This window comes from Quercus lobata, chromosome 4 (assembly GCF_001633185.2).
Source record: "Quercus lobata isolate SW786 chromosome 4, ValleyOak3.0 Primary Assembly, whole genome shotgun sequence".
Lineage (NCBI taxonomy): Eukaryota > Viridiplantae > Streptophyta > Magnoliopsida > Fagales > Fagaceae > Quercus > Quercus lobata.
In genome coordinates this window covers 45,357,449-45,429,537 of record NC_044907.1, presented here as the reverse complement: position 1 = coordinate 45,429,537, position 72,089 = coordinate 45,357,449, and the positions used below count along the sequence as shown (strand labels likewise).

The 72,089-nt window shown below is 37.3% G+C and overlaps 2 protein-coding genes and 1 pseudogene across 3 annotated transcripts; 1 reads left to right on the top strand and 2 right to left on the bottom strand.

The window, feature by feature from the left end:
• Window positions 1-2,652: 2,652 nt before the first annotated feature.
• On the bottom strand, window positions 2,653-5,242 carry LOC115985292 (annotated as a pseudogene).
• Window positions 5,243-26,797: 21,555 nt separating this feature from the next.
• On the bottom strand, window positions 26,798-44,304 carry LOC115986611 (protein NRT1/ PTR FAMILY 5.10-like). Of its 2 annotated transcripts, XM_031109808.1 has the most exons (4): window positions 42,826-44,304; window positions 42,456-42,673; window positions 34,827-35,368; window positions 26,801-27,867 (listed from the first exon to the last, which is right to left on the bottom strand). In XM_031109808.1, exons 1-4 carry the CDS (start codon window positions 42,941-42,943, stop codon window positions 27,075-27,077), a joined length of 1,671 nt encoding a protein of 556 aa, XP_030965668.1. In that variant the 5' UTR covers window positions 42,944-44,304; the 3' UTR covers window positions 26,801-27,074. The 2 variants fall into 2 exon arrangements, with proteins under 2 accessions (XP_030965669.1, XP_030965668.1); XM_031109809.1 differs by lacking the exon at window positions 42,826-44,304 and having other exon boundaries at window positions 26,798-27,867; window positions 34,827-35,385; window positions 42,456-42,540.
• A 25,734-nt stretch (window positions 44,305-70,038) lies between these two features.
• LOC115983870 lies at window positions 70,039-71,138 on the top strand. The gene has a single exon (XM_031106708.1). It carries the CDS (start codon window positions 70,429-70,431, stop codon window positions 70,948-70,950), a length of 522 nt encoding a protein of 173 aa, XP_030962568.1. The 5' UTR covers window positions 70,039-70,428; the 3' UTR covers window positions 70,951-71,138.
• Window positions 71,139-72,089: the final 951 nt, after the last annotated feature.

The following is a 72,089-nucleotide window of genomic DNA, read 5'->3' as shown; positions in this document are numbered from 1 at the left end:
AAAATAAGAAAAGAAACTTTTTTGGAGTGTATTTGATTATGTGAGGAGAAAGGGAAATAAATGATGGGGCCCAAGTTTATTTTATCCAGGCAACCATAAAGTTTTCTCACCAACCCTTCACGTTGGAATTCACCTCCAAGTCGCCAACGTGTTGGCTTCCTTCTTCTTCTTCTCTTTTTCTTTTTTTTCTTTTTTTTTTTTCTGTTAGTAACTAATGTGTTGGCTTCCCTTTTTTTTTTTTTTTTCCTTCGATTTTTTTTTTTTTGTTACTAACTAATGTGTTGGTTTTTTTATTCTTTGATTTTTGTTAGACATGTAGCTTTCTTTCTTTCTTTCTTTCTTTTTTCTTTTTTTTTTTTTTGTGCTATATGTTTATTTTCTCATTAATTTTGGTTGGTTTTTTTTTTTTTTGTTCAAACAATTTTGGGTTATTTCTTATGCTTTTTTTTTTTTTTACTTTAATAAAGTGTCTATCTATACACAATATTATTTAAAGTATAATATGTTACTTTTTGTTTTATTTAATAGGGATATGTTGGTAAATTTATACAAATTTTATTTTCATCTAAATAAAAAAGTTTTCCATCCCTCCACTTTTCCACCCTCCCAACCAAACACAAATGAGAGAACCTAAAATCTTTTCTATCCTCCCATTTTTCCATCATCTCTCTATTTTCTATCCTCCCACTTCTCCATCCTCCCAACTAAATATGCCCTAAAAGAGAGAGAGAGAGTCAACAATCAAATAGAAGGAGAGAAACACAAAAGTGTGCGTTAAATTGAAGGGGAACTGAAAAGTTTAAAGAGTGAAAGAGGTAGCAGTCTTGAGAGACAGAGAGAGAATGTTGTACACACAATTTTCGTAAAGGATAAATCACACGGTCACGAAATAGTGTAACAAATAATCAACTTGTATTTGATTAATATATATGTGAGTACAATCCTCTGTATGAATTTTTACAATGAAAGAGTACAATAAATTCATCTGATTCAATCTCCAAGAAACGTTATGATCCAAAGAGGCTATTAAGCTTGATCTTGAATCGTGCTTTGATGTCTCTAAGTTGAATGAATAGCTGAACGTGCTTGATTTGATGCGAGGGCCATTAGCTTGATCTCAAACTAGATTAAAGCAAAATCCCCACTTTGATTTGAAGAAGTAGGAATAGGCCTTGATGAATAATGGAATTCTTGTGAACTTTAGAGATGACTCTCTAATTTGGCAGAGTGTCAGTAGTGTTTTCTCCCTAAGTGTTCTCCCCTTTCTCATATGAAAAGCCTCTATTTATAGGCACCTCAATAGTATTTAATTTGAAATTTTCTCTCAGCATTTATTGAGAGTTGAATTATGAATTTAATTTGGTATTTCATTTAATAAGAACTTTCCATATAAGTCTTTTCTTCTGACGCTGCCATATGGCTTTCTTCATTTGATGTTGCCACGTGGTTTGATTTTATTTGCTGATCATCCACATTATTAATTGGAGATTGATTTGATCACAAATATTTTATCATGAACAATCTGACGGTTGTGAATATATAATAAAATTTTGATGTCTACAAACGTGAATTGGTTTTGTTGAATGTTTTAGTTTTTAAGATGAGTGCAAAGAAGTGAAAGAGCTGTAACAGAGTGGTTGGGTTATAATTCATTAATTGGGCTTGGGCTTTTTAAATGCCAACCCATTTTTTAAGCTAAATGCAAGTTTAGAGTCCCACATGGCAAGACCTTATATATTCTTGCATGAGATCTTTACTTCTATATATATATATATATATATATATATTGATATTGATTGTTTGATGATTTGAGTTCGTCCTAACCTTCTCCACCAATGGGTAAAAGGATAAATAAGAAAGTAGTGAGGTTGTGACGGGTCTAGGAGAGAAAAAAAATCTACAGATAAGGTTACCATGTGGCAAATAATGCATAAGACATCCCATATATATATACATACAAACATATTAAGCCTCATACCCATATATATATACATTCCATTAGGTAAAGTTCATTGTTCCCATTAATATTAAGCCTCTCATACCCACATTTGATCACCTCAGTGGTCAAAGTATCCCGTGACCTTTTGGATTAGATTGATTCAATTGGGTTTCTTGAGTTGTGTCATCTTTTTTGTTTCTTTTTTCTTTTTTCTTTTTTCTTTTTTTTCCTTAAAGCCCTAATTTGATGTACCAACACCAAGTTCTTGGGATTCAGTTTTTCCGTCCCTTCTTTTCTGTAAACCATAACTCCTCAACTTCAAATTCTTTCAAAGAAGGGTTTAAAACCTACCCCTTCCCCTCTATTCTCCCCTCATCCAAACACACAGAAATAAGTGTCCAAGTGACATCCCACCCAAACACATAACATAACATCCATGTAGTTGAGTTTTAAGTGTTGGCTTTTAAAAGGTGTTCAAACCCCACCTCCCCTCCTCTACTATCTATTTATTTATATATATAAAAATATAAATATAAAATAAAATAAAATAAAGTGCTGGCTTCTAGAAATTCTATGTTAGAAAACTAGAATTTCAAGATATGATGTCATTAGGTCAAATGTTTTTGCTTAGCATGAAACATTTGAACCCTAGGTTGAACACACCAAAAGATGACAAAGAGTACAAAAATTTACTAACAGCAAAGTGATTGAATTCAAATTGTACTTTTCCTATTATTATAAATATAAGATTTTGCAAAATACAAGTAGGCAGCGAATGCAACTGCACCAAGTCCCGCAAGTAGCCAATAAAAATAGTCAAGATGTGCCCGATTAAGATTATCAGCAAACCAACTATCTTTGCCATCCCCGCCAGTTGCCTCCTCAATGAAAGAGATAAGAAAGCTGCTTAAAAAATTCCCGACCCCAAAAATACTGAGATAGAGACCCACACTTCTTAATTCAATTGGGACCTGATCATGGAAGAATTCTTGTAGCCCGACCATGGTGAAAATATCAGCAATTCCTGACAAAACATATTGAGGAAGAAGCCACCACACACTCATTGGAATAGTTACATCTAGCATATCAACCAACCCATATTCTTTAGCAGTTTTGAGCCTTTGTATTTCAATTAGAGCTGCAACTACCATGCAAATGATAGATAAAAGTATCCCAGTTCAAATTCTCTGTAGCATTGTGATTCCAAAGGGTTTAGTGGTGATAGCACTTGCTATAGGAACAAAAATGCAATCATATACAGGAATTGAAAAGACCATGGCCAGGCCGCCAAAGAATTGTAGTGAAGCAGCTGGTATCTCAAAGCCAGGAAAAATTGTTCTATCAAGAGAAGCCCCTTGCTTGGTAAAGAAAGTTGAGGTTTGTGCAAACACAATAGCATAACCTAAGCTCGTAGCCCAAATTGGAACAAGCCTAAGAACTGCCTTTGCTTCTTCAACATCATTGAAAGTACATACCTTGTCTTGCAAGGCTCTATTAAGGAACCTGTCACATAGAGGATCTAAATCATTCTGGAAAAGGAGATTAGATCTAAAAAATGAATTAAAATTTGTTTTAGTTAAGTAAACCAAAATTATTTCAACTGAAAGAAGAGCAAGACTTATTCATTAGTTGGGAAACAGGTGGTATGATTATTTTTGTTATTAGTAATATAATAAAAGTTGTGATAGTGTTGGAGAAAACAGTCTATAAGTCCCAAGCCAATTCAATGGAGCATAGGTAAAATGAATGGTATATGTAGCAAACTAGCTTTCACAAACGGGTCAAGTTGATTGGGTTTGAATTCGGCATTGGCAGGTTTAGGTAAGATTGTGTTCAAGTTAACAATGAGTCGTACTGAGTTGCAAAACCTAAAAACCCCTATCCATTCTTTTTAGGGGCAGGCCAATCTAGTTTGACTAGTTTTTTTCATATGCAAATCATAATAATAATAAGTAAAAATAAATTTGAACAAATTTTGTGTCTTCTTTTCAATACTAATAAGTGAACAAATAAAGAAAACACTCATATGTAAAAGTTAAAAATAATACACAATTTTAAGTTTACAAAATCTTAAGGTTCACTAAACTAAAATCTTCAAGGCTCCAAAAGAAGAATTGAAAGTGCGAAAACATTTTTATACAGGATCATAAGGCCAAAACAAGCTAAATTTTTTCCTTTCAAAATAAAAAGAGTGGACTTGTGTGACTTACGGGTTGACCTGGACAGGAATTTCAGCAGGTGGGACTTAGGTCAACCCTTTTTTTTTTACGAGTACAAAAGCCTTACTCATACCGATATTTTTCTTTCGGGTTCGCGTGGCGTATTAAGTCCAAGTCCAACTTTACCATGTATAGTCATTATCCACAAATAAGCTTCTGGATTAAATGTGTTTATTATATGTTATATTAAGGTTTTAACGGTCTCCTCCAAGTATTAACTCTTTAATAACTTAACCTCCTGGACCCTTTATATCATATTTATATATAAAATTTCTATTTTATTTTTTGGGACAAGAAATACCATATTAGAGAGGTAGTAAGTCTTTAAAATAAAAATGAATATTGCTCTCTTACTTGAATTGTTCAGAGCTATGCTGTGGCAGGGTTCTGCATCGTTGCTTCCGCTTTTAGGAGCATTCGTAGCTGATTCTTATCATGGGATTTAAATATTGTCAATGTGAATTGGGTTTTGGATAAATAAATTGTCATGGGTTTAAATCATGAGTTTTGATTATAGATTTGAATTCCATTGATAAAATTATTTTTCCATGAACTTGAATCATAGGCTTTTCAAATATTACCAAGCATAAATATTCTTGGGCTTTAAATAAAATAGGATGTGTGTATTAGGTTCATAGGGCCGGTTTCGGGCTTAGCTAAATAATGATAATAAAATTGAATAAAATAGGAGTTTTTAGGCTTTTTGTGATAGTTTATATCATGACCCAATTTAGATAATGAGATATGAAACATTTGTGATTAACATAATAATAAAGCAAAAAATATTTGGGAAAACTCAATAACTTATTAGTGGTATTTGAAAATAAATAGGTGGTACTCAAATAAAATTAAGTGTAAAAAGTATCCTAATAGCATTTAAAGCTTTTCTATTAGCATTAGCCGCTACAAGGGCTGCCTTATCCCAAGTAGATTTGGCAGCTTCCGACCTAGTCCAACCATCCTCAACAGCATCCCATACGCTCTCATCAATAGAGCACAAGAATGCACGCATACGCACTTTCCAAAATGCATAATTACTCCCATCAAAGAAGGGAGTTGCATTGAGGGATTGAGACCTATCCATCCTAGGGGTCAAGGATCATACTAAGGTAATGAAACCAAAATAAATGTACCTGCTCTAATACCAATTGAAAGTTCACTTGCTGTGTAAAACACCAGTGAATGTTTTGAAAGTTCAAAAACGTGTACAAAAACACCTTTGAACGTTTAGACCCCCAAAATATCAACTTAATCAATTCAAGCAATATGTCAAACAACTAGTGTGCGGAAACTTAACATATGCTATCAAACGAAATTGATTAAATACTATCTAAGCCATAACAGATTAATATCCACAGCAGATAAATATAAAGGCAAAGATAGAGAGGAAGGAAGATGCAAACACAAAGACAACACGCGATGTGTTATCGAAGAGGAAACCGAAGCCCTCGGCGAAAAACCTCTCCGCCGCCCTCCAAGCGGTAATCAATCCACTAGAAAATATAGTTGGGATACAAGGACAGCAATAGACCCTCCAAGCCTAATCTACCCAGTGCACCTAAGCCCTCCAAGCTTCTTGCTCCAACGAGGTTACGCCGAACCTTTTTTCTTTTCTAGCTTCCCGGATTCCGCTACTAGACCGTAGCATCAACCAATGAAGATTGGTTTCTTCCTAACTGCTTCCCAGAAATCCAAACAGCAGACTCACAAAGATGATGATGGTGAGAACCTGGTTTGGTATAATGCCTCTCAAGGATTTGACAATGGAGAGGAAGAGAGTTGAGGAATTTGAAGAGTCTCTAAGGTATAGATTGTGTGTGAATCAATCTAGTTTTTCTCTAGGGTTTCTCTCTCAAAATTCTCTCTGGAAACTCACTTTCAATCGTGGGTAATAGGGGTATTTATACTGGAGTGGAGAGGAATGTGAAACGTCAGGTTTTTACAAAACAGGGGTGGCTCGTGGCTTGACCTCGCGGCTTGACTAAGTCGCGAGATCCAGTCGCGAGATAACCGTATGGCCAGTTGTCCTGTTTTGTCCTGTAGTGCTCCAGCTAGCATGACTGTTCATCTTCCAGCATGCTTGGCAAGTGTGCAGCTTCTGGCGGCTTGTAGCCGCGAGTCACCCACGAGTCCCAGCCGCGACACTCTGTTTTCTTGCACACTCTTGAGCAAACTTCACTCTATCTCACTCACTACCCTTACATCAAACCCACCTAAATACAGGGTTACTAAATGCTGAATTACAAGCAAATTTGGCACGGAATGAAGCCAATAAGATGGTTGAATAAATTCAACCTTACAATCTCCCCCTTTGGCTATTCCGTGACAAAACCCTAAAACAGACTCTAGACTTAACATGTGAGTTGGGAACAGTTGAACAAAACTCACTCACGCCTAACTCTAGAAGCTGTGAAGCACTTGAATCATATGAACATAATACTCCTGAAACACAACAATACACCATGATCATTGTAAGCAGAGAATTATAAAATGCATATAAAACAGGCAATAAGTGATCAAGCAAAGATGGAGTTATGAAACAAACCATGGCTTGATCAACCAAGTGAACACCACAAGGTAGTGATCACAATGCTCATTCACACTTAGAATGAACACAAGGACATACAAGTTAACAAGCACAAGGCAAGACACTTGTATGCTCAACACTCAACCAATGCATATCACATAAGTCATATGCATCTAGGAACAATCCTACAAGGGCACAAGAGTGACAGTACATAAACCAAAATGCATACCATTTAGATTAAAGTACTGATTTCAACATATCATAGAGGCTGCATTAAGCAAGGTACATACCATAAAGCCTACAAATATGCATAAAAACATAACCCTAAAAGCTTACATAAGCACATGGGTACAAAACACAAACAACCTTGAATAACATCATCAAAATATATTAAACTTTAAACCAAGAGTATAAGTTAAGAGTTTAGAAACAATACACCAAAAACATAGTGTATCAAACCCATAAAAAAACATTAAATAGTACCCAACAAGCATAAATATATATAAACAAGGTCTTAGAGTTTGACATGACTCCCCCTCAACACATTACTCCCCCTTAAGGGCTGCTTTTCTGCTTCTCAATCGATCATCAATGTCATTATCAACATAAAACATCTCCCCCTTTTTGACAGGAATGGCCAAAGGGTCAGTGTTCAGGCTGAGTGGTGAAGCTGTCCAATTTTGCAGACAAAACATCAATCTGATCCTGCATAGCTTTCATCCTCTCAGAGTGCTCAGTCTGGACTTCTCTGATCCCATCAAGTCTTTCCAGAATGATTTGGAAAGCATCTGGAGGTGTATCTGAAGAAGTTGATGCTCTTGGTCTTTTGCCACTCCTCCTGGGTGTTGAGGTTGATGCATGCCCTGCTGCCTCTGCTTCAGTCTCCATTGGGACACCTTCTCCTTCATCACCTTCATCTTCATCTCCTGAAAGTCTAACACTTATCCTTTTGCAGGTAAGCTTGTTAATTGCAGAAGGTGTGGACATGGGACTGATGTCTTGTGGAATAGGAACACCCTTCCGTCTAAAAATCCTCATTAACAAACTGGGAAAGATCAGTTTTGGCCTAGAGGTTGTTCTTGTCTCATCCACAATAGTGTCATATATGTGGGAACTTATGTCTATGAAGTTCTTTTCTTTGAGATCCATCAAAAAGACTGCTCTAGCACAATTTATTGTAGTCAACTTCTTAATGGGATAGAGGTTAAACATCATGATGATTGTTAAACACCTCATGTTCACTGGAAAAGCAGTGGTATTCAAGCATTTTCCTTCTCTCTGCCCACCTATCCTTTGTTGGATTGTTTCAATGGAGACAGACCTATCCTTGTAGTTGATAAATTCCTCATCATCTAATCCTTCAAGTCCTAATGCATCATCTATGACATGAGCATCTAAAATGAATTCTTTCCCTCTAACCCAGCAACTTAACTCATTCTCCTTTATCACAACATTTGAGTAAAATTCCCTAATCAAGGGTTCACAAACTACAGGGAAATCACTCAGAAGTTTTTCCCATCCTCTTCCTTCAAAACAACCTGGGATAAAGGTTTGTCTCAAATCCTCCAAATCTACAAATCTTTCTTGAATAATTCCTGCACTCATGAAGTTATCCTTGTATCTCTCAAAATGATGAACTGACCTAAATAGCTTAGAGTCCATTTTCAACCTTTTGTCAGCCTTCTTTGTAGGAGTTTTCTTCTTAGGAGGTGAGGGAGCCATCTGTGATCAATCAGAAGAGGCCACAACAGTGCAGAGCAATATATGTGTAAAAACAAGTCAGTCACATGTATTTATCAAAGAGATATCATTCATACAAATGAACTTGAAGCATTTAAACACAAGTTACTTAGATCAATCACATGGAAAAACAAGCCTAAGATAGGAAATACACATAAAAGCATCAGATATAGACACTAACTTAAAGGCAGTTATAAGTCAATGAGACAAAAACTGGAAAATGATATGACACATAAACAGTATTGTGAAGCACACATTTGCCCCCAAAAGATTATCAACAAAAAAAACAAGCATATTTAGCACATTAAACACACAGCCAAAAAAAAATGAAAACAACTCAACAGCTCAAAGTTCAGTTAAACTCAAAGAATCACATAGCTAAGCGCAGAATGAAGAGTAATAGTGAAACAACTAAGAACAAATCATACTCTAGCAGCAGCCTTCGCAATCTAAGCATGAACAAGGAGCAAAATCCGAAACACAAACCCATTTCTAAAGCACAAATATATGCGAAAAATCAAAGGGAAAAGCACAAAATCAAGTAGAAAAGAGTGCAAAACTGAAAACCCATACCTGTGATGTGAAGATTTTGAGCTACAAGTGTGCAACAATGGAGATTGGAAATGAGAGCACGGAGTGTTTGGGAGGGAGAAGATGAACAGTCACAAAAATTCGAGGGAAAAACTGAAAATGATTTAAAAAACTGCTCTTATTTCTGTAAGACACGCGATTTTCGCGACTGGATTAAGTCGCCATAAAGTCGCCAGCTCAAGCCGCCAAAGCACTTAATAACAAAATTTTGAAAAAATTTTCTAAGTGTTTTTCGCGACTGGAAGGTCTACCCGCGATCGAGTCGCGAGCTGAGCCGCGAAAATCTCTGAGTGAACCTCGCGACTGGACCTTCCACTCGCGAACAAGTCGCCAAAAATTACCAGCGAAGATGCGACTGAGACTCGCAACTTGACATACCCGCGACTGAGCCGCCAAAACAGGGCAAAACTGGTTTTTTGAAATTTTCAGATTTTTCAAACAAAAATACTTTCCAAAAGCACCTAAAACACTCAAATATCTTTTTGTGCTTGAAATAACAAAGATTGAGCATGTGAAAACACATTTTATCAAGTACAATCACACAAATGAATATGGCATTTATTGAACATAAACTTGTGTGTTGTGTGTGGATATCAACAATGAGATAGTCCTTCGTCTAATGTGAAGCTTCAATGATCAATTCAACCAAGGCATACACAATTAGCACTAAATCATGTGACCCATCTCAATTATAGAAGTATGTATATATGACCTCCCACAAAACTTGATAACATGATTTGGAGCTTTACATTTGACTCCACTTTCAAACATAACAATTGATCCTTTTTGATCTTTTGAGTCAATCACCTCTCATTGTGAGAGTGATATATGATATTTCACTTTAATGAATAAGCCTTTGAGTTTTTGAATGAACATTCACTTCAATATAAGGTCGCTTACCCTTTTTCCTAGTCAAATACTAGAATGTGCGACAGGCTTTTGCAGCTCAATATCTCTTTTCATTTGGAGATTTACATTTGGAGAGCTCTTTTTAGCAAAACAAAAATAAAGAGTGGGAAGATATATAGACACAAGTCTATGCAAGTCTCAAGATCAACAAAACCATTCACTAATCATTCATGACAAGTTTGAAGATCTATTTACAACAATCACAAAGATTTCAAGATTTTTCCCACAGTGATATAAGTGCATAAAGACAAGCAATGCTCGAAAATGCACAAAGCCATTAGCACAAAGGTACAAGGCAAAACAAGTTTTGAGACAAAAGCTCAACAAAGTCAATCAAGCTTTTTGATTTTCTATTTTTATGTGTTTTTTGGATTTTTGACATAAGAAACAAAAAGATTGATAAGACAAAATTAAATTAAAAAAAATGTACAAGAAGACAAACAAACAACCAATCAGCAAAAATAGCAAGCAAAACAATCAAACATAGTCACAAAGCATAGGAAGTATTGATGCATGGACATGTTGTAATGCTTATGCATGAGTACCCTTATTCACCCTCACGTCACTTGCGTTTGGGGTGATTTCCTTATAGGATTGGGTACGGGAGTTAGGGCTTTCAAACCTTCGTGAGAAGCTTTCCAAGCAGTTGGTGAATGCACCAATCATCTTCATCACGTTCATCATTCCGGGATCACCATTCTGATCTCTAGATTGATCTCCAGCCCAACTTCTTCTCTCATTTCTAGGTCCTCCTGACCTCTGAGGGGTTGCACTATTCTTTGCTCTCAGCTTTTGACAATTTGGTCGAGTATGCCCTTGAAGTCCGCAGTAGTGGCACACATAAGTTCCTCTAGGACCTCTTTGTGGTCGAGGACGTGACTTGGCACGAGATTCAAACCTGCCTGCTAACTGATTGTGATGATTTAACATCCGTTGGTTCACCAAATTCTTCTTCTCCTTCACCTCGAGCTTTTCACCAGTAGAGTCAGCTACAACTGGATCTTTGGCCTTTACAAACTTTACTTCTTTTGTGATATTTCCAGACGAACTACCTCCTCCGGTATATCCCAATCCGGATTTGTCTGAAAAGCTCTTTTGAGATGATATAACATCATCTAGCTTCTTGGTGGTAACCCTCTCTACTTTAGCATTAGCTTGCACAACCTCACTCTCAAGAAACCTTACTTTTGTGTAAGCTTCGGACAACTCTCCATTCAGAGTTTCTATCTCACACTTGGCCTCCCTATATCGGATTAGGAGACTTTTGTAGTCCTCCTCAGCCTTCATTTTTCTCACAGCAGCCTTGGCCACCCTTGTGTATTCCCCGGACTTCTCCAAAAGTAAGTTATAATTCTCCTGAAGATTCGCGTTGCTTCCATCTACTTCAGCATCCGATTCTTCAACAATTCCTAGTGATTCATCATCACTATGTTCTCCAAGGTCTTGCACAAGCAGATTCAGTTCATCTGACGACTCAACATGAGCAATAGTCATAAAAGCTTAATAGTTCCCCTCTCCATCACAGCTCTCTTCAGACTCTGAGTCAGACGAATCAGAGTCACTCAAGGTCGTGGCATACACTTTACCTTTCGATTTCAAATAATTCGGACATTCCTTTTTGAAGTGTCCATGCCCGTTACATTCGAAACAAGTGACACCTTGTGTAGGTTGGGATTCTTTTCCATCTTTCCTTTTGAATTCCCTTTTCTCCCTTCCAGAACTTTGGAATTTTCTTTTATCATTAAATTTGCCATTATTTTTGAATTTCAAAAACTTTTTGAAATTTTTGACAAGGTATGCAACATCTTTGTCAACCACATCTTCTCCCGATGAGTCTTGATCTTCCACCTTCTCATTAATGGTCTTTAGAGCAAGAGATTTACTCTTCCGTTGATTGGGCAGCGACATCTCATAAGTCTGCAGAGAACCCACCAGCTCTTGCACTTTGATGTCATCGAGGTTCTTGCTCTCTTCTATTGCTGTCACTTTAGCTCGAAAACTTTCCGGCAATGATCGAAGGATCTTTCTTACAATCTTCGAGTCCTCCGTTTTCTCCCCCAAGTTGAACTTGCTGACAACCACTTCATTTAACTTCCCATAGAAAGAGTCAAAAGACTCATCCTCACTCATTTTGAGCTCCTCAAACCGAGTGGTCAGCATTTGTAACTTGGTGTCTTTCACTTTCCTCGTGCCTTCATAGGTAGTTTTCAAAATCTCCCATGCTTCTTTGGCCACGGTAATATGAGAAATCCTGTGAAATTCATCTGGAGACACACCACAGAAAATAGCATTGAGTGCTTTACTGTTAGCATTAGATGCAGCAAGTGCTGCCTTATCCCATGTGGATTTTGCTGCCTCTGGTTTGGTCCAACCAATCTCAACAGTATCCCAAACGGATTCATCAATAGAACACAGAAAAGCTCTCATTCGAACCTTCCAAAAAGCATAATTACTACCATCAAAATATGGAGGTGCATTTAGGGATTGAGACCTATCCATCTCAAAAGGGAGTCAAGGATCACACAATGGTAATGAAACCAATATCAGTGTACCTGCTCTGATACCAATTGAAAGTTCAAAAACGTGTACAAAAACACCTTTGAACGTTTAGACCCCCAAATAACAACTTAATCAATTCAAGCAATATGTCAAACAACTAGTGTGCGGAAACTTAACATATGCTATCAAACGAAATTGATTAAATACTATCTAAGCCATAACAGATTAATATCCACAGCAGATAAATAAAAAGGCAAAGATAGAGAGGAAGGAAGATGCAAACACAAAGACAGCACGCGATGTGTTATCGAAGAGGAAACCGAAGCCCTCGGCGAAAAACCTCTCCGCCGCCCTCCAAGCGGTAATCAATCCACTAGAAAATATAGTTGGGATACAAGGACAGCAATAGACCCTCCAAGCCTAATCTACCCAGTGCACCTAAGCCCTCCAAGCTTCTTGCTCCAACGAGGTTGCGCCGAACCTTTTTCTTTTCTAGCTTCCCGGATTCCGCTACTAGACCGTAGCATCAACCAATGAGGATTGGTTCCTTCCTAACTGCTTCCCAGAAATCCAAACAGCAGACTCACAAAGATGATGATGGTGAGAACCTGGTTTGGTATAATGCCTCTCAAGGATTTGACAATGGAGAGGAAGAGAGTTGAGGAATTTGAAGAGTCTCTAAGGTATAGATTGTGTGTGAATCAATCTAGTTTTTCTCTAGGGTTTCTCTCTCAAAATTCTCTCTGGAAGCTCTCTTTCAATCGTGGTTAATAGAGGTATTTATACTGGAGTGGAGAGGAATGTGAAACGTCAGGTTTTTACAAAACAGGGGTGGCTCGCGGCTTGACCTCGCGGCTTGACTAAGTCGCGAGATCCAGTCGCGAGATAACCGTATGGCCAGTTGTCCTGTTTTGTCCTGTAGTGCTCCAGCTAGCATGACTGTTCATCTTCCAGCATGCTTGGCACGTGTGCAGCTTCTGGCGGCTTATAGCCGCGAGTCACCCGCGAGTCCCAGCCACGACACTCTGTTTTCTTGCACACTCTTGAGCAAACTTCACTCTATCTCACTCACTACCCTTACATCAAACCCACCTAAATACAGGGTTACTAAATGCTGAATTACAAGCAAATTTGGCACGGAATGAAGCCAATAAGATGGTTGAATAAATTCAACCTTACATGTTTAAACCCCCAATTTCAAAATAACCAACATAAACTTATACTCAAACAATATATATGCAGAATGATAAGTACAAGCTATACCCAAACAACCAAACTACTCTAAGCCATAATGTAATCACAACATAGTAGTAATTTACAGCAAAGAGTAAGGGTTAGAGAGATACAAACATAAGATAATATCGGCATGTGTGAAAACCTCTCTGCCGTCCTCCAAGCGGAAAAATGATCCACTAGAAAATCAGTTGGGATACATGAACAGCAACAGACCCTCCAAGCCTAATCTACCCAATGCACCTAAGCCCTCCAAGCTTCTTGCTCCAATAGGGTTAAGCCTAACCTTGTCTTCTCTAATTTATCGGATCCCACAATAAGCCCATTGCATCAACCAAATGAATTGGTCATCTCTGAACTGCTTCCCAAGCACTAAATAACCTTCTCACTAATATGGGTATGGTGAGGTAATGATTTGACTAAAGCTCCTCTCAAGGTATGTTAATGGAGAGAGTGAGAATAGAGAAATTTGAAGAGTCAAATATATAAGATTGTGGATGAATCAATCTTGTTATTCTCTGGGGTTTTTTCTCTCAAAATTCTCTCTAAAGGCTCTCTACATTTCGTGGGTATAAGGGTATTTATAATAGGGTACGTGAGGAATGTGAAAAGTCATTTTTGTACAAAACAGGGTGTTTTGGCAACTCACTCGCAACTGAGATGAGTCGCGAGTTCTAGTCGTGAAATAACTGACTGGCCAGACTGTCCTTTTTTGTCCTGTAGTGCTCCAGCTATTGTGACCCTTCAGCTTCCTGCATGCTTTACACGTGTGGCATTTTGGCAAGTCATCAGTCGCAAGCCACTCACGAGTTCTAGTCGCAAGAATGGTCCTTGAATGCACACACACTTGAATTCTTCACACTCTCTCACATACAACCATTACATGATTCCCACCTAAATACAGGGTATCTAATTGTTGAAATATAAGCAAATTTGGCATAGAATAAAACCAACACATGATTGAATAAATTCAATCTTATACTATCTTCAACAACCAATTATGAAATTGGAGGAAATTTCATGTGTTCCTGTGCAATTTGGTTTTGATAACTTTAGTAGTTTCATTTATCAACAATAAATAAATAACTTCAATAGTTTCATCAAAGATATATCCACTCCACTTAAACTACTGTTCAAACGACTTCCCCTTGCACCTTTATGGTCTGTTTGGATTAAGGGGGAGTAGAGTAAAGTAGAGTAGATTTAGCATAAAATTAGCTTATTTTTAGCTAACTCTACTCTACTCCCCCTCCTTCTCCCTCCATCCAAACAGGCCATTAGAGACCTTTTTGGAGTTGTATTCTAGGCTAAAATATAAGGAAGATAAGGATTAATAGGAGTGGAAGATTGTCAATAGTGAGATTATAGTGAGATGTTCTGCACCATGACTTTTTGGAAAAGCTTAAGAAGGTAGTTGATCATATAATTTTTTTTTTTTTTTTTGTGATTTATATTAAAGGATTTTTATTTTTATTTTTATGCTAGATGACATGCATGATTTATTTTTGTGTGTTTTTTGAATCATGATCCTTGGTTTGGAGAGGTCCCACTAAGATTGTATCCAAATTTCTTTGAGATAGTTTTTATAAGATTGTAACATTGGCTTCTTATTTCGTTGCATTGGCTTCTTCATCATAGGAAAAGATCTGTAGGAGCAGAGAAGAGTTGGGGGCGCTAGAGTTAGTGACTTTGTTTTCTAAATTGTTGGATACAGTTAATGTATATCTTGTAGGAGATGATGAAATTGTTTGGAATTTAATGAAGAATAGAAATTTTGATGTCCAATCTTATTGTAGGGTTTCGAAAGAACCTATTGGAGCTATGTTTCCTTGGAGTTTAAAGAAATAACTGCACTTTTGATGATCTCTCTCTCCCTCCTATCCTTTTCTTTCTTCAACTTTCCAGATGCTGTAAGTTTTTCTTTCTTGAAGGTTCTTCCCACCTTTCTCGCTCTCTCCACTTTTTGATTTGTTACAGTTGACGGGTATGGTTTATGGGTATTGCACAAAGTTTCTGAAAAGCTCAAAGTTTTACCTCGTCAAACCTCTTTTAAGATTTACAACAAACCTACTCCTTATTTGTTGAAGCACCCCATATAAGTTGTGCCATAACTTCTAATTAACTCCTTAAACCACCCTATCATAAAACCTTTGTGTTGTTTCTTGAAAATTTCTACAACATGTTTCCGCACAATTTGTTAGACTTCTTTTCTTTAATCCTGCTATTATGTTCAAAATAGAAGCTCTAAACCCTTCTGCAATTCCTAGCCCTTAACTGTTGGATTCAGTGAATGTGTATCCTGTAGGAGAGGATGAATTGGTTTGGAATTTATGAAATAAAGAAAATTTATAGCTTCCAGAGCACCTATTGGAGCTAGGCTAAATTTTAATAGTAAAGAATATCCTCAATAGAAAAATATTATTATGGACTGGTTTTTGTCCAAGAACAGTGGAGAGAAAATGTTAATAAGCTGTCACTACAGTGTTTAGTTGCAATTTGGTTATGGCTGCAAATGTTTCCTTGTTTCTAGTTTATAGTGGGAAGGGAGGTGCAGGAAGCACAACAATAATGGGATTTGGAATGATTATATCACTTTGCTACACTCTTTTATTGGATGTTTGCTATAGGTCGCTTCCCTTCCATCTCCCCCCCCCCCCCAAAAAAAAGGTTTTGATGCATCCTCACTCTCGCTTTTCTTTTTCATTGTTACAAACTTGCAGTTGACAGAGATGGTTTATGGGTATTGCATAAACCTTCTGAAAAGCTCAATGCTTACCATGTCAAGCCTCTTTTAACAAAACAAACCTACATTTTATTTGTCGAAGCTCATTTTATAATTAATTTTATCCTTATCTTCTAATTAACCTCGTAAACCGCCCCTATCTTAAAAACTTTGTTACTGTCCAGAAAATTGCTTCATCTTCTTTCTGTACAATTTGTTAGATTTCTACAACCCTGCAATTATGTTGACAATACAAGTTCTAAACCCTTTTACAATTCCAAGCCCTTTAAATTATCTTTTATCCCATCCTTAACAATCAAATTAGATATTATAGAAAATTCCCCGGCTTCTTGTACAATTTTCTTCTTTTTCTTAATGTAGAGAACTTTTTTAAAGAGGAGCCCTTTGGACTCACCTTCTTGTGCAATCTTCTTAACTAAAACATTTGGTTTTAATAACTGAAAGCTCAAAATTGTGTAAAAACACGAGCTATTTAGACCCCCAAGATAAAATTACGGCTCGATTGATTTTACTTTAACTTATACTAAATGTGAAATAAAGTAAATGCGAGCAGATAAGCAAAAAAGCTACTCTAACACATATTTATATAATCACAGCAGTAAAATGAAATGTAAAAGAGTAGGAAAGAAGAATGCAAACACAAATAACACGCTAATGTGTTATTGAAGAGGAAACCGAAGAACTCGGCAAAAAACCTCTCTGCCGCCCTCCAAGCGATAATTGATCCACTAGACAATCAGTTGGGATACATGAGTTAGCAAGAGAACCTCTAAGCCTAATCTACCTGCTGTACTTAAGCCCTCCAAGCTCCTACTCTAACAAGGCTTCTTGGAACCGTGTCTTGTCTAGCTCTCCGGATCCCACAATCCACCCGATTGCATCCGTCAAATCCTGGCTTCTTCCAATGCTTCCCAGTAGCACCAAATCCTCACTTGACACTTTGAAAGGGTGTGTAAGTGTTTGGGCTATCAACCTCTCAATGGTATGGAAATTGAGAGATAGGAGTTGAGGAAATCCACAAGCATATGTGTAGAGATATATGGGTATGATAATCTCTAACTCTCAAGGTTTGAGGCTAGGGTTTTCTCTCAGAAGTACTCCTCATCATTTGTGGGTAATGTGGGTATATATAGTGTGGGTACAGAAAGTGTGTATCAGATAGTACAGTCTGGCAAAACAAAATGTTTCGCGGGTGTCTCACAGGAAGGTCTTACCCATGAGTTACTCACGAAACACAGTTGTCTTCATCTGTACTGACTCTTTGTGTTCCAGTCATGTGTAAGGCACATGCTTCACTTCGCGGGATGCTTAGTCGCGAGCTACCCGTGAGAACTCTTCTAGCTTCAATTGCTTAAATCTTCACACTTTCTCTCTCTCTAACACACAAACCTTACAATCAAATCCCACAATAAATATAGGGTACAAAAGATTGAATATAATTACAATCAAATTTGGCATAGAATAAAAGCCAACAAAATACATATTTGTAAATCACAACTTTACAATCTCCCCCTTTGGCTATTCTGTGACAAAACCCCTAAAACAAACTCTAGACTTAAACGTGAATTTGGGAACAGTGGCAAAACTCACTCACACCTAATCTAGAAACTGTGAAGCACTTGCACGTTTATACCTGTAACCTGAAACACTAGCACACAAACAAAACTTTCATTAAGCTTATGACAAGTTGAATACAAGGTATGTACATGAGCAAGAATAGTGCGATCAAGTTTGTAAACATTAGATACCATGTAAACAAAAACTTGATCAGTCATTAAAGAATGACTACAATGAACATTTAGCAAGTAAGCGTTCATCCGAACATGCAAATAAAGAGCAATCACTTATGATTACTTGCATGTCCAACACACAACCAATGCAAAATACATGAAGTATATGAATCTAGGAACAAGATCCTAATAGGGCACAAGTGTAAAGTACTCAAGACATATTATCAATATCTAAAAGTACTAAAAAAATGCTACAAAGCATTGAGATAGTCACAAACTCAAGTACTGAATATAAGACTGAATTAATAAAAGCAAAGTGTACTGAAGTTTTAAACAAAAGCAGTAAAAGCATAAACATAAACCAGCAGTTATAAAAGCTAACCATAAACAAAAGTAAACTGCCTATGAACCAATAACCAATGTTTCTAAGCCTAAACCTATGCTCCCCCTAACACTATGCAAGCTCCCCCTCAAAATTTTCTCCCCCTTTTGGACCGGAATGGCCAAAGAGGCTAGAACTGATCGGACTCTGAATTTGATCCCTGGTCCATGGATAAATCATCGATCTATGAGGATAAAGCCATGATCTGACCCTGGATATAAGCAAACTGGGCCACGGTGTGCTGCACATGGGAGTCAAGCATGGTGTACATCTACTCTACTCTGGCTAGAAGACGATCGAGTCTATCTGGTCCTCGTACGGGTGTTGAGGATGATGGCTGAGCTGATGGCTCTGAAGCAGTAGTAAATCTCTCTATCTCATCCTCTGTATCACCTCCCTCCTTCTCAACTCAGGATTGTGGTATCGTGTGCACACCTGTTCTAGAGCCCTTGATGTGAGCTGTGCTCCTAGTGAGTGTATGTGCACCAATGGGATAGTCCCTCTGAACTACTTTGAGGCCACTCGGAATTTTAAGGCACTCCTTTGCAATGAGGCCCATAATGAGAGAGGGAAAGGGCATTATAGTCCTTGAATTCTGCTTCATAATGCTCTTTCTCAACAAGTAGAGGATGTGTCCACAAATATCAATTTCCTTGTGGGTGAAGAGATCGTACAAAAACATTGTCCTTGGAGCTGACAATGTAGTGAGGTTGGTGACTGGGTACAAGTTTTGAATCATCACATAGGCCAAAGTCCTCATCTCTGGTGAAAATGGTATTGTGTTCATGGATGACTTCTTCGGTGTACCCCCAAGTATTTGCACCATCTCCTTAGTAGACCCCAATCTGTCTTCATATTGGACTGAGATTGGCTGAGATGGAGGACGAATCTCCAAAAAGTCTTGTATGATCTCCCTTGTAATCACAAATTCTTTGAGCCTTACCCAGCACTCTATACGATCTCTGTCCACAGCAGCATTGGAGAAAAACTCCTTTATGATCTCTAAGTAAACAACCCCAACTGGGTTCAACAGCTTGGTCCAAGTCCTTTCTTTGAACACCTCAGGGATGAAGGTGTCCTTAAGAGATTCCAACTGAACCACCCTTTCCATGATAATGGTGGCTTTGTTGTAACAATAATTGTACTTCATATCAGCCTTAGCAGACTTGAATTTATTAGAATCAGTGCGTGCACATTTGGAAGTTGGTCTCTTGGTGGCTACATGCTTAGTAGGAGCCATCTGTGCAAAGGAACACAAAACAGAAAAGAACCAAGTGTGGAAACACAAAACAAAACACAAAACATGATTAGAAACATGTTAGTTCAAAGTATAAGTAAAAAGGGCTTAAAACATAGTAAAACCAACTCAAAACAGAGTAAATAAACTCAAACAGCATGCTAAAGGTGTTAAACCAAGTAAGCATAAACACAATGCATGAATTAAGTAACTGTGTCTGTGTGTGCCTAGGCAGTGCATATGCTGGTGCATCATGAGATGCATGAGGTGTGCCTAGAGGGCCCTAGTGTGTGCCTATGTGTGCAACATGGGCAAAGAGTGTTAAACACATAATCAGTGACCAAAAACAGTTAAACAAGGTCAAACAAGTGTAAACCCAGAAATTGGAATTCACTTGAATCCAATTTAGCACAAAAATGTTACTAGGACATTCTGTCAAACATTTGACATGCAACAATGCACAACATTTATGAATAATGCATGAACATAGTGAAAAATGCCTTAATACAAGCTCAATCTGCCACAAGGGCCAACACAAGAACAATCACATCAAATGGGACTCAGCCCAATCAAAGATTTTGGAAAAATTTGCATAAAAATAAGAACCCCAACCCGTTTTCGAAAAATCCCCAAATTTTATAACCTTAACTTAAATTTCTGCATAAACTCAAAGAAACATAAAGAAAATTTTTTAGAGATCATACCTTGAAATTGGAAATGCGGAAAATAAGCTTGAGAGTGATGGGGTTTTGAAGAACAATGAGATTTGGGTTGAAAGGGGTTCGAGAGACTTTGCGAGGGAAGTGAAGTGATTTTGAAAATATGTCACATCTGCTACATAAAAACTGAAAACACGCATTTTTCACAGGTTAGGCAGTAGCAAGGCACTCGCGATACAGTTGCAAAAAGGACCACTAAAGCTCAAAAGCTTTCGCGAGAAGCTTTTAGTCGTGATACCCTTTGTATGAAATTGAGAAATTTTTAGGTTTTGCCTAAAAACCATTTCGCGAGAAAGGTTTAGTCGTGAAATACTCGTGAGGCAGTGGCGAGACTTTCTGCATGAAAATGTGACTTTGTAATTTCCTTCAAGCACATTTCGCGGGAAGCTCTAAGGCACGAGCTTCTCGCGAAACAACCTCTGAACCAATTTTTGAAGGAAGAAAAACCAAAATGCATTTTGAACAAAAAAACTAAAGGCACGAAAGTATAAAATCACTTTCAAAAACATATAAAACACTCAAAAATCTTTTTGGGTTTGATCAACAAGTATTTGAGCATACATATCACATTTGAACATGTACAATCACACAAATGAGATAAGCATTATTTGAACTAAGTCTTGTGTGTTGTGTGTGAGTATCAAATGTAGAATAGTCCTCAGACCAGATTGAAGCTTCAATGATCAATTCAATCAAGTCATACACAACTGGTACGAAATCAAGTGGTCAATCTCAATTATAGAAATGAACATATATGACCCCCTCACAAGAGAATGATTACAATTCGTAGAAGCTTTTCATTTGGCTTCTGCATAATTCATTACAATTGATCCTTTTTGGATAATACAACTCTTTTTGAGATCTGTGTTTGAAATTTTTGATATTTCAGCATTGAGAGTTAGCCTTTGGCTTTTTGAGCACCATACATTTCAATTCAAAAGTCGCTTTCCCTTTTTCCTAGTCAAATACTAGTATGTGCAACAGGCTTTTGCAGCTCTTAATCTCTTTTTCATTGTGAGATTTACATTTGGTGAGCTCTGTAGCAAAAACATAAAAATAAAGGTGGGAAGATATATAGGCATAAATCTATGCAAGTATCAAGACTATCAAGACTATTGACCAATCATTCATGACAAGCTTGAAGATCTATTTACAACAATCACATATAGATTTCAAGATTTCTCCCACAAAGATTAATGTGCATACAGAACAAGCTAGGCTCGTAAATGCACTACGCCATTAGTACAAAGGTACTAGGCCAAACTCACATGTGATACACATAAAACAAGTGATCAAACTTTTTGAAGATTTTTCAATTTTTATGTTTTTGATTTTTGAACACACTCACAAACAGAACAAAAAAAGTAAGATCAATAACAATAAGTAAAAGCAAAAATTGTAAAAGAAACATGCTATAAATAGAAAGTAATGCATGATATGATGCATGAACCTATGATCCTAAGCATTGGAAGTATTGATGCATGGACATAGGAGATAATCATGCATGAGTACCCCTCTTTACCCACACGTCACGTGCGTTTAGGGTGATATCCCTATAGGATTGGGTATGTGAATAGTGACCTTCAAATCTACTGTTGAAGTTTGTCAAATATGTGGTGAATGCTTCAATCATCTTCATTACATCCATCACACCGAAATCTCCATTTTGACTTCTTGGTTGCCCAACAGCCCAGTTCCTCTTATCATCTCTTGGTCCCCTTGACCTTTGATCCCTATCATTATTCAATGCTCTCAGCTTATGACAATTAGGTCTGGTCTGTCCTTAAAGTCCACAATGATGGCAAACATGGTTCGTTCTCGAACCTCTTTGTGTTTTTGGAGGTGATCTCCATTTGGTTTCAGACCTGACCGTTGATTGGTTACGAGGCTTATTCAACACTCGTTGGTCAGCCATATTCTTCTTCTTCTCCACATTTGCTTTCTCAACAGTAGGGACAACTCCTTTTGGTTCTTTGGCCTTCACAAACTTTACTTCCTTGGTTACCATGACACCCGAACTACTTTCTCCAGTATATCCCAACCCGATTTTGTCGGAGAAAGATTTTTTAGAAGAGATGACATCATCAAGCTTCTTGATAGAGACTCGGTCTACATTGGTATTTGCTTGAACCACCTCAAGCTTAAGAAATTTCACCTTTGCGTAATGTAACGACCCAAGGAAAAACGTTAGCCACATCTGCGCTATACCTCAAAAGGACTAGTTACAATTGAGACTCCTTGTAATTATTAATAAAGTCTAGTTCAACCCAGTAAATACCCGATGTGGGACTCATCACACACCCACACACATCACACAATCAATCAAATTGGGACATCACAATCTCCCCCACTTAAATCTCTAACGTCCTCGTTAGGGCCCACTTTGTGGGGTAGTGTCTCTAAGCCCACATGGGATTACTTGGCCGGGTCTGATATCATATGTAACGACCCAAGAAAAAGCGCTAGCCACATCTACGCTATACCTCAAAAGAACTAGTCACAATTGAAACTCCTTATAATTGTTAATAAAGTCTAGTTCAACCCAGTAAATACCCAATGTGAAACTCATCACACCCACACACATCACACAATCAATCAAATTAGGACATTACATGTAAGCCTCAGTTAGCTCACCATTCAACGTTTCAATCTCACACTTGGCCTCCTTATATCTCACTAGAAGACTTCTATAGTCCTCTGCTTTCTTCATCTTTTTCACAACTACCTTGGCCACCCTTGCATACTCTCCTGACTTCTCAAGGAGTGAATTGTAGCTCTCTTGAAGACCAGATGTATCTTCATCTTCTTCAGCATCCGATTCTTCTACAATTCCCATGGATTCCTCATCACTATGTTCTCCAAGCTCTTCAACAAGCTTACTCAAATCCTCTGAAGACTCAACATGAGCAATTGTCATAAAAGCGGAGTAATTCCCTTCTCCATCACAGCTTTCATCCGAATCAGAGTTGGAGGAATCCGAGTCACTAAGAGTGGTGGCATACGCCTTGCCCTTCGATCTCAAATAGTTAGGACATTCCCTTTTGAAATGGCCATGTCCATTACATTCAAAACAAGTGACACCTTGGGTAGATTAGGACTCCTTTCCTTCTCTCTTCTTGAAGTCCTTCTTCTCCTTTCCGATACTCACGAATTTCCCTTTATCACCAAATTTCCCACTGTTCTTGAACTTTAGGAATTTGCAGAAATTCTTTGCAAGGTAGGCAACATCCTTTTCAACTACATCCTCATCCGATGAGTCGTGTGCTTTTACTCTTTCATTTATAGTCTTAAGAACAAGGGATTTGCTCTTTCTTTGATTAGGTAATGAAAGCTTATAAGTCTAAAGAGAACTTGTACGGCTCCAGGACCCCAGAACCTTTTAGGCCTTAGGCCCAAGTTGAACGGTATGTCCCACGGATCCTGATGCTCATGTCAGATAAACTGGGCTTAAGATCCACCAAGGCCACGGAGGCAAAATCCCATAGTGTTATGTCAGGTCCAAAGCCTGTTGGGCTGGTCTTCAAAAAAGGTACTTATCACCTCGTTGCAGTGAGGTTGCCCGGCGTGTCCATCTCCTATGCACATGGGTGCATGGGAAGGTCCTACCTTGGATGCTCGGCGACTCCTTGGCAAATCCTGCCACCGAACATCATCCCTCCCCGAGAGTAGGAACCAGTCCCAATGCCACTCACACCACAGTCTCAATGCCACTCACACCACACTCCCAACTAAACATCCACTTAGCGATAACAATATTGGACCACCATTTCCACTAGCCTTAACAGTAATCATGATTTTCCCACTAATTTTGAACTATAAATAGACGAAGCCAAGGAGAGGAAAGGATTGTTGAAGTTCTGAAAGGAGAGCCGTAAATCAAGATCAAGAGCTACAAAGAGTGAGGGGAAAGTAGTCTAGTGGTTGTAGAAATATTGGTGGGCCTCTAAGTTAGAATCACCCAGAGTAGGAAAACCAAAGCCCACATTATAAGTATATTGTGAGCCCAAGAGAGAGACTGACCCATTAAGCTCGTTCGAGGCGTGCACAGAACCAATCAGCTCTTGGACTTTGATGTCATCAAGGTCCTTGCTCTCCTCAATTGTAGTCACCTTTGCACGGAAGCTCTTTGGCAATGAACGAAGGATCTTCCTCACAACTTTTGAGTCCTTCGTTTTCTCCCCCAAGTTGAACTTGCCGATAACCACTTTATTCAACTTGCTATAGAAAGAGTCAAAATACTCATCCTCGCCCATTCTCAGCTTCTCAAACCGAGTAGTCAACATCTGCAACTTGGTGTCTTTAACTTTTTTCATTCTCTCATATGTGATCTCCAATATCTGCCATGCCTCCTTGGCAATGGTAATGTGAGATATCCGGTGGAACTCATCTGGAGACACACTACCAAACCTCCTTAGTGACATTTTTACTTCGCATTTTGCTACCAATGAAACTATTATAATCAACCCTAAATCATTAACTCTAAACAGGCTACTTTGTAATAGCCCTAGCAAACCTTTAATTCCCTAACCATGCAAAATGCCTTTTCTTTCATGTTAGACCCATGAAGTTAAATGTCATTCAAGTCACACTGCATACTTGTAGGCAGTATCACTCAATTAGCCCATTCTCTCCTATGTCTGGACAAAGTAGCAAAGGTAATTGTGTGGGTCCAAATACCCCAAGGTAATGGTAAATGGTCGACACAATTAATTTATAGAATATGAGCTAATAGTTTTCAATAGGGGAAAACTAGGTTGACAATCAGGTTAAAAGAGCTAACAAACACAAATTGGAACTAATATGAATTAGCTTTTATTATTCTCTTCATCTTGGCTGAGGTATAGGATCATACAATGGATTACACCTCTCTCTCTCTCTCTCTCTCTCTCTCTGTTTGTGTCTCTGTGTGTGTGTGTGTGTGTTTTTCTAGATCTTTTCTAGATCCCCTTCTTAGGGATCTAGATCCCCTTCTTAGGTGGAGGAGGGTCTTATTTATACTAGTAATCCCTCCCTTCAGTAGTGAGATGGTGTGGTGAAGATTAAGAGATAATTGTCCCATTAAGTGTCTCTTCCACCTTTTAGGGAGGCAAGTGGATTGTTGGGTGAGAAGTATTGCTTGGGTTGGTTATTCAATAATAAATGTAGCCCTTGGTAGGTGGGAACACCTTTTAATGCAGAGGCCACAGTTGTTAAATTTAGGCGTTATCTATTCTGGTTTGCTGGGTGTATTTCTATTGGATTGTGGCCCTCCCCTAGTTCTTCCATGGTTTGCTTAAGTTTTCGGTTGTGTACCATTGTTCTGAATCTCCTTGGTAGGTGTTAAACTACAGCAAAGACCATCATTGGGCTAGGATCCATGGTCTCACCCTATCATGGTGCTCGGTTAGCCCCCCTGTTGGTACATTAGGTTAGGCTCTAAGCTTCACCACCTATAGTACTTCACTACATAGAGTTGCTTGGACTCAGCAACATTAACCGCTAGAAGGAGAATCGCAAATTCCAAACCAAAATTTTTATTAATCTATATTAAGCCTTCTACAAGAGTGGATTATTTGACCTTAATATGGATTCCCAATTAGATCATTGAAGGGGGGAAAAAAAATCATAATGGGACTATACATATAAAAAAAACTATATATATATATATATATATATCAAATCCTCCTAATAACATCAATTAGCATCAAGCTGTGAGTCAAGAATAAAAATTTTGCACCTTTAGCCTTTTCACAAGCTTATATAAAATGTTGACTTTCTTAAGAGCATTTGGGTAATATTTATATTTTAATAAAGTTTCAACCTATCACATTTGTTTCTAATAATTATGCTCTTTATCATAAGATCAAGACACCGATTGATTTTTTTGCGTAAATAGAGATTGAACATTATATCTCTTATTCAACCATTAGAGACTTTATCAGTTGAGCTAACTTGAAACCACTTGCATCAAATTCATGCGCTGACTATTCATAAGATAGTTAACATTGCATATAAGATGTCATGTATGGGAATTTCTTCCAAGGAAAGATATTAGAAAAAATATTAAAGTATTGGAGAAAGTTCAACTTGATCTCTCAATCATTGATTGTGTCAATTATTCACTCAACTTTCCAAAACAGTACAATGTCAAGGGTGAGAAAAACTAAGGATCAATTGACATTGGAAGTGAAGGGACTAAATTAACTTAATTAATGATTGAGAGACCAAATTGAACTACTAAGAACTTGAAATTTGACACGTTTTATCAACTTTTACAAATTTATCATTCAAGGTAAATAGGCTATAGATAAGAAAAAATCTAAATCAACCAATTTGGAGCAACATTTAAATTCAAAATAGGTTTAGCCTATCCAAGCCCATTACAAATGTATCCTCACAAAACTATACCCAAACTTTAAAAATTCATGACCTTGAAAGTTGAAAGGGAAAGGAACCAACATATTATGTCTTAGTACATTATCATTTTCCTTCCACTTGTTTCTTTTCTTTTTTTTCTCTTTTTCAATGATTTTCTTCTTTTTCACTTTAATTTAACAAATAACATAGAGCATTCACATGCCTAAATACAATTTAAATTTACTTACAACAAAGTGACTGAATTTAAATTTAAATTGTACTTGGCCTATTATAAATATAAGATTTTGCAAAATACAAGTAGGCAGTAAATGCAACTGCACTAATTCCAGCAAGTAGCCAATAAAAATAGTCAAGATGTGCCTGATTAAGATTATCAGCAAACCAACTACCTTTTCCATCCCCGCCAGTCACCTTCTCAATGACAGAGACAAGAAAGCTGCTTAAAAAATTCCCGACCCCCAAAATACTATGATAGAGGGCAAGACCAACACTTCTTAATTCACTTGGGACCTGATCATAGAAGAATTCTTGTAGCCCAACAATGGTGAAAACATCAGCAATTCCAGACAAAACATATTGAGGAAGAAGCCACCACACACTCATTGGAATAGTCACATCTGGCATATCAACCAACCCATATTCTTTAGCAGTTTTGAGCCTTTTTATTTCAACTAGAGCTGCAACTACCATGCAAATGATAGATAAAAGCATCCCAGTTCCAATTCTCTGTAGCATTGTGATTCCAAAAGGTTTAGTGGTGATAGCTCTTGCTATAGGAACAAAAATACGATCATATACAGGAATGAAAAAAACAATGGCCAGGCCGATAAAGAATTGTAGTGAAGCAGCTGGTATCTCAAAGCCAGGAAAAATTGTTCTATCAAGAGTAGCCCCTTGCTTGGTAAAGAAAGTTGAGGTTTGTGCAAACACAATAGCATAACCTAAGCTCGTAGCCCAAATTGGAATAAGCCTAAGAACGGCCTTTGCTTCTTCAACATCACTAATAGTACATACCTTGCCTTGCAAGGCTTTGTTAAGGAACCTGTCACATTAGTGGATCCAAATCATTCTATAAAAGGAGATTAGATCTAAAAAAGGAATTAAAATTTGTTTTCTTGATCTGAAAGAAGAGCAAGACTTGTTCATTATTAGTTGGGAAACAAGTGGTATGACCGTTTTTTAATTAGTAATATATCAAAATTCTGATACTTTTCTAGAAAATTGTCTATAAGTCCCAAGCTAATTCAGTGGAGCATAGGTAAAATGAATGGTTTACGCAGCAAACTAGCTCTAGCGAATTGGTCAAGTTAATTGTGTTCAAGTTCGATGTTTTCGAGTTTAGGTAAGATTGGGTTTAAGTCAACAATGGGTTGTACTATATGTGTTGCAAAACCTATAAGCTATAACCCTTATACATTCTTTTTAGGATCAGGTCAATCTAGTTTGACCTTTTTTTTCACATGCAAATAATAATAATAATAAGTAAAAATGAAATTTGATCAAATTGACTGTCTTCTTTTCAATACAAATAAGTGAATAAATAATAAAAACACTCTTAAGTAAAAGTTAAAATAAAACACATTTTTTTTATGAGAATACACAAAATTTTAAGTGTACATAGTCTGTGGTTCACTAAATTGAAGTCTTCAAGGCTCCACTATGTTAAGAAAGAATCTATAAGTGTTCCTAACAAGAAAAGAGCTTAAAATAGAAAGGAAAAAAAAAAAAAACAAGAAGTGAAACTGCCAAAACATTTTTTCACAGGATCAAAGAGCCAAAGTAAGCGAAAGTTTTTCCTTTGAAAATAAAAAGAGTTGACCCATGTGACTTGCAGATCGACCCGAACAGATATTTCAGCAAGTCTGGATTTGGGTCAACCCAATTTTTTTAGGGGTACAAAAGCCATACTAATACCAATATTTTTCTTTTGGGCTTATTAATTAAGTCCAAGTCTAATTTTATTATGTCTGGTCGAAACCCATAAATAAGCTTTTGGATTAAATATGTTTATTACATGTTAGAATAAGGTTTTAATTTTCTTCTCCAAGTATTATCTCTTCAACAAGTTAACCTCCTATCTAACACAGAAAAACCTTTCTCTCCCCTGGTAGGAGTCCCTTCTCTCTCTCTATGGTAAGAGCTATCTTCCTCCCTTAGGGCTCTTTCTTTTGGCAGCGCCGCCAACCACAGGTGGTGGCCAAACCTCAGTCAACTAGGATGGAGCAAACAATACTAGATAGCCTCCAAAATCTACAACTCACTAAGGAAGAAGAAGAAGACATTCAGATCACAAACCAGAGTAGACCAGAAATCTTAGAGGAATGTGCGCTAAGTCTCTTTGGTAGGCTACAGGTCAACAAGCAGCAAAACCAACGTGCTTTGAAGAGCACACTAAGATCGGCATGGAAGATGGGCTCAGACCTCAGAATCATTGAGGTGTGTAACGGCATTCTCCAATTCAAATTCAGCTCTAAGTATCAGATGGAATGGGTGGAAAAAAATGGCCCTTGGAATTTCGATAACAACCCACTACTTCTCCGGCGATGGAATAAGGGACTGACTGCAGCAAACATGGAGTTTATACACTCCCCTTTTTGGGTCCAAATTTGGGGATTGCCCTTTGAGCATATGTCAGAAGACACTGGGAAAGACATAGGAAGCAAGCTGGGAAGGTATGTGGAGACCGACACAAGATCTTGGCATTCTGACCAGGCTAAGTTTATGAGGGTTTGGGTAGAGCTGATGGTGGACAGGCCTCTGTGAAGAGGTGGGTACATCACAAGTCTGGAAGGAACAAGGCTGTGAGTCACCTTCAAATATGAGAGGCTGCCTATAATATGTTTTTATTGTGGAAAGATTGGTCATGATGCTAGACATTGTACAGTACCAATAGATGCACAGAGTCAAGAACTCCAGTATGGTGATTGGCTTAGGGCCAACGGCACATATAAAGGAAACAATGAAAGAAGCAAACCCCGAAATGATAGTAGCAACCATTCGAATGGGACGGCAGGAATGGAACGGTCACAGACACCGACGGAGGAAACAAGGGAAACGCTGATGAAGTCCAGTGAAGGTGGTCGCACTGATGGTGCAGATCACAAGATGGAAAAAGCAGAAAATTGGGTGGCTCAAGGTGATTTGGACAAGTCAGGAAACCAGATGGATGGACAGATGCCTAGATGGGACAACTCGGAAAAAGCTGAACCTGATATGTAGATAGGAAGTAACGCCGGTGACTCGCAGAAAATGCTGACATACGGGTTAAAGAAAAAGGAAAAAGCCATTAGAGATGCAAGTTCAGTGATGGGCCAACAAAAGCAAAAAAGAAAGGAAAAGGGGGAAGTGACAAGCCCAATAAAGCCCAAGACCGATTTTCATGATGTTGGCATCATTGGTCATTTAGACTTCGGCCCAAGCTGCAATGGACAGAAGAGAGGTTAGGGCAGGCTGAAAAAATTGGCTATGGAGCAAGGCCCACGGGGTGAAAGCTCTATAATGGACCAGGAGGGTGCAGTGGGGACTAAAAGAATGGGAAAGATAGAAATACTGGAGGCAGAGGAGAATAGAGTGAATAAAAAGGTCTGTGGGGCAGAGGAAGTACCAACGAAGAATGGGAATTCTTTGACTGGATCGGCGGTGGCTGCTAGGCAGCACCGCCGGGGGCCATGAGTAACTTTGCCTGGAACTGCCGGGGGCTTGGGAACCCCCGGACAGTGAATGCGTTGCTGGAATTTGTGCGACGCTTAGATCCCAAAATCGTCTTCTTATAGGAGACGAAGATGAAAATCGCAAGGTTGAAGAGAGTGAAGTTTAAAATCGATTATGCGAATGGCTTCTATGTTCAGAAGGAAGGAAAAGGAGGAGGCTTAGCGTTATTTTGGAGAAAGGAGGTAGACTTGGAAATCAAAAGCTACTCACAGCACCATATCGATGCTGTAGTAACAGAGGCAAGTTTAGGCTTTAAGTGGAGATTGACTGGGTTCTATGGGCATCCAGAGACACATTGAAGAAAGGAATCATGGAATTTTCTAGCCACTCTAAACAATCAATTTCAGCTCCCGTGGTTATGCTTGGAAGACTTTAATGAGATTCTATTAGCGGAGGAAAAACTAGGGGGCCTTACACGGCCTCAATAGCAAATGGATAGCTTTCGGTGTGCAGTTAATAGATGTGGCTTCAAAGATATGGGATATAGTGGGCCGGCCTTCACATGATGTAACCAACAAGAGGATGAGAGTAGAATTTATCTGAGACTTGACCGAGCTTTTGCAACGATGGATTGGCTTAATCACTTCCAAAGAACCAAAGTTCACCATTTAACGGACACAGCGTCTGATCACTGCCCACTGTTACTCTTGGAATCAGATGTAGTTAGTCTTCAGCGAAAGCGTAGATTTCATTTTGAGGCAATGTGGACAAGAAGAGCTGATTGTGAGGAGGTAATCGATGAGGCATGGAGTGGCAGCCTTGTGTCACGAAGTCCAGCAGGCATTGTTGAAGGGCTTAGGTGTTGTGAGGCTACCTTGGCAAGCTGGAGTAGTGAGGTGTATGGCAACATCCCCAAAAAGATCCAGGAAAAAAAGAAGCTTCTAACTGAATTAACCAAAAGAGATAAAGATGGGCAGCATGGGAAGGAAATAAACAAGCTTAGAAAGGAGATTAAAAAGCTGTTAGATGGTGAAGAAACCTGGTGGTCACAAAGATCACGTGTCCAGTGGTTGAGTGAAGGGGATCGCAACACTAGATACTTTAATAATCGTGCCTCCGAGCGACGTAAAAAGAATACAATCACTGGAATTTGGAATGAAAATGAGCAATGGTGCGAGGATAGGAGTAGTATTGCAGTTGCAGCATTATCCTACTTTGGGGATATATACACTTCATCGCTTCCTAGCCGAATTGAGGAGGTGACCCACCTTATCCCAGCCAAGGTAACTGCAGACATGAATGAAAGCCTCATCAAAGAATTCATAGCCTAGGAAATTCAAACAGCTCTTTTTCAAATGCATCCAACAAAAGCGCCCGAACCAGACGGTATGTCAGCTATTTTCTATCAAAAATATTGGAAAATTGTTGGGGCTGATGTAACAAACATGGTGCTAAATGTGCTTAACTCTAACATGTCCATAGCTGATATCAATAAAACCAACATAGCCCTCGTGCCAAAAATTAAACACCCAACCAGAATGAAGGAATTTCGCCCTATTAGTTTGAGTAACGTTGTCTATAAGCTTATATCGAAAGCACTTGCTAATCGACTTAAATCTGTTCTGCCCCAGATAATATCAGAAAATCAGAGTGCTTTTTTGTCTGAAAGGCTAATAACTGATAATGTTCTTGTAGCCTTTGAACTAATGCATTATTTAGATCACAAAAAGGAGGGAAAGAAGAGCTTTATGGCGGTCAAGCTCGACATGAGCAAAGCGTATGATAGGGTTGAATGGAATTTTGTGGAAGGGAATATGAAAAGATTGGGTTTTCATGAAAAGTGGGTTGGCTGGATTATGAAATGTGTAACCACTGTTTCATACTCTGTGCTAATAAATGGGGAAGCACATGGATGCATTGTGCCATCAAGAGGGCTCCGACAAGGTGATCTACTCTCATCCTATCTTTTTTTGCTATGTACTGAGGCTTTTTCGGCTCTTATTGCTGATGCTAACAACTCTCATGAGCTCAACGGAATCTCCATATGCAGGGGCTGCCCCAAAGTCACTCATTTGTTCTTTGCAGACGACAGCCTCCTTTTTAGTAAGGCGGAAAGACAAGAGGGTCACAAACTTGTTGAGCTTCTTCAGCAATATGAGGCAGCATCAAGGCAGAAAATTAATGCAGATAAGTCCTCGGTATTTTTCAGCCAAAACACTCCACACGAAACAAGGTGTGAAATGCTGGACATCTTGGGGCCGATGCAAGATACGAGACATGGTAAGTATCTTGGCTTACCATCAGTTATTGGAAAGTCCAAGAACCAAGTTTTTGCAGAAATAAAAGAGAAAGTACACAAAAAGCTCTCCGGGTGGAAAGAAAAGATGCTCTCTATGGGTGGTAAGGAAATTCTAATTAAGGCGGTGGCACAAGCAATCCCAACATATACGATGAGTTGTTTTCAATTACCAAAGGGGTTATGTGAGGAATTAGAGGGGATGATGAGGAATTTTCGGTGGGGTCAAAAAGAGGAGAAAGCAAAAATGGCTTGGGTAGGGTGGAAGAAAATGTGTAAATCAAAGGCTCAAGGTGGTATGGGGTTTCGTAATCTCCAAGCTTTTAATTTAGCTATGCTAGCAAAGCAAGCTTGGAGACTACTCACAAACCCATCAACTCTAGTTGCCCGAATTTATAGAGCTAAGTACTACCCGAGTTGTGATATTATGGGAGCAAAGTTAGGGAGTAGCCCCTCGTATGCTTGGCAAAGTATTTATAATAGTTTGGAAGTCATAAGGCGTGGTACTAGATGGAGAGTTGGAAATGGAAAGCTGATACACATATGGGAGGATAAATGGCACCCCACCCCAACCACACACAAGGTATGTTCCCCTCAACTTGACTTTGATGACTTCCCCATGGTCTCCTCCTTAATTGATGTTGACACAAAAAGATGGAAAGCAGGCCTGATTAGAGCCACATTTTTACCCTTTGAAGCTGAAACTATCCTCAGCATTCCGTTGAGCTATAGCCTCCCTGATGACAGTATTGTGTGGATTGGTAACAAACGAGGAGTTTTTTTTGTCAAAAGCGCTTACTATGTGGCGCTACCGGTAGTGGAAAAGACTGAGACTGGTGAGAGCTCATATGGAGATTTCAGAACTCCCTTGTGGAAGAAGATGTGGCAACTTAAGCTTCCGTCAAAAGTCAGAATTTTTGCTTGGCGAGCATGTATGAATGGCCTCCCAACTATGCTAAATTTGGGAAGAAGGGGAGTTAACACTGATGGCTTATGCCCCCTTTGTGGAAAAGAAATGGAAATCACTATCCATGCATTACTCTTGTGTGGAATGGTCAGAGAGGTATGGTGGAACTGGCAAACCTACCCAGTGAATATAATGGCCGAAAACCATGACTTGGTGGAGGTGGCTTTGCACATTCTCCAGGCTGGCATGCCAAATGACCTAGAGGTGTTCTTCATAACTGCTTGGTCAGTATGGTATAGCAGAAATCAAGCAGTCCATGATGGGCAATGCTTGCCTTCCTCACAAATCTGGGAGTATGCCAAAAGTTTGCTGGGAGAGTATAATGGGGCCATGGCTGCCTGCTTCTTAAAGCAACAGGCTCCTAATGTGGGATGGGCAGCACCCCCACCTGAAGTGTGCAAAATTAATGTGGACAGAGCAACGTCTGAGAATGGTATGTTGTCTAGTGTGGGCGTGATTATCAGAGACTGCAGGGGTGTTGTTGTTGCAGCAAGAGGAAGGCTGTTACCTGCCTGCTACACTGTGGAAGTAACTGAAGCTTACGCTATTGAGGAAGGGATAAAGCTAGCATGTGAGTTGCAGCTGTCTAGAATAATACTTGAATCTGATTCAGCTATAGCTGTCCAAGCACTGAATTCTAGATCTTTTGGTGCTGATTTTGGTATTATCCGACAAGGAGCTCTCACCATGCTATCGTCCTTTAGGAGCTGGAGTGTGAAACATCTGAAAAGGGAATACAACAGAGCAGCGCACAATATAGCTCAAATCACCAGGAGCACAGAGATATCTCAAACGTGGTTTGGATGTTCTCCACCTATAATTCAGAATGTACTGCTTATTGATAGGTCCAAATGTTAAGTCTGGGTAGTCAATAGGTAGTTTGTAATCTTTGTCTCTGTTGTACTTCAATTTCGTGATCAATGAATACCAATCAAGGTTCAAAAAAAAAAAAAACAAGTTAACCTCCTGAACCCTTTATATCGTATTTGTATACAAATTTTCTATTTTTTTTTTTGGGGGACAAGAAATACAATATTAAACAGGTAGTAAGTCTTTAAAATAAAACTGAATATTATTGCTCTCTTACTTGAATTGTTCAGAGTTATGCTGTGGCAAGGTTCTGCAAGCTTCCTCTTCAATAGCTATTTCTGATGGTTTAGCCCGCTGATTCTTAATTGCGGTAACAAACACTTGACCGATTCTCACAAATGGGCTTTTCACCTCTTTGACACTATATCGATAAGTTCTAGCACCAAGCAAGAAGACACCTAAGGCAATGACCATTGCAACACACGGGATTCCAAATCCTAGGCCCCAACTAAGGTTTTCTTGTACATAGGTTAGGATCAATATTGCCACAGAATTACTTGCACATAGTCCAAAATACCACCAATTGAAGAATGAGCTTTTGGCTTGGCATTCCACCGGATCTTCTCCATCAAACTGGTCAGCTCCAAAAGCTTGAACGCAAGGCTTAGGTCCACCTTGCCCAACTGCTACTAGATACAGAGAGATGAAGAATAAATTCACTTGGAGCTCGGAAGAAGCTAATGTAACTTTGTTTTTGCCCACGTAATTAGAGGTACTGATAGAAGGAAGCATAGCTGACAGAGTCAGCAAGCCTAGTCCCTGTGATTAATCCCAATCTAAGTCATGGTTAGTTAAAAAAAAAAAAAAAAAAAAAAAAAAAAAAAAACGCCTAAGTTTAAAATATAATGCCGAAATATTTAATCTTTAGTTTGGGAAGATTTGGTTTTGAAAGCTGATGCTATCCTGTCATAAAACCGTGTGTTGTTTGAAAAACCTTTTGTTTCTATGAAAATGTACTAATAATCTCTAGCAGAGTTCTTGTATGCAAAGGCTTTTGACATTTTTGAGGAAGAGGACTGAGTCAACTTTGGCAATACTCTCCATTTTGTTCCTTTCTTTGGTAAAGGTGGGCAGTTCTTACATGGGTTGGGATTATATGAGTGCATCAACTACGCCGGACACTAGGATGCAAACATATATCCATATCCTAACATGATCGGTGCACATGGGTAGAGCCAGGAATTTTTGTTTGAAAAGCCAAGTTGCAACACTAATATATTTATTAAGATAACCCCACACACACATATATACAAATGTTTTTTTTTATTATTATATTCACACATTTTTTTATTTGATAGGTTATATATATACACACACCAAAAATAAAAAAAAACTTAGTATTTTCAATCACAATTATGTTTGATAGCAATCTTTCATAAAATAAAATTCATTTTTACCATTTTTATAGTAAAATTATTAAAAAGTTTCATTTTTTATACAAATTATTAAATTTTATACTAAAGTAAAATAATCTTTCAATTGAACTAATAAAATTTTCAAAAACATAAATGATCTAAAACTTGGAAGAAGAAATTAAGCTCCAAATATATTTGAAACTATCTTGCTTTAATCTATTATGTGGCAACTAAAGAGACATTTCATGTGTAGTTTTAGTGACAATATTTTTTTAATGAGTCAATGACTTGTTAATTGTCACATGACAGATTGAAAAAGATATAGATTCAAACATGTTTGGTGCAAAATTTTATTAAATATTTAACAGATATAAGATTATATTTTACAATTAAAAATATAATTGCGAAAAATAATGTTATGTCTTTATAACTATTAAACCAATTATTTTTTTTAAAAGTATCATTACACTAAATCAAAAATTTGGGAGTGTAGTTTCAGCTCTCTATGCTAGGGTTTTCTCCCAGCCGTAGAGTTCTCTCTCTCGTGTTTCACGAGCCTTCCCTCCCTTGACCTAGGTCTAAGGGTATTGCTTTTTCCTTTCATTCTTTTGTGATCTTGGTAGTATGGCAGATGATGTGGCTGACGGGTTGGGTAATATGAAACTAACGTCTGATGAAGAGGAGATTATCCCTATCTTCGATGAAGGCAGAGTGCAGGCTATGGAGAGTTGTAGCTTGAGTCTTATTGGGAAGTTTTTAACATGTAAACCATTCAATAAACGTGCAGCAAAGACTACATTGAGAAGGGCATGGGGATTGGAGAACAGTTTACAGATTATTGAGGTGGGTCCGAATCTCTTCCAATTCAAGTTTAAAACAGAGTTTGATATGGCACGGCACGTATTCTACAAGATGGTCCTTGGTCATTTGACAATCAATTATTATTGCTTCAAAGATGGTAGAAGGGGATGACAGTAGGGAATATCCGATTGGAGTATGCTTCTCTATGGATTCAAATATGGGGTGCACCATTTGATATGGTTTCCCCTCAAGTTGCAAGGGAAGTTGGTAATAGAATTGGTAGAGTTGAAGAAGTTGAAGGGCAGCGACGACAAGATGAGTTGAATTATTTTATGAGAGTTAAAGTTGTTGTGCCGATTGGGAAGCCGCTGCGGAGAGGAGGTTTCATTGCTGGTTCAGATGGGGCTCGCAGTTGGGTAACGTTTAAGTATGAACGTTTACCTCTGTTCTGCCATTATTGTGGTCTGTTAGGGCACGATGTAAAGCATTTTGCTGTTAGTAAGAATAGTGGGGAGGTGGATTATTAATATGGGGAGTCTTTAAGAGCTTTGGGAGGGCGTCCACGTTCTTTCCCATCAAGAAATAACTATGGTAGGGCTGGGGCTGCGAAAGAACAAACGTTAGGGGAGTCTACAAATTACAGTCCAGTGCAAGGGACTTTTCTAGCGACGGGTGTGGAAGATACAAACCCTAGTAAACAAGTTGAAGTGGAATCCAAGAATCTAGGGGAACTACCTACTTTCCAGGAAGATGCTAACGTGGAGTTGGGCGGAACAGACGACGTGCAAGATGGAAATTCTTTACAGCTGATTTCAGATCCAGTTTGTGAAGGTACTGATGTGGAGCTGATGAGAGAAGTGACAGGGCAGCCAGCTGGGGTTGATTTTATTGAGGTGGCAACGGGTAAAACTAAGGAAGTCGGGCTTGGAGTTGAAGCTAGTGGACTGGATCAGAGATTGGAGATGGTTGGGCCTAGTTCTGTAAAGCCCAAATCCACTTGGACAAGGTTTAACCGAATGGACTTTGGGGTTGGAGGAATGTCTAAAGCTTTGCAACTGCCTACCCGTGGAAAAAGAAGCAGTGTTTCTACTAGGGAGGAAGAGCTATGTGACCATTTTGATTTTAGGAAGCCTAAGCGTTGAAAGGTTGGAGATGGAGATGTTGGAACTATTTTATCGGCGGGGGTGGAGAGCCACCCTTGCCGGGAGCAATGAGGATCCTAAGTTGGAACTGCCAAGGGCTTGGGAACCCTTGGACAGGTCGTAGTCTTCACAAATTAGTGAGAGAACAAGCCCCCATGGTGTGTTTTCTTATGGAGACACAGTTGGATACAGAGGATTTTAATAATCTTTACGGTGACTTGCCTTTTCAGAATAAAATAATTGTTAAGCATCCAGATGCTGGTGGTGGATTAGCTTTTTTATGGAAGAATGATATTAGGTTTTTATGGTTGGCCAAAGACACAACAAAAACATAAGTCTTGGCAATTATTGGAATATTTGAAGACTTTTGCGGAGGGTCCATGGTTATGCTTTGGAGACTTCAATGCTATACTCCATTCTTCAAAAAAACAAAGCATAAGGAAGCCACATAACTCCCAAATTAATGAGTTTCGGGAGGCCTTGGAGAGTTGTCTATTAGAAGACCTTGGTTACAAAGGATATCCTTTTACTTGGACTAACAAGAGACGAGGTGATGCAAATACTAAATTAAGACTTGATAGAGCTGTGGCAACGAAGGGGTGGATTGAGAAGTTTCAGGTCAGTAATGTAGTGCACCTTCTTCCTCATGCTTCGTACCATCTTCCTATTGCTATCCAGGTTCAAAAATTCAGACAGAAACATCGTAGAGCTGATCGGAGTTTTAAGTTTGAAGAATGTTGGTTGTTGTGGGATGACTGTGAGACTCGGGTTTAGCAAGCATGGAGTTTGGCAGGAAGTGGGGCTTCAAGTTTGGCAGATGTGCATGCAAAAATTAGGGCATGTGGTGATGAATTAAAGGCATGGGGAGACACAAGGACTAGACCTGAGGAGGAAGAAATTAAATCCCTTCAGAATCGACTTGATAGAATTAATAGAGCTGTCACTACTGATGAAAGTAAGGTGGAGTATTTGGCAATTAGTAAACAATTGGATGATCTCTTGTTGAAACAGGAGATTTATTGGGCACAGAGATCTAGGGTTGCATGGTTGAAACATGGGGATCGAAATACTAAATTTTTCCACTCAAAAGCCTCACAACGACGGCGACGGAATCATATAAAGGGTATCATGAACTCACAAGAGCAATGGGTGGAGGAGGTGGAGGACATAGCCAAAGTTGCAGTTGATTATTTTGATAATCTTTTTTCTGCAAGATCATGTCATTAAATGGAGTGTTTAAGTACAATGTCGGCCAGAGTAACTACAGACATGCAGGAGATGCTTTCTGGGGATTTTACTGCTGATGAAATCAAGGAAGCTGTATTTCAGATGGGACCAACAAAGGCACCTGGCCTTGATAGTATGAATGCTTTGTTTTATCAAAAATTCTAGCATATTGTAGGTGATGATGTAGTGAACGCTATGTTAGATTTTTTGAATAATGGAGTTATGTTACCAAATTTAAATCATACCAATATTGTGCTTATCCCTAAAGTGAAGAATCCTGAGAAAATGTCTGAATTTAGACCTATTAGCCTCTGTAATATCATTTATAAGGTTATCTCTAAAGTCCCTGCCAATAGATTAAAACAAGTGCTTCCTGATATTATTTCTCCCACTCAGAGTACTTTTGTGCCAAGTAGACTTATTACAGATAATGTTATTGTGGCATATGAGGTTTTGCATTCCATGCATGCTAGGAAGAAGGGTAAAACAGGTGCTTTGGTTTTGAAGCTGGATGTCAGCAAAGCATATAATCGAGTGGAATGGCTATTCTTACAGGGCATTATGCAAAAGTTGGGTTTTCCAGAAAAATGGATTGAGAGAGTGATGACCTATGTTACCACCACATCATTCTCTATTCTACTTAATGGAAAGCCTTATGGGAATGTGACTCCGTCTAGGGGAATCCGCCAGGGAGACCCTCTCTCACCGTACTTATTTCTGTTATGTGCAGAGGGATTTACATCTTTATTGGCAAAAGCAGAACCTAATGGCAAAATTCATGGTGCTTCCATTTGTAAAGGGGCACTGAAAGTTCCTAACTTATTATTTGCAGATGATTCCCTCTTATTCTGCAGGGCAACTTAAAATGAAGTGGAGGTTCTAAGATGCTTCAGACTTATGCTAATGCGTCAGGCCAGTGCATAAACTTGGAAAAGTCCTCGGTCTTTTTTAGCAGCAATACTTCAGCCAGTCAGAAGCAAGGCATTCTGAGGACTTTGGGAGTGCAGGAAGTGAACCGATTTGAGTCCTATTTAGGGCTGCCTACCTTAGTAGGGAGAACAAAGTATCATACGTTCTCATACTTGAAGGATAGGATATGGAAAAAGTTGCAGGGGTGGAAGGGAAAGATGTTGTCTAAGGCCGGTAAGGAAATTCTGATTAAAGCAGTTGCTCAATCCATTCCTACTTACACTATGAGTGTTTTCCAACTCCCTTTGAAACTTTGTGATGAGCTGGATGCAATGTGTGCTAAGTTTTGGTGGGGACAGGTGGGGAATGAAAGGAAAATTTATTGGAAGAGGTGGGAAAAATTGACGCTATCAAAGAGGAAGGGAGGAATGAGATTTAGAGATCTAAGGGCCTTTAATTTAGCAATGCTAGCTAAACAAGGGTGGAGGTTTCTGCATGATAATAATTCTTTGGTGTTCCAATGCCTCAAAGCTAGATATTTTCCAAGAACTTCTCTCTTTGCTGCTAAGGAGTTGCCAAATTGCTCTTTTGTTTGGAAGAGTATTGTGGCTGCTTTTCCTATTTTGAAGTCTGGATGTTGCTGGAGAGTTGGAAATGGCCACTCAATACAGATTCTAGGGTGGATACCAAATTATCCAACAAATGGACCTCTAAATCTAGTGGAAGATGAAGTTCGTGAGGCAACTGTTGCTGAATTAATTGACCAAGACTTGCATGCATGGAGGGCTGATTTTATCATGGATATGTTTGAAAAAGAAGATGCAGAAGCTATTTGTAGAATATAGCTCAGCCGAAGACATGTGGAGGACTGTATGATTTGGATGCACCAAAGGAAGGGGATTTTTACTGTTAAATCCGCTTACAAGGTGGCTAGGAAAGTGTTGAGCGAAGGAAGGGTAGCTGAGAGTTCTCGGGGTTGTGCTGGAAAGGAGGTTTGGCCTGCAATTTGGAAGCTTAGAATTCCCAACAAAATAAAGGTGTTTGGGTGGAGAGCTTGTAATGAAATATTACCAACAAAATTGAATCTGTCTAAGAGAAAGATTATTGCAGATGCGATGTGCCCAATTTGCTTGAGGTTTCCGGAATCAGTTGTCCATGTGCTTTGGGAATGTGGTGCGGCTAGAGATGTGTGGCGGGTAGCTTAAAAATTCTGCAGAAAGGTGGGTCAGGTATGGTGGATATGCTTCAATTACTGGAATACTTAATGGAGCGGGTAGAGTCTCATGATATGGAGGTTGTGCTAGTTCAAGCATGGCTGATTTGGAATCAAAGAAATCGGGTTGTGCATGGGGGTAAGTTTCATGATCCAGGCTAGTTGAATAATCGGGCAACAGAGTTTTTGGAGGAGTTTCGGATTGCTTCTGTACTAATGGGACCATCACATGGAGGGCAAGCTTCTCGGGACACCTGGCAGCCCCCTCCTCCTTCAATCTTCAAGCTTAACTTTGATGCAGCTCTGTTTTCGGCTCTTAACAGTTTAGGTTTTGGTGTAGTTTTTTGGAATGAAAAAGGTGAGGTTATGGCAGCCATGGCAGCAAAGGGTCCTGAGGTATCTTCTAGTGAGGAGGCTGAGTTTCTTGCATGCCGGAAAGCTATTGAATTTGCCATTGATGCTGGCTTTTCTGAACTTGTCATTGAAGGGGATAATTCTTCTGTCATGAAAACTGTTTCGGCTTTGCAGGATGATTTTTCTTTGCTTGGGAATGTTGTTGGGGATATTCATCATTTGGTTAGGAACTTACAATGCGTTAGGATTGAATGTACTAGGCGTGGGGGGAATGGAGTTGCTCATGAGTTAGCTCATTTTCCTAGAAACATTAGTCAAGATTTGTATTGGATGGAAGATGTTCCTCCAATAGTTAGGGAAGCTTTGTACCAAGATGCTGATTTTTCTAACTAATTAAATGACATGTTTCCGTTTCCAAAAAAAGAAAAAAATTGGGAGTGTCAACTCTTATTTTTTAGACTAAATTTTAAAAATATTAAAAAATTTTTTTTTTTTAAATTCAAAATGGGGGGGCCATGGCCCCCACCCTTCCACGTAGCTACGCCCCTGTCGGTGCACTAATGTGGACACAAACCATGTCCTTCTTACTTAGCCTTTGTGGAAAAGTCAAGACCAGGACAATGGTTGTCTGAGGTTTGCTACAGGAGTTATTTGGAAAACAAGTGCCTATGCCCTTGTGCTGCCTATGAGATCTTTGCAACTTGCTAGTTTTTCTGCTATGAAATTGATACTTTTCTCCCACTTTTCACCTAAAATTTCTCATATTTTCTCTCCTTCATTTTTCATACTCTCTATTTTCACTCCCATCAAACATAGCCTAAGGAAGAAGAGAGAGATATACGCACCAGAATGTAAATGCAAGAAGCAATAATAATGGTGCGGTAGCGCCCCAGATAAGAATCAGCTACGAATGCTCCTAAAAGAGGAAGCAACGATGCCGTTCCTGACCAAGTGTTGACGTTCTCGGCTGCAGTGGCTGTTGATTGCCCCAGCTGCTCAGTCATGTACATGACCAGGTTGCAGCTAATCCCATAATATGCAAACCTCTCCGCCACTTCCACACCTAATATATAATAATAATATAAACCATCATATTCATACATAATACTATTTTTATGCCCAAAAAACACTAAAGGAGATGATCATCACATTTCTTAATTATTTGAGAGATTTTTCACTTTGCTGAATTGATTTGGGTGAGACTTTCTTTCTTACCTATGATGAAACATGCAGACCTCCAACCTCCGGAATTGGATCTGAGGACTCGCCGGCCTTTGTAGTCAACGACGGCATTTGCAACTGTGTCTAATAGCAGTGGCGTTTCAATGGACATTTCTAAAACCACACGACAAAGTTAACAACCTCACACAACCCCACTTTGAAATTTGAGAGTTTTTTTTTTTTTTTTTTTGGTAAACGAAATTTGAGAGTTAAGTTGAAAGGGAGAGAGCAAAAGTGTTGCTTCTATCTACTCTTCTTACTCCGACAATCATTGTACTTGGTTGGTCGCTTTGCTGTACAGCAATTCCTCTTTCAAATAAAAAATAAAAAAATCGCTTTCGCTATTTGTTTTATATTTTGGCTGAATGTGTGTTTATTTATTTTTATTTTTTTGAGGGAAAATACTTTGGCTGAATGTGATTGCTTTAAACAGTTGTCAGGGTTAACTGTACTTTATTATACTACTCCCACGAGAAGCACGCTGTGTGATTTCAATTGAATAATTACCCATATTACAAATAAAATAATAAAAAAGTACTGCCCCAAGTTCAAAATTAGTGGAGGTAAAGTTATGTGTAATAGAAAAATACACTATTTTTACATATTTTGCTTAAAAAATGTTTCACATCAATACTTCTAAAAATGTGCATATTTATAAGTTGTTATAATAATCGTGCATATAAATGCATATTTGCAAGTTGCTATAGTAACCGTGCATGTAGCAACTTGCAAATATACACGGTTACTGTAGATCATGTATCTAATATTTTAGATTCTCCTTCACCTCACTCTCTCAGCTTCTCACTCTCACCTTTCTGGCTTTCGCCATTTCTCACCTCAGTCCACCTCACTCTCTTTGCTTCTCACTCTCACCTTTTTGGGTTTCGCCATTTCAGTCCATGCCACACCAATCATCAAACCACGCCACGCCAATCATCAAACAAAGCTCTCTCTCTCTCTCTCTCTCTCAAGATCGACTTAGGGTGGGTGGGGATGTGGGTGGTATTGGGTTTGTGGGGTTGTAGAGTTGTGGGGTCGTGGGTAGCAGCTCATCGTAGGTCTTAGGTTTGATGGGTATAAGTTTCACGGTGGTTTGTGTTTGGAATTGGGTTTTTGGCTGGGTTTAGATTTGGTTTTTGGCGACGTTGGTTTGTTGTGGTGGTGCAACGGCGGCGTTGATTTGAGTTTTACTGTGAAGCTTTCTCTCCCTCTCTCTCTCTCTTTCTCTCTTCTGGGTTCTGTAATTTTCATTTGGTTTTTGGGTGTTTTCCTTTGAGGTTGACCATGTCTATCTTGTATTTCTTGTTTTGTGGGTTGGTTTTCCTTGATGATGGTGGTTGGGTGGTGATGATGGTGGTTGGGTGTGGAGTGATCGTTGGTAGTGTTGGGTCTGTGAGAAAGAGAGGGGCAGTGAGGGAAGAAATAATAAAAAATTGTAAAAGAATGAATATTTTATTGAATAAATATGTAAAATAGATAAACTGATGTAGGTGTTTTGTAAAAATAAGTGTGTAAAATAGAAAAAGTAGCTTTTTTGGTGTAAAATAGATGATAAGTTTGCATCCACTGATGTGAATGCTTTGAAATGATAATTTTGTGTAGCAATCATGGACAACACCAATTCCTACACTCCAATTTAAATTTGAATGAGGTTCCAAACTACAGAGGTTCTAAACTCTTAGAGCAACCATATTAGTGGTTGCAAAAATGTGTAAAATGCAAAAAATGTTCAATTTTGCGCATTTTATCCCAAAAAACACCCACATCCGTCTTTATAAAAATGTGCAAATATACACCACGGCCTTGCAAATGAACAGTAACCGTGCATATATATATATATATATATATACACGGTTACTGTTCATGTAAAAATGATTTTTATTTTTTATTTTTTTTCTCTCTCCTCTATCAAACTACTTCTCTTCCTTTACGTCTACAACAACCAGCATCTTTCCCAACGTCTACAACAACCCAGTGCGACAGAATAAGAAGGAAGCAGAAAATAACCACCTAACCACCAAACCCAGGACCACCACCAAACACTGCCAGCTAGCACAGAAAATTAACCCAAAATCAATGAAAAACCAATTAGAAAACCCAACTCAAAATCAAGACAAACCCACTAGAAAACCCAACTCAAAATCAATCAAAACTCACTAGGAAACCCAACCCAAAATCATCACGGACACACCACAAAATCATCAAAATCGTTCTAAATCTAGATCCAAATTCATCAAACTCATATATAAATTCATATAAATAATCAAACCGAAATTGAAAAAAGAAGAAGGAGAAGAAGAAGATAGAAAGAAGAAGATGATGAAGAAGAGGAAGAAAAATCTAAACCGAAATTTTGCTTTCTCTGCCCAAAATCACTGCCCTTAATCAAACCTAACCCAAAATCATCATCTATAATAAAAGCATAAAACTCAAATTGTAAAAGAAGAAGAGGAAAGAAAAAGATTCTCAAAAAAAAAAAAAAAAAAGGAGAAGAAGACTAGAAGAGAGGCAGAGATAGAGATAAAGACCAAAAAAGGGCGTGTATTATGACTTATAGAAAAGAGAATGGAGGGTTAGGTGGGAGTAGGTGGGAAATAATAGAGAAAGTCAAGAGAAATATTATTTTAATAAAAAATATATATATAATAGATAAATTGATGTAAATATTTTGTAAAAATAATAATGTAAAATAAAAAATAAAAAGTTTTTTTTGGGTGTAAAATAGACTAATTTTTTTAGACAGCTGATACGATGGTTCCAAGTGTGAGTAAAAGTTTGGCTGTGGTGAAAAGATGAAATTTTCTGTTCTTGAGAATGAAACGCAGGAGAGAGAGAGTTTGGCACTGGGAACGGAGAAGTGAAAATAAGACAAAATTGAAAACTTCAAAGAGTGGTATTGCCGTAGAAGTGTAGAACTACTGGAAGTATATGAAGTGATTGAAGTGTTGGACTAGGATGTGTGGTGGAAAATGAAAGAGGTGGGCCATTCATTTTTTTTAATTTTGATTTTTGAGTGGTAGCCATCAACAGTCAGGCTTCAGCACAGCACCTGACTTTTTTTTTTTTCTTAATCCTCGTTTAACGAATAACATATATGCTATAATACTAAAAATTGCTTAACATTTAATATTATTATGCTCACGTTAAGTTACAAATTTTAAAATAGTTTTTAACAACTTCAAAATATCAATAAATATAAAATATTTATCAGCCCTATCTCCACTATAAAGTCTACTTCTTATACTTTCTCAAAAAAAGAAAAAAAGTCAACTTCTTATAAATTTAATTCTACCACTAGTCTCATTACACGCACTTTGTGTGTGTGCGATGGGACTTTTATTTTTGGTTTAGTGAAAACATTGGGATCAGTGGTCTTATTTTATAACAAAAAAAAATAGTCTTTATTTTTTATATATAATTTTTATTTTGAAAATCTAATTTATAAGTGGATAAAGTAATTTAACCCTATTTTTTAGGCAATATTTTAGTAAGAGTTAAAGTTATATTTTTACCTGATTGTCCTTTAGTTTTGTCTCTACATAAACATAAGAGTGTAAGGGCATTTTTGAACCAAAAAAGAGAGGATCCCAAACGAAGGAAGCTCCTTAAAATGGTAGTATAGATAAAACTCACATTTAGTTCCTTCCCCTTCCCCATCTTCAGTTCCTTCCCCTTCCCCACCTTCTATTCTACGGTTTCACACTTATTTCATAGCCTTTCTCGCTTCTAACGGAAGCCTCTCTGTCTCCCTTCCTTCCTGTCTTCCTCTTCTCACAGTATATAAATAGTGATAGAACCTGGATGATTCAGTTGAAAAATCTCTAAATCCCATTTTCTTTTGTGCTCTATTCTTTTGTTTGATGTTTTTTTCCCTTTTACTTTCTAAATCGTTTTTCTTTAGGGTGTTGAATTTTTTATTGGTGGGTTTTTTAATTAAAGCTCTATCTTTGTTGGGTTTGTTCATTTTGAGTTTTGGAATTGGGTCTTATCCTGTGAAAATTTTCTACTTATTGTTGGGTATTGTACATGGCAGATGAAGTGTATTTGTTTTTGGTAAAAAAAAAAAAAAAATCAAAGCTGGAAGAGGAAAGCATGGTGGAGAAAAGAAATCGGATTGCTTTTATCCATGACTGATTAAAAGATGGAAAAAAATATGGAGGTGATAAATATGTTCACAACTTGTATAATTTTGACCAAGTTAATTTCCTCTCAAATGTTTTTTTTTTTTTTTAATGATTTGATAGATAATAGTAACTCAGCAAAGATTGGTACATTGCTGAGTTTGTGTTGATTGGTATATTGCTTATTACTATTTTTTAATGAGAAAGGGGCTACTCTTTGTTGTTTGAAATTTTCTTTGTGGTTTTATATTTCCAAAAGTGATCTACCTATAGGTTCCCACTCAATCCTCTACTTAATTGATCTTGTATTTTCCCTTGTATTGATTGGTTCCTGTGATTGATTTAATATTATTATAGAGTGAAATGGGGAATTGAACCTTTACTTAACAATAGTTGGATTTGAAATAAACTCATTCTATTTTGTAGAATAGATTAGGTGATTACGATGGTTGTCATTACTCATTAGAATGTTATTATCTCATTAGCCAATTGTTTTAGCTATTTTAATTCTAATTACTTTGCTATTTGAATTATTTTCAATCGGATGTAATCCATATCATGGCTGTATTTTATACGAACAAAGTGTAGAAATAAAGATCATTAGAAATATTAAACCAACACTATATCTTTTCTCTCATTGAGGAGATTAGTCATGTCAAATTGACTAAAATCCTCTATTCTTTTTGGTTGCTAAGGAAATTTTGCATGCAGGTTATTCATATGCAGTCAAGATAATTTTGATAAAGGAGGTACAATACTTTGTCCTAATTTACTGTTGGTAAATGTATGATATAACACAAGTTGTTAATCTAAGCATTTTTTATGTCCTCTTTTTTTGTGTCTTCATCATTATTGTTGCTGATGATGTTTATTACAAAGCCAGTACCCTTTTCCTTTATGTTTTCATTGGTGGATAGGATTTTCTTTTTTGTGAATTTATGGTTTTCATTTGGTAAAAGTTTGGGTTTTAATTATTACCAAAACTAGTCACGGACACGCAAATTGCGCGTGATAAATTTGTTTATGATACTGTTATTATTATAGATTATTAATTATTAATATTTTTCTATGTATTGCTACTCAAGCTACATTATATATGTTTGACCAATATATTTTAGGATTCATGATGATTGGAGGTTTTGGTGATGGAATTAATTTTGTATTATTATAGATTTGTATTTGGAATAGAATGAGGAAATTTTAATGTAGATTTTTATTTTGGAAACAAAATTTCTACCATACTTGGTTTGCTAATTTGTACATTTCCAAATCAATTGAGCACACTTTGCATGTAACATGTAATTCTTCATTTCCATAAGGGTAAGGGCATTCATGATCCCAATGACCCACTCCATTTTTTTTGCATGCTTGGTTTTTTGGGATGCGAAATGTGTTTGTTCCAAAATTTGTATGTCGAAGTATTTGTCGATAGTTTTGCAGCAATTGTTTTCCATCTGTTTGGTTTAGAATTAATTGCAATATTGGATCCATGAAGTCAAAGTTTTTATTTTTATTTTTTCAAAAATATAACAATGACTCTAGAACAATGCACAACTTCATTGGATAAGGTTAATGAAAAGAGAAAATATAGGACTACAATATTTTGTGGCACAATTTTGTACGCATTAGATTGTGATTAGTAGAGAAAAAGTAGTTCATGTGAAAGTAATAGACATCAGTTGTGAATTCAAAATTGCGTTCCTCATTTTGATGTTGCCTAAAAATTTTGGCAATTATCTTCCAACATTGGAAAATATCTCAAGTAATAATTCTGTAGGTAATTCATGTTGTATGCTCATTTTTTGTGCTTGTGTAAAGAGTATTTTAATGATATTTTTGGTTTGTATTTTTGGAGTTGTTTAGGATTGTAGTTTGTACTGCTTTGCTTGTTTTATGGATGAGTGATTGTTTAAGTTATTAGCAATTATTATTTTTTTTTTTTTTTTTTTTTTTTTTTTTTTTTTTTTTTGTGAATAGAAACCTTTCATATACCCTCCACTATAAAGCTTAAATCTTATAGTATTGAATATATATTCAATTGTAACTTACATTTCATGTTCTCCTCCATAAAGTGTATCATTATTGAGATGTCTTGATTTGAATTGATTTGTGCTGCATAATTTTGATCCGCCAACCTAGCAATTTCTTAAACAATTTTATTGATTTTTTATTAGCAATCACATATTCCATGTATCTAAAACAAATGATGAGGGTAGCAAATAAATTATCATGTGTCAGTTATTTTCATTAATGGTAAAATAACAGTTGTGGAGCAATCAAATAGTTCTATATCTTTTGCATAACAGAGTAGTAATTTTAGATTGAACATGTAACATATTCAATAAATAGCTGTGACTTTATCTTAACAAACCTATGCCATAAACCCACATCCTTGTTTTCTATTCTTTAAAGCAGTGTAGAGGAGGTGAGAAGTTAATATGACTCCAAAATATTCTATTTCTAATGGCTAATGCTATCATTTATCTTACCTCCAACTGTGGGACTGTTTTGTAATTCGAATTTCTAAAATATCACCATATCACAACCAGCATGAGTTTGATTTTCAGATGAATAACAATTCTTATCCTTAACAATTAATTAGTATTAATTTTATTTTATAAAAAAGTCTAAAATTATATCACTAATAATTGTATATAACTATATATCACTAACTTAAATTAGATATCTATTGATGACTGTGCAAGCATTGAATATTGCAAGAAGAAACAGAAAGAGAGCCGTCCAAAAATAAACCCTGCATAAGTTCTCTGCAGTCCACAACTTAAACATTAGATTTGAAACATCTCAGAACAATTAAATTAAAAGGAAAATGAAAAAGAAATCAATTGGAGGAGTAATTGTTTTTTTAGTGCTTTCCTTTTCACCATATTCTTTGGAGATAAAAGAACCCCATATGAACCGGTTTTTAGAGGATAAAAGTTAAAGGCCCCATGAGAAAAACAATTTTATAATAGGATTTAGTCATAAAGAAGAATGATGAAAGAAATCAAATAAACAAAACAAACAGAAAAGTACTTTTCCAACACTAAAGAATTCTCAATTCACATTGGCATAAAGTTCAATGTAATAAATCCATCACTAACCACATACATACCCTGACTGATTTCTAGAGCACCAATGCATAGGTTGAGAAGATAGTCGTTGAAGTAGCATGTGAGGGATGTTCTAACACTAATAACATATAAACGCTTGCGCAGTGACTTGAGTTTCACAAATTCACAAATTCTTAAAATTGAAACCATGAATATTAAACCATGTCTAAACCAAAGACCATGATAAACACAATTATGTAGAAAAATTACTACAGAAAATTCAAACACCAAGAATCATGTGCTGTAAGAGTAGCTAAGATGTGCATATATGCTGACAGTGCTGGTAATAGTGAATTGCATCTCAAAATATTATATAATTTCTCAAACCAGATACATTAACTAATTGACATCTAACCCGTTTATGAATTCAAAATTCCAATTAATAGAAGTCCAATTCCAACGATAAACAATTAGAAAAGAAGTTTAGGTCTACCCTCTACCTTAGGTAAAAGCAATTCGTTAACAACTTCCTAGGTAGCAAGTCCATTAAGATTATATTCAGCACCTGTTTTGGTATCCACATCCACAACAGTACTAATATGCCAAATCTAGATCACATTTTGAACTGAACAAATGAAAAATGAACAAAAGAAAAAAAAAATGACAATAGCAAAATAAGAACAAATCATTACTTTGTTAATGTTCACCTTCACAACACATTGAGAGCAAAACATTACTCATTATAATGTCACCAATGTTGAAAAGCAGTTCGTTAACAACTTCCTAGGTAGTAGGTCCATTAAGATCGTATTTAGCACCTGTTTCGGTATCCACACCACAACAATACCAACATGCCAAATCTAGATCACATCTTGAACTAAGCAAACGAAAAATGAACAAAAGAAAAAAAAAGTGACAATAGCAAAATAAGAACAAATCATTGAGAGCAAAACATTACTCATTTTAGTGTCACCAATGTTAATCACATTAGCACATTGATGATTAAACGTATAGTAGTCCCAAAGCGGAACAGTTTCATCACTACTGCTGGAATAAACCATGTCTAATCCAAAGACCATAATAAACAGAATTATGCAGAAAAATTACTCAGAAAATTCAAACACCAGGAATTTAGAGTCACACTAAACAAACGGCAAAAGCAAACACCATAGCACTACACTAAGAACTCAGAGTCACACTAAGTCATTGGAATCACACAGAATTTAAAATCCAGCAATCTAAAAACTCAAAATGAACAAACCGAAAAGAGGTAGACCTCCAATCAAAAAACCCAACAATAAAAAATTCAATGCCCTAAAGCACGAAAGAGGCAGTAAGTAGCGGAAAAAAACATCAAGCAAAAGAATAGAGCACAAAAGGAACTGAGATTTAGAGATACCTTAGCAGCTTCTGTTAGTATTTATATAATGTAAAGAGAGGAAGACAGGAAGGAAAGAAGATAGAGAGGCTACCGTTAGAAGGGAGTGAGGCTAGCGTGAATTTAATGTGAAACCATAGAACAAAAGGTGGGGAAGGGGAAAGAACTAAAATGTAGGGAGAATGTGAAACCGTTGAAGGGGAAGGGGAAAGAACTAAAATGCGGGGAGGCAGGAAATTGAAACCGTGTAACAAAAGGAAAGGAATAAAAAAATGTTTAAAGTGTGAAAGCAAAGGGTTTTACAAAGGATTTCAGTTGAAAAGGCTTTGAGTTTGGTCTTCATGGTAGAATTAAATTTAGAAGAAGTGGGCTTTAGGGCTGAAATTTATTTTATATTTATCAGCATTTTAAAATTGATAAAAACTATTTTAAAATTATAGGACAAATTTAGAAAAGATGATGGAAATGATATAGCTGTTGATGTGGCTCAACGTGAGTGTAGTAACATTAAATGTTACGCTTCAGTTTTTAGTATTATATAGATATAAATATAGATATAGATATAGATGTAGATTGATTTAAATGACAATCAATTGCCTTCTCCATTATATTAGGGAAAAAAAAAATTCTAGGTTTTAATTATTATCAATAAATCACAATAATCATTCAAACAATAGTAATGTGGGGACACGATTTTTAACGACCCAAGGATGACGTTGGGCTCGTATGTAAAGGGCCCGAACAATATGATTTGTAGAGAGTGGGTTTGGAAAGGCCTGCCCTTGGGCGCTGGGCTTCGGTCTGGTCCTGGTTTCATGAAAGCTCATACAAAGATAGGTTTGAACTGTGTAGCTGAGCCTTTCATCGATGTAGTCTGAAAGGTTTGGCTCCTCGGAATTAGTCCGAGGAGCATTACATTCTCCTTTTCTATCCCCCCCCCTTTTGCCTCAGCTCTCTTTCCCTTTTATACTAGTATTTCCTCCCTGTTCCTCACCTACGTGTTAGTTTTTCTTGTTTGGGGTAGTTATTCATCTTATCAATCAATACGTTAGAGTGGTTGGGAAAAGCTGGATAGCATGGTATAAGTATGGGCTTGTCAGGCGCTGAACTCCGCATTATGGTGTTGGCAGCTTTCTCCCTTGTACTGCTCTTGTCTTGAGTTTGTCCTTTTCTTCAGGCATGTTTATGAGATGTTGGATGGGAGGTCGTCCTCGGCCACATCCTTGGGCCTTCAAGGAGCTTCCATTGCGCGTCCTCAGCAGCAGGGCTTATTGAGCTGGGCCTTGGGCTCTTAACACCAAGTGGGCTGGGACCTCAGATTTCGGGCCCCACAATAGCCCCTCAAAATCCTGATGCCCGACTTTATTGTTGGGGAGGAGGGTTTTGGTAACGTCAGGCCCAAACCATGACTTGCCCAGCTCCGCATTTCATCGATATCGAGGTTGCTGTACTGGCCTGGGGAGCGTGCCAAGGCGTGAGACGTCCCTCTAGACCTTCTCAGGCGGTATCCTTGACGTTTCAATTTTCAAGGCCCGCCATTAATGTGCTTCCTTCACGAGGTTATTCAAACCTTGCGGTTGCAAATGACGTCAGAAATTGTGCCAGGACTATCTTGTCTGTAGCATTTATTGGAAACTTGCGCGGATTGAATGCCACTGGTCTGCTCCCTATATAAATGGGGTAAGGGATTGCTCCTTGTGCATATAAGCCCTTCTGCTTCTTTCAGAATCATAACCCTTTATCCATAACCAATTCCGACATCCAGTGTCGTCTCCCCTTAGTGCAATATGTTTGAGGCTTGGGTAGAGGTGAAGGAACTTCACCCGCCACAGAGGCACCGGATCCTTCCAAGACTTAAGGTGGTGTGGTCGGGGCAGGGGAGGCACAGATTTAAGGTAACCTCCCGTTTGAATAAGGTGGGGACGGTACCCCCACCTCTTTCAGTCAAAATTCGAAGCAGGTTTTGGTCACATCAGATTTTTGGTGTGTCTGAAGAAAGGTTTTCCGCCATCAGCGCCGTCTGCTATACCGCAAGCGTGGTTCCGTGGAGGCCCATCAACTTCCGGCTGCCTGCACCTTTTCTTCAACGGTGCTGGTCTCAAGTTGGGTTCCCTGCACCTTTTCTTCAGCTGCGCTAGCCCGAAGTCGGGCTCTCTGCACCTTTTCTTCAACGGTGCAAGCCCCGAGTTGGGCTCTTTTGCTGCTTGAGTTACAGGCATGTAAAAGTATTGAGGAATGGCTTCCTTAGACGAAATTTTGAAGCAACAGCACATCTCTTCTCTGCACTTCTTCTTCGGCTTTTTCTTTATTCCCTTGTATCTTTTCTTTTCGCTTTTTGTAGTTAGCTTTAGTGTGAGCTTATTTAAGCCCTTTCATTGTACACTATACTGTTTCTTTGTCTTAATAAAAGATGAATTTATTTACTTGTTTTAAATATTTTTCCTTTTTGCCACAACTATTTTGTGAATGGGTGTGCTCCATGTGCGTTTTTCTTCAAAGATACTTAGAGCAGGAAACCTTGAAACATAATCCGACTAATTCTAATTTACCGACGTTACCAGGCATAATAATGATAATTCCCAGTAAATTAAACTCACGAAACTAACCGAGATAACAGCTGAATACACCTTAATGCGTGCGAGGAGACCGTCCGAGAACGATAAACTCTAAATAATCCATCCGAGGGGGTAGCCGAGCAGTGAGGGACTCTAACTGCGTTTTGACAACGTATGCCACTATATTGTGGTTGCACCTATTTCCCTAGTACCGAGAATCCAAGGGTAGGCTGGGGAATCCATGCAGCTTTGGGATTGGCCCACTTATCAATGGGGAACTTTTTCGCGAGGTAGATTCTAAGGGCCATATAACGTCCAGGTTGTGTCTAAACCCCGTATTATCTCTTCTAAGTAGTTGGTTTCCCCATAGGTTTGAGTCCGAGGACCATGCAAGACCTTGGTTTTATCCAAAACTTGTATATTTTCTTTTAAGTAGTTGGTTTCCCCATAGGCTTGAGTCCGAGGACCATGCAAGACCTTGGTTCTGTCCAAAACTTGTAGTTTTGCTTTTAAGTAGTTGGTTTCCCCATAGTCTTGAGTCCGAGGACCATGCAAGGCCTTGGTTCTGTCCAAAACTTGTAGTTTTGCTTTTAAGTAGTTGGTTTCCCCATAGGCTTGAGTCCGAGGACCATGCAAGGCCTTGGTTCTGTCCAAAATTTGTAGTTTTGCTTTTAAGTAGTTGGTTTCCCCATAGGCTTGAGTCCGAGGACCATGTAAGGCCTTGGTTCTGTCCAAAACTTGTAGTTTTGCTTTTAAGTAGTTGGTTTCCCCATAGGCTTGAGTCCGAGGACCATGCAAGGCCTTGGTTCTGTCCAAAACTTGTATATTTTCTTTTAAGTATCTTTTTTCTCTGTATTTATTTGTTTTTCGAAGGTCAGCCCCTAGACCAAGGCGGGGATAGTTGGCTTGAGGCCGGAAGCCCCTAGAGCTGCCTGCGCCATTGGCACTGCAAGGCATAGCCCCTAGCAAAAGTTTATGTTGGAGCAACAATTGCATGTCGCCGGAGATGAAGGAAACCCCGCGAACCTCTGCTTGTTAGAGAGTTGACTCCACCGCCACCCGCGCCAATGCGCAAGCCTTCCCACAGACGGCGCCAATTGTGGGGACACGATTTTTAACGACCCAAGGATGACGTTGGGCTCGTATGTAAAGGGCCCGAACAATATGATTTGTAGAGAGTGGGTTTGGAAAGGCCTGCCCTTGGACACTGGGCTTCGGTCTGGTCCTGGTTTCATGAAAGCTCATACAAAGATAGGTTTGAACTGTGTAGCTGAGCCTTTCATCGATGTAGTCTGAAAGGTTTGGCTCCTCGGAATTAGTCCGAGGAGCATTACATTCTCCTTTTCTATCCCCCCCCCCTTTTGCCTTAGCTCTCTTTCCCTTTTATACTAGTATTTCCTCCCCGTTCCTCACCTACGTGTCAGTTTTTCTTGTTTGGGGTAGTTATTCGTTTTATCAATCAATACGTCAGAGTGGTTGGGAAAAACTGGATAGCATGGTATGAGTATGGGCTTGTCAGGCGCTGAGCTCCACATTATGGTGTTGGCAGCTTTCTCCCTTGTACTGCTCTTGTCTTGAGTTTATCCTTTTCTTCAGGCATGTTTATGAGATGTTGGACGGGAGGTCGTCCTCGGCCACATCCTTGGGCCTTCAAGGAGCTTCCATTGCGCGTCCTCAGCAGCAAGGCTTATTGAGCTGGGCCTTGGGCTCTTAACACCAAGTGGGCTGGGACCTCAGATTTCGGGCCCCACAAGTAACATTCTTACTCACATTTATATATATATATATATATATATATATAACATGGAGTCCACAATTATGAGAGACATATTCAACCGCACAAAATTTTACACCAAGATTTGTCTTTTCATTTTTCTACTTTTTTTAATTTATTTTTTGTTATGTCAATTTGAATTCATTGTTTTTGTAAAATCCATGTTTGACAGGATTTCTAAGGTTGTACTCCCCTTTGATTTTCCTCCTAGGTGTTCCAGCATAGTTGGTTCGTGCAATGGCTTATTGTGTTTCCCCACTTATGCTAATGTTATATATCTGTGGAACCCCATATTAGAAAATTCTAGAGATAGCCTGATACTTGCTTAGGAAAGTTACGTCTGTTATTCTCGGATTTGCATATCATTCCGAGAATAATGACTACAAAGTTGTAAGGATTTCGTGTTTGTCTTCTACTACACATGAGATTGAGGTGTATGCATTAAGTTTGGATTCCTGGAGAAAGATTGGAATCATGTTCACAACTAATACTATGTTCTATGATTATAGTCTATAAAGCACGGGTGCGTTTTCGGATTCGAGTGCGGGCGCAAGACTTGGCAATTTTTAAAAAAGTAGGGTGTGGGTGTGGCAGGATGCGGCGATTAAAAAATTATTAAAAATATTTTTATTTCTATTTTTAATATATTGCTAAGCATACTTTTTCACATTATATAAACATTTGCCAAATTTAAGAGCAATAGTTGATAATAACTAAAACATGATGTTCATAAATTAAATAAAAAAAATCAAACCCAAGTCACAACATTAAATTTAATATATAAAATAATGAATTAAATTTAATATATACAATAAACATGAAAATCAAAGCACCTCTTGTATGTACAAAAAGAATCCTTAACTTCATATATATATATATATATATATATATATTCTAGAAACAGTAAAAATATTATTCTTGGATAAGTATTGTTAAGTTACTAGAACCTTATCAACCACTCACTATATTTTTTTTTTTTTTAAATAATAAAAAAGCAGCCTTTAGCATTCTACTTTAGAAACAGCTGGAAACCAATACATTGAAACTTGAAACTATTTAGGCTTAGTAACACGTTTGATCTTATGATTTTTTTATTTTATTTTTTTAAGATTCAATTCTTCTAAGAAGGAGTCTAGATTGTTGGTTTGTCTTCTCTTCTTATAGTCTTCGTCTTCTTCATTTGAATGCCCCAGATCTTTACTGTAAGTCTCTTATATTCTCATCTTCTTTCTACTTTTTCAGTTTTTCTTTATCTTACCCTCTACGTTCTCGTCACAACCACTTCTTTGGTGCATTTTGCAATTTTTTATTTTTTGAATTTCGGTGTGTATCAGCGGTTTCAGCCGATACAGACCGATTCGGCGCAAGTTGGCTTGATTCTGCACAAGTTGGCGTGAGTCGGGAAACGAAAAAAAAAAAAAAAAACTGGACACTTAACAGACACGCAGGCAACAGCGTCCCTCGTGCGTCGCCGCGTCAGGCCACGTTGGACGCGGGTGCAACGACCATTTTGCCACGTCCGTGCATCCCAGATTATAGTTTTCTTTTGCCATTCCCATTGGTTAGTGGAGCTTTGCACTGGATGGAGCATATCATGGAAGAAGAGCGGAGCTTTAATATAGTTATGGCATTTGATATCAATACTGAAAAATTCAGAAAGCTAGCACTGCCTTAAAAGGTAAACTACCGTTTTTAAAACGTGTGTTTTGAAAACTCCATTTTAAAAACCATAGATAAGTGTTTGGTAAAAATGTGAAAATATACGTTTTTTATTTTTAAAGCTATACTAAGCGTTTGGATAAACTGTTTTAAAAATAGTTGTTTTGAGTGTAAATTCCAAAAAAAGACATAACTATTTTTTGAACGTTATATTGTCATTTTTCATGTGTACCGTTTCGGATTTACGCTATTATATATATATATATATATATATAACCAAAATTTATATTATTTATTAAAAAGTTTAAATTTATAAATTTTTATCTCATTTAATATGTTAATCTCTAGTTCAAATTTCAACTAGGTAATGTTAACAATAATAGGGAATTGATGTTCCTACTTTTTTTAATAATAATAATAAGTTAAAAGTTAAAATTCCGTTTGAAACTTCTTTGCATTAGGAAAAAAATAATCAAATTTGAAATCTTAAAATTTTATAACAATTCACTTGGGTGTGTCAGAGGGCACACTGCCACAAGTTACAAACAAAAAGCAAACCTCCTTTACTTTTTAGTTTTTTACTATTAAAAGTCACAACTAAACAATCAACTAAAGCCTTCAGAAATAAAAACTTAAAAAGTAAGAGATGCAGACGGATGGAGGGATAGGCGTGAAGAAGAAGAAGAATGGCTGGTCACTTTTGGAACAGTGCTGGCGATGGTGGTATTATGGGTTACCTGGTATTTTCTTTTACCGTTAATCACTTAATTTCCATTTTTCTTGTTTTACTTTGACCGTCTGGTATCCGATTTTTTTCCTGGTTTTGCTGGTACAACTCGGTAAGCTCTGGTACAAAAAGTGGTACGAAATAGCTGTGTTTCTGTATGGTATTGACTCCATTGATATATATGGTTAAGGGAGAGGATTGGAGGCTATTTTTGGTTTTCAGCAAAAAATATTGGCAGAATCACGATTTGCAAATCGTGCAATATCGAAATCGCAACGGGAAATTGCCTTTCCTGAAACACAAAAATCTGCTGATTCAAAAATGCAATCCAACAAATTTCGCCTAGCCAAACATATCCTAATTTCTGCGATTTGATAAACGAGCGTTTAGCTCTCTCAATACGCCTAAACAAACGGGCTCATAGTAGACATTGAAAACTTTATAGTGCAATAAAATCAACCATTACATTCACTTAATTGAATCAATAATCAACAATTAAATATAATAAAACAAAATTTAAACTTAAAACTAATCAAACTCTAACTAGGGAAATTATATTTCCTATCATAACTAAAAATGAGATGTTCTTTAGTAATTTAGAAATTATATTAGAAATAAAGTTGGAAAATTTTATAATCTCATTTTTTGACATTTCATTTAACCTTATATATATATATATATATATAATCATAATCTTCATACACCATGACTTAAAAAAATCTAATGAATAGTTCTTCCTCATATTTAATGTCTATGTTATGCAAATCATCAACCAATAAATATATGATAATGGTAAAAAAAGTTATAGACAAGATAATGAAAAATATTGTTAGGTTCTAAAGTTTTAGGATTTTATATATTTAGAACTCTAATTTGTATTGTTGGCAAACCATGATCAAAACAATGTTTTAGAAGTATTTTAGTCTAGCTCAAAGTTGTGATTTTATGTAAAGTTGGAATCGAGTTAAAGCAGGAAGCATTGTGCCTTTCGGCTTGGCTCAATCGATCGAAAGACAGGCTCGATCGATTGAAGCTCGGGCAGAATGATTTTCTACAGATTCGTCCAACTCAGCCGTAAGTGTTTTAAAATGTTTTTAGGGTTTCTTATTTGTCCTAAGTATAAAAGGCAAATCATAGCCACGTTTTAGTGTTGCTCATAATTGCGGTTTGTGTAAGTCTCTTGTGAGATCTAGAGGAGTTTTCCTTTACATAAACTTAGGGTTTTCAATGAGAAGATTTATCTACATCTTGATGATCAACTCAGTTGCTGCCATTGAAGCTTAAAGAAAATACAAGTGGGTGTGCTTGTATCTGGTGGTGAATTCAAGAAAGAAGGAGTCCGTGGATTCGGAGTTTGCACGTGGTCGTGTCAGTAAGTTCTACTGGTTGGTAGCAATAAGAAGTCGAGCGTGGGGGCTTGTAAGTCTTATTGTATGAACTTTGATTCTTTCAAGATAGTGGATTCAAGTTTACCTTGAGGATAGCTAGGTCAAATCCTCCCCAGGTTTTTACCGGTTTGGTTTCCTGGGTGATTATATCTTGTGTTATTTATTTTTCGCTGCTTTGCATAATTTGATCTTTATTATTGTGATAACCTAGACTTGTTTAATTGGACTAAGTAACAACTTGGCTAATTACCTAGGTTAAATTAATTGTTTAAGGGGTCTAAAAACTATCAAGTGGTATCAGAGTAGGTAGCTCTTTTGTTGTTGATCCTTTGATCACTGAGCTGATCCTTGACCCCTGTTGTCATAGAACACGGACACTCTCTAGTTATTCCTCCTCACTTTGATGAGAATAATTATGCTTATTGGAAAGTAAGGATGAAAGCATTCTTGAAATCCATTGATCCGTTGAATACAGATGGGAGAAGCCCACTACTCCTGTTAGTGAGTGGAAAACTTCTCAAAAAGAAGCAGCTACGTTTAATAGCAAGGCTATGAATGCGATCTTTAACGCTGTTTCTATGGAGGAATTTAAGAGAATCTCTAATGTTGAGGTTGCTCATACTGCTTGGAATATCCTCCAGACTGTGCATGAAGGCACAAAGGCTGTCAAAATCAATAAATTGCAGCAATTGACTTCTAAATTTGAAAGCATTAGGATGTTTAATGATGAATCTTTTGATGAATTCTATGCTAAATTGAATGATATTGTTAATTCTGCTTTTAACTTGGGTGAAATCTATGATCAACCTAAAATTATTAGGAAGATTCTTAGATCTTTAACTGAAAACTTTAGACCCAAGGTGACTGCCATTACTGGAAGCAAGGATGTGGACTCCATCCCTGTTGATGAACTTGTAGGATCTCTTCAATTTTATGAGTTGGATCTACCCAAAACTACCAAATCCAAATCAATAGCTCTTAAGTCAGTTGATGATGTTGAAGGTGGTGGATTTGATGATGAGCTCTCTGCTACAGAGATTGCCTACCTTGCCAAGAACTTTAGAAACTTTCTTAAGAATAGTAATAGAAAGGTAAGAGGCACAAACACTGCTGAATCTAGAAACTTTAGGAAGCACGATCCCACTAAGGTTAACAACAATGATAAACCTAGAGAAAAAGTAAGTCAATCTTCCAATAATTCCTTGGGCTCTCAGTGTTTTGGATGTTAAGGGTATGGATACATGAAATCTGAATGTCCTACCTATTTGAAGTCTAAGGGTAAGGCTATGACTGTAACCCTTAGTGATGGTGAAGTTTCTGATAATGAGTCTGATTGTGATGAGGATGGAAACTTCATTACTTTCACCGCTACTGCTGTAGTCGATGAGAGCATATCTGTTGAAGAGAACCTTTCTGATGGGGAACTCTCTGAAGATGCAGATCTTCAAGAGGCCTATAACAAACTTTGCAAAGTTGCTGCAAAGGATGCTATGAATGTTGAACTTGGCCTGAAGAAAATTGAATCTCTTGAGCTTGAAAAGAAAAAATTTGCTTGTTAAACTGTTTGATGCTAATGAACTTTTGAACAATGTGAAAACTGAAAATATGCTTTTGCTTGATAAAGTTAAATCTTTGGAACTTGATTTATCTGTTGCTAAATCTGCTAGTTCTAAACTTGATCAAATGCTGAGTGTTCAAAAGTCTTCTTCTAACAAAACTGGATTAGGTTATCTTGAAAGCATCTCTGTGTCTGCTCCCCATTCCACTAAGTTTGTTCCTTCATCTTCTTCTTCTAAACTTTCTGTGAGTGAGATAGTGAGTGAAACTGTCAAACCCCCTGTAAGTGAGGTTGTTAAACCCTTAGAAGGTTCATCTTCTAGGAAGATTAGGGTTGATTTGAAAGAGTCTAAGTCTAAGAAGCCTACCCTATCTAAGGACAAGACACATGATAAGCCTGCTTGAGTTTGTCACTTTTATGGAAAGTCTGGACACATTCATCCAAACTGTTACAAGCTGCAAGCTGCAAAGAGAGCAAACAAAATAAAAGTACCTGTGCCTCAAGCACTTGATCCTATGGTACTTATTGGTGATTTGGTAAAGGCTTTAAACCTTTATTCCAATCTTGGAGTTGGTAATCATTTTCATGTGAATAAGAACTCCAATGCTCATGGTGCATCTAAAAGGTTTTGGATGTAAAAGACTCGAACTAACTGAGTCTTTCTAACATAGTCCTTGTGTTTCATTGTTCTACCTTTTGTGACCATTATTCTTTGGTTTTGTTTTTTGTTTTTTTGTTTTTCTAGGATTTACGTTGCATAACATTCATGCATTTCATTCTAGGTGTTTTTTTTAATAATAAAAAAAAAGGAAGAAAAAGGAAGCAAATTTTGTTTTGTACTATTCTTCTTGGTTTTTGAGAACAAGGTTGGTCAATTTATTTTCACATAACATGTCTTTTGTACCTTATTTAGTTTTGATGAGCTTACTTATTGCACTTTACTAGTTGAAACTTTGTAGTGTATGTTGTGTGGGAAAGATGCTTATGGCTTTTTGATTATTATGTCTTAATCTTGAAGTCACATGTTTTTGAATGTTGGACTTGAACTTTTGGAGAAAGACATAAATAACCATCTCACTACGGTTCACTAGCCAATCATTAACACTTTAGTGCATATCATAAGATTTTGTGCTCGAGAAAGTGTAGCACATGCACAAAAAGAACATAAGGTGAAGCCTTGGTTTAAATTGCTTAATACTTAAAATTGGTGTGTACTATTAGGCTTGATGCCAAACTCACATGACTTAAAATTGGTATGTATATTATGAGGCATAAATACAAGAAATTTATATGATTGCAAGCTTATGATCTAGGAAATGTGAGAGTTATATGATGTAACTCTTTAGGTGATAGTCTCTTTTAAATTCCTTGTGATGAATTTTGTAGACTTTGTGATTGATTGCTATTCACATATCACCTCACATGTATCTCAAACTTTTGCTAGTTGCACACACTACACGAGTTACTCTTTGCTAAACTTGGTACATGTTATTGTGTGTGTTTATGGTCTGACCAACCAAGTTTTGCAAATACTTTGAATTTTGTGCAAAATTAATTTGTTGCTTGAAAATTTGTGGAGAATGCAAGAAATTTTGTTTTTGGGAATTTGGGCTTAAAATTCTTGTTTTGAAAATCATATCATCACATACTCATGTATTTTTGTTCTTAAATTTCAATGCTTTGAGTTGATTCTAAATGTTTTTCAAAAAACTATGTTTTTCCTCAAATTTGGTGAGCCTCTGCCCATTTCGATCGATCCATTCTGTTTTTCGATCGATCGAAAAATTTAAATTTGATAGAGAGAGCCTCTGTCTATTTCAATCGATCGAAACTGATTTTCGATCGATCGAACTTGTTTCAAATTGTTTTTATAGAATCTCTGTCTGTTTCGATCGATCGAGGCTGTTTTTTTTCGATCAATCGAAACTTGTGAAACATGCTTTTTTAAAAGGTCAGATTGTTTTTTTTCAAAAGGTTCTTTTTCAAAACTTTTCAACCTTTTCTCTCTCTCCGACTTGGCTAAGGCTCCACCATCAATTTTTTGTCGTTTTCCTCCAAGTTTTTTGCAAGGTTTTTGTCCTTGAAGGCCGGTAAGTCTCTTTTGCCCTTCCTTTTGCATTTTATTTCATGATTTCATGCATTTTTCATGCATTATTATGGGTATTTTCAGCACTTTCAATATATTGGGGTTTTTGATGTTTCGAACCTGTTTTTGTGAAATTGATCAATGGGTTTTTGTTCTAGGATGCTATAATGATGATTCTTGTAGTTTAATTTGATCAATTTTGTGGTTTTTGAAAATTTGGAAATTCTAGGGTTTGAAATTGATCCGAATTGGGGATTTTTGTCTAATTGGGTTAAATTGATGAAATTGGCTCATCAAATTGATGTATTTGGTCATTATTTTTGTAATTCTATCATGTGTGATGATCAATTCGTTAATATTTTTCAAATTGATCAAGTGGTTTTCCAACTTTTGGGGTTTTTGTGTTAATACCTCTATGTTCAAGCCAATTTTGTGAATTTGAAGTTTTTGGACTTAATTGCACTGCATTAGAACATGTATCATACCATTTAATTTGTTCATGCATCATATAGATTTTTATTCTATATTTTTTCTATGCTAACTTGCAGTCTGCCCTTGGTTTTGGTTTTGTATTTTTGTTCTTTTGCTCTGTGTTTTGGTCCTTATCTTAGCACCATGCCTAGGAAAACTAGAGCCAATAGGACCCCTTCCACTTCCTCTGTGTCTCCCTCTAGGGTTGAGAAGTTTAAGTATGATAAGTGCAGAGAGGCCTTTGAGAATTTGAACCGTAAGCGTAAGATTTGGGCTGAGCGAGCTGTGATCTTAGATGAGCTTGATCCGGCCATTAGGGCCAGTTTTGAGTCTAGAGGTTGGCTGCCTCTATTAGAGATAGATCATCCACCCCCGACCGCCCTGATTAGAGAGTTCTTCTCGAATCTCTCTTGCCACGTCTATGATTCCAACACCCTTGTTAGAAGTTGGATACGAGGTGTTGAGTTCACCATTACCCTTCAGGTAATGGCTGAGGCTCTTGGGGTTCCGGTTGTTCGGGAGCTTGACTATCCCTATGATGAGTCACCCTCATTAGATGTTGTCATGTCATACATCACTGGGTCATCTATCCAGTGGGGTTCTGATTCTCGGATCACGTCCGCTGAGCTTTCCGAGACTTCCTATCTTTTCTTTAGGATAACATGTCATTTGTTGTGGCCTATTTCTCACTTCCACACCATCCCTTTAGAGCGATGTGTGTTTTTGTATGCCTTTGTTTCTGGAGCGTCTATCAGTTTTCCTCATTTGTTCTTTCGTTCTTTGAATGAGGTTCATAGGAGTTCTGCCGTAAAGCATGCACTGATTCATCCTATTTTCATTTATAGGATTTTGCTCTTTTTAGGTTTAGATGGTTTTCCGTCTGGTGAGCCTGTTCATGTTGTTACTCCCATAGGTGCCACCTTTCTTCGTCAGAGGGCTACTCACTTGAGAGTTGCTCCTCCTCGTCCTAGAGGTGCGTTATCTAGTGGTGTTCCCCCTTCTCCCTCTTCTACAGGTGTTGATGCTACTGAGACATCAGGTGCTGCTGCTGATGATAATGTTCCTCCACTGACTGCTTCGGATGATTCCGACATTCATCATACGTTGGATTATGTCTTGACCGTTCAGGTGGCTCATAGACAGATTTTGGTGGACATGCTAGATGAGATCTGTGCCTTGCGTACGGAGTTGGCGAAGTTTAGACCACCTCCCTTTTGATGATGGATTTTGTTTGCCCTTTGGCATTCCGTCACAAAAAGGGGGAGTACTTTGTAGAGTTTTTGCTTTTAGGGGGAGTATATGTTTTTGGTTGGAGCTTGTGGAGTTTAGATTGTATCTAAGTGCTTCACTTTGTACTTTACATTTTTAGCTCTTGCCATGTTTTTGATGGGATATTCATGTTAGGGGGAGTTTTATGTTTTATTGATACTTTATATGTTTCTTGTTTCAAACTGCTTATTGATTTATATTTATGAGTTATTCATTGATATATGTCTTTATTTGTGTGTTGTTTGAAATCAAGAAGTTAATTTGTTTACTTGTATTGTTTCCACACATGCGGTTATGCATTTTGTTTAGTGTTTCAGGAAATATACAGGTTGATTCAATTGAGCTGCTGTCTACACTTGCAACTGATGGATAGTAGTTGGGATTGAATTTGTTTTATGAGCATTATTTTGTAAAGGGCTTTTTATTTTGTAAACTTTGAGCTTCTAGTTGTGTTTTGTCACGGATTGCCAAAGGGGGAGTTTGTTAGGTTCTAAAGTTTTAGGATTTTATGTATTTAGAACTCTAATTTGTATTGTTGGCAAACCATGATCAAAATAATATTTTAGAAGTGTTTTAGTCTAGCTCAAAGTTGTGATTTTATGTAAAGTTGGAATCAAGTTAAAGCAGGAAGTATTGTGCCTTTTGGCCTGGCTCGATCGATCGAAAGACAGGCTCGATCGATCGAAGCTCGGGCATAATGATTTTCTGCAGATTTGTCCAACTCAGCTCTAAGTGTTTTAAAACGTTTTTAGGATTTCTTATTTGTTCTAAGTATAAAAGGCAAACCCTAGCCACGTTTTAGTGTTGCTCATAATTGCGGTTTGTGTAAATCTCTTGTGAGATCTAGAGGAGTTTTCTTTTACACAAACTTAGGATTTTCAAGGAGAAGATTTATCTACACCTTGATGATCAACTCAGTTGCTGCCATTGAAGCTTAAAGAAAACATAAGCGAGTGTGCTTGTATCTGGTGGTGAATCCAAGAAAGAAGGAGTCCGTGGATTCGGAGCTTGCAAGTGGTCATGTCAGTAAGTTCTACTGGTTGGTAGCAATAAGAAGTCAAGCGTGGGGGCTTGTAAGTCTTATTGTATGAACTTCGATTCTTTCAAGATAGTGGATTCAAGTTTACCTTGAAGATAGTTAGGTCAAATCCTCTCCAGGTTTTTACCGGTTTGGTTTCCTGGGTGATCATATCTTGTGTTATTTATTTTCTGCTACTTTGCATGATTTGATCTTTATTATTGTGATAACCTAGACTTGTTTAATTGGACTAAGTAACAACTTGGCTAATTATCTAGGTTAAATCAATTGTTTAAGGGGTCTAAAAACTATCAAATATGATAAAACTTTTTTTTTAAAACTTTTTATAAAGTCTAGGGACTAAAATAGTATTTTACCTAACAAATTATCACGTGCAATGCGCGGGTCTAGGACTAGTTACAGTAAAACACAAAACCCTTAACTTATTTCAAACAACAAATGATGTAGCATAAAACACAGCCAAACATGAAACCATATAACTTATTTCAATGAAAAAAATTGGAGTGGCATTTCATGAATTTGCACAAATAAGTCATTCTATCCACTATAGTGACAATTTGTGAATGTAGTATTATACAAAATATGAATGATTTTGATTCATGGGCAACTAAACAGGCCTAAGAGATGTGCCTGATGAGGGAAAAATACAAAGAAAAATCCATTATTAGCTTAAATGTTATTTGCCTTAGTCAAATATTTCGATAGTTGATAGATTTATAATTTCTCTACAACTAAAAGTAATGGCTTATAGGTATATATCATTACCAACTCTGGAATGTGACAGAGACTAATTTTACAACGAAAGACTTGCATTTCTTCTTAAAGTCAAAATCAAGGTTATTGTTTCAAATCTGTTGTAGATTAATATAACATCATGGTATCAACCAAACTCACTCAAGCCCCTAACATGTGGATTTGACACAAGTTAAGAGAAGTGTTTAGTTGGTGAATGTTGATATTCTATGTGATTTATATGTGGGTTCTATAAAGTTAGAGGGCACACTAAGCATCATGTACCTGTATTCATAAAAGCAAGGACTTCTCATAGCGTGAAAATACCAGCAATTTTTTTTTTTTGGGAAATACCTATTGGGGAATAATGAAACCTTGTAATCATTGTGGATTTGAAAAATCTTTTCCCTTCTTGTCCTATGTTTGCTCCACTACCTTTTCTTCTTCTCTGATAACCCAAATAGCAAGCCAGAAAAGTTAAAAAAAAAAAGAAAAAAAAAGAAAAAAAGAAAAGAAAAGAAAACTGAACATGAAACTGAAACTCATGAAAGCAAAGGAACAAAACCTAGAAACCATTCAAGCAGAATTTGATCATCTAGATTGTTTCCCTGGTTTCAACAAATCCCTAAATTGACAGCAAACCTATATGAAGACAATAGAATAAGCGATTAGTTGAAGACAATATGATAAGAGATTAGTTAAAAATTACCGAGAAAAATGGTCTGATATCGAGCCTGGGTTGGAGATTGTAAAAGATTGTGTTGTATATATAGGTATATACATGGATAGGTTGTAATAATGATATTTGAGTTTGAAGAATATTGTTTCATAAAGTTGTTAAAGTGAAAATTCAAGTTTTGGAATTTTCTAAGTGAAAATTCGAAGTTAGGCATTTTCGACCGATCGAAGCTTTGGCTTGATCGATCGAAATGGTAAAGAAAAAATCTTGGAGTTTTTTGATGTCTCGATCGCTGCTCGATTCCTATTCAACCGATCGAAAAGAGCACTCGATTGATTGAAAGTAATTTTTGACTGATCGAAAATCGTGAAATAGGATTTTTTGCAGAATTTTCAGATGACTATTCGGAAAGGTTGAAGAGGTTTTAAGCCTTGTGAATGGTTTTATGAAACATTTTAACTTTTCATACGTGCTTTTTGATGAAATATAACCCTTTGGATATAAATAGAGGCTTATGTTCATTCTCTAGAATTGCTATCTAAAAAACCCAACATTTTGGTTGTATCCTGGGGAAAATTTGCAATAACCCTTTAGCAACAATAGTGTGGGGGGCAAATATTGTCTAAGGAAAACGATATTGTGCCTCCAAGTTATCTATTTTCTATTTGTCTTTTGTGTTAACCTTGTTCTTCCATTATTACTTTGTATAATATCCCTAACAAATTACACCCATGGTCGTACCCTAGCACCATCCTCAAGTTTTCAAGAAATTAAAACTTACCGGCAACTATGTGGAATCGGAAGATGGAGGGAGATTGGTCTGATAGTAGTGAAGAGGCCTCCCTCAGATCTCTTTCCAACTCTCTCTGCATCATATCAAATTCTCTCTCTGTGACTCACAAATGCTCACTAGTTCATTTATATCTCTCTCTGGCAGTTTTTTTTTTAATATATATCCGTGCCAAAAGTTTAACAGAGAATGAAACTCAAACATTTATCGATTATATCTCTTTTTTCTGGCAGTTTTTTTTTAATTATATATCCTGTGCCAAATGGTTAGCAGATGGTGAAACTCAAACGTTTGCATCACATTTTGCCACAAAGAATTAATTTTCAAATAAAAAATCAATAAAGATTACCAAAAAAAAAAAAAAGAAGTGACGTGCTTGCAACAAAAGGAAAGGAAGAAAACAAAGGATTTCACAAAGGTTTCGGTTGAAAAGACTTAGGATTTGGGCTTTATGGTGGAATTAAATGTATAAGAAGTGGGCTTTATCATAGAGATAGGGATGGAAATTATTTTATAAGTATTTATTAGTATTTTAAAATTAATAAAAACTATTTTAAAATTATAGAACATATTCAGAAAAGAAGATGGAAATGGCATGGCTACTGATGTGGTTCAATGTCAGCATAGCAACATTAAATACTACATTTCAGCTTTTAGTATTATATTATATAAATATAGATTAAAGAATGAACCTTACCACACACAATCAACATATATATTTTTGCCAAAATCTCATCTTCCTCAACCACCCAAACCTCTAAGCCACCTTAGACACCACCCCAACCATTGAAGACACTGCCTAGACCTCACTCAATTGCCAAAAATTGCCTTCCTTGTTGCCTCTTCCTCTTCTTGTTCAAACTTGCTGAGATTTGCACTCTGTTGCGGTATGTACTCAACTAGGATGAGTCACCAACTTTTCTCTCCAAGTCAAATTGAGCTATCGAGCCTGATTCCAATCTCCTTGCTTTGGATCTAATCCAACGACCAGATCTCTCTCCCTTCAAATATGTTTTTCCTTCATCCTCACTCTTTCTTTCTATCTTTATCTTCAACTCCAACAACCCAAATCTAAATTTAAAAGCCAAAAAAAAAAAAAAAATGTAGCAATGGAGGTTGCAAATTTGCCATTTGCGTGGGAGCTCATCAAGTGGATATATATATATATTGAAATTGGGTTTTAAAAAAGAAATGAGTGTCTGGCAAGCTAATTTCAATGTTTGGTAAAAATGCATACGTAGCATAATGCAATTGGAGAGTGTAAAATTGGAGGTGGTATTATATACATCCGATGTATGATAAATTTTCTCATAAATTAGAGACTTTACATTCTGAATAATGTTTGTTAAATAAAATACTTTTGAAAAAACTCAATAACCAAAAATAAAAACTTATCAAAACACAAGATATAAAATGGGAAACCCATAAACTATAGGGACAAAAATTGCAATTTTCTTAAATAAAATTTTTTATTTTTATTTTTAAAAAATCACTAAAAAGTAAAAAGTAGTAATAAAACTCTGTGGCATTAATTATTAATTCCATTTTCTTTCACAAACCCCAAATACAGAAAGAAGCATTGAGTCTCAGATCACCTGATCTGTACCTCAATAATCTAATACCCCCAAAGTTGAAAGTATTCCTCGATCTAAAATGTCCGAAATGAGAGAACCACCGGTTCTCCGACACAGGAAGATTAACCATATCCCATACGACATTCACATCGTACTCGACATCATGGGAAAACTACCGGTGAAATCAGTGATGAGATTAAGGTGCGTTTCCAAATCCTTGTACTCCTCAATCACTAGTCCAGATTTCATCTCCACCCACCTTAATAACATCAACAACAACAACAACAAAAATGGTGATAATGCTTATGTCATACACATGCCGTCTCCTCCTCGTACTAACCATGATAATGCGTTAGTCTGTACGGTCGTTTGGACCGAACGTTTGATAGGATTTCTGAGATTGAAATTCCTTTTAATTTTTCTACTGCGTGTATCCAATTCCAATTAGTGGGTTCCTGCAATGGCTTATTGTGTCTCGCTAATTTGAGTATCTCCACTACCACTTTTGCTAATGCTTTATATTTGTGGAACCCCAGCATTAGAAAATTCAAGAAATTGCCTCCTACTTGCTTAGGAAAGTTAAACAAAGTTACACTCGGATTCGCTTATTGTTCCGATAATAATGACTATAAGGTTGTAAGGACTTCACGTAGTTCTTCGCGTTTGTCTACGTCTGAGATTGAGCTGTACACGTTGAGTTCGGATTCATGGAGAAGCGTTGAAATTTCTTCGACAACAGATGTAATGTTCTGTAGAAATTTTCTTTCTCCAATTCCGTTGATTAATGGAGCTTTACACTGGGTGGCATCTATTAAAGAAGAGAATTGCATGGCAGAAACAAATATTATGGCATTTGATGTCAATAGTGAGAAATTCATCAGAAAGCTAGCACTGCCTGATGGTACTACCTTTCTACACCTTCGAAGATATCTTACATCATTCAGAGGGAAATTGACTTTCATTGAACAATCTTTTTGCCAATACTCCATATGGGTGATGAGGGACTATGGTGTGGTTGAGTCTTGGAATAAACTTTTTGTTCTACCATTTAAAAATGAATATTGTTGGATTTCCTTGACTGATTATGGTTCGCTTATGGTTTGCTACAGAAATGATCCAGTAAAGAGGCTGGGATTTAAGTTTGCTTTAATTGACACTGAAACTCTACAAGAGAAGAAGGATCCTGATATCCAACATCCTTCATATGTAGCCATTTTCATGGAGAGCCTTGTTTTACTTGATGGAACAAACGTGGAATCTTACTAACCGGTTCATGGTGAGCATATAAGATGGAAGACAATTATGGTATGGATGAAGTGAAACCCTTGTTTATTCCTTTTCCTTTAGTAGTAGGCATGATAGTTAGGTAGAATTGCTAAAGCTTGATTTTTATTCCGTGTTAACATCATCCTTTTGTGGCTATTATAAATTAGTATTTGATATTTGTATGTGAATGGTTGTTGTGGTATGGATAATTCTTATTCCTTTAGAGTTACAGAGCTAGATTATAGCTCTCTTGATTTCAATTTAAAGAAGAACTGGCTAAAAAAACATAATTAAATAAAAGAATCTCTAAAAGTGAGAATGTTTAAAAGGAGTAGGCAGATGCTTGTCTAGTGAGCATGATGCCATTCCAAGGTCATGTTCGTACTTGGTTCAAGCTACATTGTCTATGTTGGTTTGTTTACCATGTTTAACCTTAATGTTGACAATAAGAAGCTACTTTTTATGAGAGAGAGTTGGTTCTAAGATAAGTGATCCTATCTCTGTTGCCTCTAAGAGTTTGATCTTGATATGGAATGCTATTTTCTCGTGCTTAGTTGGGTCCAATCACATGCTTATTGTCAGCGGATGTGGATCAACATGTTCAGGTGCTTAACTATTGTGTTTCTTTCAATATTATTGTGTTCTTTATGCTAAAGAAACATGTTAAGGTTTATACTACTAAGGGGTTTGTTCGCAAAACTTGTTTGGTAAATGAGGTAGGACTTAAAGGCATATAGAGCTGTTAGGTTGTGACATACATTTGCTTAATATACCACTTCAGCTGTATGTCATCCCAAGAATATTTTTGGACCATATTTGGCTTCTTGCATGGGCATCAACTACTCATCTATATATCTGGAAACCCTTTGGAAGAGGTTCCCTTTTACTTTCAACAAATTGATATTGACAAATATTTTAATTCTCAAATTCTCTTTCTATAGCACAAGTTTGCTTGTTGTTGATACTAGAGGAATTCATCCTCATTTCTTTTTAAGTTTGTGGCATAAAATTACTTTCTTTGAACAAAGTAAAATAAATCATAAATTCATTCCTAAACCTCTGTCAGAGCAATAGCAGTCTCCCTATGACATTGTACATTGACCTCCCAACTCTGTAGCATTATTTGTATTTCTAGTACT

Coding starts and splice junctions, on each gene's coding strand:
- LOC115986611 (XM_031109808.1), bottom strand. CDS start 42,943: ATGTCCATTGAAACGCCACTGCTATTAGACACAGTTGCAAATGCCGTC. Junction 35,369..42,455: donor CTTCTTGCATTTACATTCTG/GTGCGTATATCT, acceptor GATTAATCACAG/GGACTAGGCTTGCTGACTCT. Junction 27,868..34,826: donor CATAACTCTGAACAATTCAA/GTAAGAGAGCAA, acceptor CTAATGTGACAG/GTTCCTTAACAAAGCCTTGC.
- LOC115983870 (XM_031106708.1), top strand. CDS start 70,429: ATGTTCTGTAGAAATTTTCTTTCTCCAATTCCGTTGATTAATGGAGCT.